The following is a 72,089-nucleotide window of genomic DNA, read 5'->3' on the forward strand; positions in this document are numbered from 1 at the left end:
CAGTACACAATGAAGGGGAACTGCCTACCTGTAACAATTCGAGAAAGGGACTTGGGAGTGGATGTGACACCTAATCTAACTCCTGAGGCACATATAAAAAGGATAACGACAGCAGCGTACTCTACAATGTCGAAAATTAGAACTTCATTCAGAAACCTAAGTGAGGAGGCATTTAGGGCGCTTTACACTGCCTACGTGAGACCCGTCTTAGAGTATGCCGCGCCATCATGGAGCCCACACCTGAAGAAACACATAAAGAAACTGGAGAATTTTCAGAGGTTTGCGACGAGGCTTGTCCCAGAGATACGAGGGATGGGATATGTAGAGCGTCTGAAGAAACTGAACCTTACGACACTAGAGAAAAGAAGAGAGAGAGGAGATATGATAGGGACATATAAAATACTCAGGGGAATTGACAAAGTGGAAATAGATGAAATGTTCACACGTAATAATAACAGAACGAGGGGACATGGGTGGAAACTGCAAACTCAGATGAGTCACAGAGATGTTAGGAAGTTTTCTTTTAGCGTGAGAGTAGTGGAAAAATAGAATGCACTTGGGGAACAGGTTGTGGAAGCAAGCTCTATTCATACTTTTAAAATAAGGTATGATAGGGAAATGGGACAGGAGTCATTGCTCTAAACAAGCGATAGCTGGAAAGGCGGGATCCAAGAGTCAATGCTCGGTTTGTAAACAAGCACCAATATGGGTTCTGGACAGGGAAATCATGCCTGACAAACCTTTTAGAATTCTATGATAAAGTAACAAGAATAAGGCAGGACTGAGAAGGCTGGGCAGACTGCATATTTCTTGACTGCCAAAAGGCCTTTGATACAGTACCGCACATGAGACTGCTATACAAACTTGAGAGGCAGGCAGGAGTAAGCGCAAAGGCCCTAGCATGGGTGAAGAACTACGTAACAGGAAGGAGCCAGAGGGTAATGGTAAGGGGCGAGAAGTCGGACTGGCGAACAGTAACAAGTGGAGTACCTCAAGGATCGCTGCTGGGATCAATCCTCTTTCTAATTTACGTAAATGATATGTTTACAGGAGTGGAATCATACTTGTCAATGTTTGCAGATGACGCAAAATTAATGAGAAGAGTTGTGACAGACGAGGATTGTAGGATTCTCCAAGAGGACCTGGACAGGTTGCAGAGATGGTCAAGGAAATGGCTACTGGAGTTCAACACCAGTAAATGTAAAGTTATGGAAATGATATCAGGTGATAGGAGACCAAAGGGACAGTACACAATGAAGGGGAACTGCCTACCTGTAACAATTCGAGAAAGGTACTTGGGAGTGGATGTGACACCTAATCTAACTCCTGAGGCACATATAAAAAGGATAACGACAGCAGCGTACTCTACAATGGCGAAAATTAGAACTTCATTCAGAAACCTAAGTGAGGAGGCATTTAGGGCGCTTTACACTGCCTACGTGAGACCCGTCTTAGAGTATGCCGCGCCATCATGGAGCCCCCACCTGAAGAAACACATTAGGAAACTGGAGAATGTTCAGAGGTTTGCGACGAGGCTTGTCCCAGAGATACGAGGGATGGGATATGAAGAGCGTCTGAAGGAACTGAACCTTACGAAACTAGAGAAAAGAAGAGAGAGAGGAGATATGATAGGGACATATAAAATACTCAGGGGAATTGACAGAGTGGAAATAGATGAAATGTTCACACGTAATAATAACAGAACGAGGGGACATGAGTAGAAACTGGAAACTCAGATGAGTCACAGATATGTTAGGAAGTTTTCTTTTAGCGTGAGAGTAGTGGAAAAATTGAATGCACTTTGGGAACAGGTTGTGGAAGCAAGCTCTATTCATACTTTTAAAATTAGGTATGATAGGGAAATGGGACAGGAGTCATTGCTGTAAACAACCGATAGCTGGAAATGCGGGATCCAAGAGTCAATGCTCGATTTGTAAACAAGCACCAATATGGGTTCTGGACAGGGAAATCATGCCTAACAAACCTTTTAGAATTCTATGATAAAGTAACAAGGATAAGGCAGGACAGAGAAGGCTGGGCAGACTGCATATTTCTTGACTGCCAAAAGGCCTTTGATTCAGTACCGCACATGAGACTGCTATACAAACTTGAGAGGCAGGCAGGAGTAAGCGGAAAGGCCCTAGCATGGGTGAAGAACTACGTAACAGGAAGGAGCCAGAGGGTAATGGTAAGGTGCGAGAAGTCGGACTGGCGAACAGTAACAAGTTGATGTCGGGGTTCACCACCATAAGAGGGGCGAGTAACAATATACCCAAGGTCACTCACCGTAGCCCTGTGGGTCTTCACTCTATCCTCGCGGCACCACTGTACGCCAGGAGAGAATCCCAGTCAATCCTAAGCGGCCTCTGATCGAGAAAGAGTGGGAACACAACTTGTCCTCTTAACTATTGCGTGCCCGCTCCGGCATGGGCTCTACTACTAACCACAAGGTCGCCAACTGGTGTTTCCTGTGTCCAATAACACGTCAGTGGTTTTGTTGAATTGTGGTAGCAGTGGCAAGAACACACTCAATAGATGTGATATCAGGCAGGTATATATTTCTATCACTCTATTTCCTTTCAGGTATTATATAGCCACAAGAAATATGGAGGGGATGATATAAACACCAAGGTATTTTGTATTTTACTTAAAACTCAAGACATCAAAAGATTATATCAATAAGCAAACAACTGTTTCATGCGGAAGTCGCTCGTTCTCACAAATAATCATGAACTCGCCAAGCCGGCAATGCTCCCCTCACGTCAATTTCAAAATCAGCTGGGCGACTCCCACCGCGCGAATGTTCATGTATTTGTTTGCCTGGCGTGAGGTGCCTGTTTCTTTAAATTCTCAAGGATCACTAAATGTTCAAACACACAATATTTGCGACAATAGCATGTAAATACTTCGCTGCACTGATCTTGAGCTCAATCAAACATTTCTATATTAATGGACACAATAATTCACTATCATGGTATAACACACTGCCCTTTATTTAATGATAACGTATGCAAGTATATATCACTGGAGTTCTCAGTAATTCCTTTCGTGGACGATAACACAATTAATCACTGCACACATGAACACATGAATGATTATTCAATACACAAGCATAGACATATATATATATATATATATATATATATATATATATATATATATATATATATATATATATATATATATATATATATATATATATATATATATATATATATATATATATAATATTAATAATATAGTTTCTGGGCTCTTAGCCTATCACCAAATACTGGTATTTATATATATATATACTCTCTCAATAACTGATCATATTAAAGTCTCATGAAAGACATTATCAACACAGTAAATTCATCAATTACTCCGGGTGCCTGCACACACCAATAATAGTAATAAATTCCATGAGTACTCTATATAGTCCAACTCTGCACACTGGTGCCTTACTGTGGCATAGGTGAGCCTTGCTCACGACATACAAAATACTCTGGCTAAATAATATAGCTGACTAAAGGGGAATTGGGAGGGAAACTAGAATCACCTACTTCCACCTATCCTCCGGTGAGAGTTGAGTTGTAGCTCCTGGTCCAGGCTCCTGCCTCGTGTAGGGAACGCCCCCACACCCACCCTGTCGTGTCCTCCAGGAACTCAATCAACGTCCCATTATAAACGCGTCGTCTCCGTACCTTTCCAATGCAAGTCCGTGCTCCTCCACGACTTCTTGTAGGGTTGGAGTCGGTCTCCTGGCCGTCAACTTCTCCTCCCAGCTACGGCTGCCTGCCTACGTCTCGGCTGCAGTCGTTCGGATTCCCGATTAGTGTCTTCTTCACTGCTTCCCAGTGGATTGCCCCAGCCGCTACGTCATCACTGTGAAGCTATCAGACGTCCCAGATGATACTGCCTACACTTCACCTGCACAGCACCCGATCCTGGAGCACTTGATGCTCAATATTCCGTCAATTCCCTCTTCGGTCCACACATGGAATGAAGGAAGACCTCTGGCGTACCTGCAGACTACGGGTGACGCGTAAGATACATGGGAGTGGCGTGTTACTGTCAGATTGACAGGACCAATCTTCACACATCCGACCACCTTGACGTGTCGTGTCAGACTGATGGCGCCGCCGTGGTGCTCTGACCGGACCCCCTTCCTTCGTGACGTCATATTCCCCATGGGAGGTTTTCATTGGCTCCCTGTGCCACATCGCTGTCGGTGACCAATCTGGTGCCACTGACGTCACACAGTTTTGGCGGCAAAACAGAGTAGCCAGCGCCATATTGCCTTCCTAAAGGGCCTAAACCACAGGCCAAAATACTCTTCTTTTACAAATTTCTCGATACCTCGAGAACACTACACTCTCACACATATATCACACTGATGCCTGCGACGTAGAGAACGCTCGGATAAAGTGGACATAACTCTTACAGCAGGCGTGGGAGAAATATAAAGGGGGGAACACCGTCACATACCCCTCCCCTTAAAATAAGAGTCATGTCTAATTAGTGTATACGGGACAGGACATCCGCAACCACGTTGTCCTTCCCCTTGATGTGCTTGATGTCCAGCCGGTACTCCTGCAGTAGCAACGCCCACCTCGTCAGACGTGGGTTGAAGTTCCTCATTTTGTACAAAAAGGTTAGAGGGTTGTGATCTGTGAACACCAGAACAGGTCTCGCCCCTCCTCCCACGGTACTCATCGAAGTGCTTCAGGGCCATAACTAGCGCCAATGCCTCTTTCTCAACGGTACTATAGGCCCGCTGGTATTTCACAGACTTCTTAGAGTAGAAAGCTACTGGCCTATGTATTTCACTTCTCTCTTGCGCCAACATGGCCCCTATCCCAACGTCGCTGGCGTCTACATACAGGATGAATCTGGCTGAGAAATCTGGGGATATTAATACCGGGGCCTCCGTCAACAGTTTCTTGGCCTTCTCAAAAGACTCTTGGCAGGCCTCTCCCCATCTCCATCGCACATTCTTGGAGAGTAGCTCGGTCAGGGGATGCGCTACCGTGGAAAAATTCCTGCAGAACCCACGATAGTACCCTATCATCCCGAGATACCTTAACAACTCTTTACGCGTTCTGGGCACGGGGTATTCTTTAATGGCTGACACTTTGTGATCTACAGGGGTTACTTCTCCTTGGCCGATGACGAAGCCTAGGTACTCCAAGTGGGCCTTCCCAAACTAGCTCTTTGCTAAATTTACAGTCAAGTTAGCCTCCTCGAGCCTTCTAAACAATTCCTTGAGTCTCTCCAGGTGCGTCTTCCAATCGTCGGCGTACACGACGATGTCATCGATGTATACTGTGCAGCCTTCGGCCCCCCTTAGCAATTCATTCATCATGCGCTGGAAACAGCTACCGCTGTTTTTCGTTCCAAAGGGTAACACCTTGTATTGGTACAGCCCGTCAGGAGTTGCGAAAGCTGATATTTTCCTGGCCTCAGGAGTCAAAGAGATCTGGTAGTACCCCTTGAGCAGATCGACCTTGGATACGTACCTTGCACTGCCCACCTGGTCTATGCAATCGCTCACTCTTGGCATGGGGTGAGAATCTGTCACTGTGATGGAGTTCACCCTTTTGTAGTCTGTACAAAAGCGGAAGGTACCATCGCTTTTATTCACTAACAAGCATGGGGAACTCCACTCACTTTTACTGGGCTCCGCAAGGTCGTTCTCAAGGAAATACTCCACCTCCTTCCTCATCAGCTCTCGCTTCTCTGGGCTCACCCTATACGCGCTCTGCTTGACGGGCCTGGCGTCCCTCACCTCCACCTCGTGCGTTACACTCTTGTGTCGTCGGGGCACGTCGGTAAAGAGAGAGGGATTCTCCCTCAGTAGGTTCGTCAGGTCCGCGCTCTGTTGCCCTTCCAGGTGTAGTAGCTTGTCCTCGATCTTCGCCAGACTCTCCGTATTGGTGAGACGGGTGCCGTCTGCCCTGGACCACTTTCCTTCCTTCTCTGGAAGTTCCTGGTCCACCTGCATGCACAAAATCGTCTTCTGCTGGGGGTCTCGGGTCACCGTCCCGTCCTGCATGGCGGCTCCTCCTTCCTCAGGGAAGAAAGGCTTCAGGCAGTCTACATGACACACCTGTTTCTTGCGGGGTCTATCCGGCTTCTCGATTTCATACGATACAGGACCCAACCGCCGTAGCACCTGGTATGGTCCCTCGAACCGCGACTCGGTCACTCTACTCTTACCCGGCAGCAATACTATCACCTGGGACCCAACCTGGAACTCCCTCGGCGTAGCTCTCTTGTCGTACCACTCCGACATCTTACGCTGCGCCTCCTTCAGATGTTTCCCAGCTAGTTCCTTTGCTAGAGTGAGACGCTCCTTGAACTTTTGAACATATTCATTGACCGTTCCCACGGTCACTCCCGGTGTCCATTGTTCCTTCAGCATGGACAGAGGACTTCGCACCTCGTGTCCATACACCAGCTGGAAAGGTGAGAAACCTAACGATTCTACAATCCGCGTTACGTATGGCAAACAACGCGGGGTAAACTGCCTCATCCCACTCAGCCCCCTGTTCTGCGCAGAACACTCTCAGAACGGTCTTCAAGGTGGAGTGAAACCTTTCGATCGCCCCTTGCGACTGCGGTCGGTAGGGCGACGACCGAATCTGAGTCACTCCCCAACTTGTCACCGTCTGTCGGAACCACTTAGACTGGAATATACTTCCACAGTCTGTCTGAATTTCTCTGGGCATCCCCACCCAAAAGAAAAATCGTTGTAGTTGCCCGGCTACTCCTCTCGACGTCAAACGTCGCATTGGGACGGCTTCTGGAAATCTGGTGGACGCACACATGATCGTCATCAGGTAGATATTCCCTCGTTTAAGCACGTCTTACAATAACGCCTCACATCGGCGTTCATACCTGGCCAGTAGAAATGATCCCTGATCTTTCGCAGCGTCTTGGTCACCCCCAGGAGACCTGCAGAGTCCACGGAGTGCGATAGGTCCAACACTGCCGCTCTGCACTGGGCCGGCAGCACTATCTGGTACCTCGTACCTAGAGACTCTTCTCCGGCCTCCATCCTCACAGGCCTCCACTGTCTCATCAGCATGCCGTTCCGTATGTAAAAATGAGTGGCCCTCTCAGGACCCACACGTCCTCCTTTGGCCTCACGAATTAATTCAGGGAACTCTATCCCAGCAAACACAAATCATCTACACAACGTTCGCCTATCTCTTCCCATAGGTGTGGGAATGATTTGCATTGAGAATGGTGCAGGAGAGCCTTTGAGAAACTTTTACTCAAAAAATCCAAACACAAAGGTTTAATTATAAATTGTTTTTCTACAATTATTTTCTTCCAAATGTAAAACAAATAGTTTTTACATGTTTAAATATAAAATTTATGGTGTTTTTTTGTAAAATTCATTAATAAATTGTGAATGATATATATTGGCTGAGTGAAACCTTTAAAATCCATTTAGTTATAATATGAACAGAAAAAAGTAGTTTTCCAAATTTTCTAAAAATCGCTCTTTTTAACACAATTTGACTCCTTATGCATTCCACTAAACACTAATATCATGTTTAAATATATAATTTATGTATTATTCCCTAAGATAATTTATATAAATTATAAAAGTTGCTGGAAAGTGTTGAGAAAGAATCTGAAAACGTTTTGTTGTCTTATATTGGCGTGTTCTTATTAACTAGAGTGAGTAAGAGTGAGCGAGAGTGGGTAAGAGTGAGTAAGAGTGACTGAAGGTGAGTGAGAGTGCCAGAGAGTGTGTAAGTGTGAGTAACAGTGAGTATATGTAAGAGTGACTGAGAGTGAGTAAGAGTGAGAGTAAGGGTGACAGAATGAGTAAGAGTGAGAGTAAAGTGATTGAGAGTAAGGGTGAGTATGAGAGTAAGAGTGATTGAGAGTTAGAGTGAGAGTAAGAGTGATTGAGAGTTAGTGAGAGTAGGAGTGATTGAGAGTAAGAGTGATTGAGAGTAGGAGTGATTGAGAGTAAGAGTGATTGGGAGTAAGAGTGATTGAGAGTAAGAGTGATTGAGAGTAAGAGTGATTGGGAGTAAGAGTGATTGGGAGTAGGAGTTAGAGTGAGAGCAGGAGTAAGAATGAGAATAAGAGTGATTGAGAGTAAGAGTGAGTAAGAGTAAGAATGAGAGTAAGAGTGATTGAGAGTAAGAGTGATTGAGAGTAAGAGTGATTGAGAGTAAGAGTGATTGGGAGTAAGAGTGATTGGGAGTAAGAGTAAGAGTGAGAGTAAGAGTAAGAATGAGAATAAGAGTGATTGAGAGTAAGAGTGATTGGGAGTAAGAGTAAGAGTAAGAATGAGAGTAGGAGTGATTGAGAGTAGGAGTGATTGGGAGTAGGAGTGATTGGGAGTAAGAGTGATTGAGAGTAAGAGTAATTGAGAGTAAGAGTATGAGAGTAAGAGTGAGAGAGTGAGTATGAATGGGTAAGGGTGACTGAGAGTGAGTAAGAGTGACAGAGTAAGAATGACAGAGTAAGAGTGATAGAGAGTAAGAGTGACAGAGAGTAAGAGTGACAGAGAGTAAGAGTGACAGAGAGTAAGAGTGACAGAGTAAGAGTGACAGAGAGTAAGAGTGACAGAGAGTAAGAGTGACAGAGTAAGAGTGAGTATGAGAGTGAGTAAGGATGACTGAGAGAAAGAGTGAGTAATAGTGAATAAGAGTGATTGAGAGTTAGAGTGAGAGTAAGAGTGATTGAGAGTTAGTGAGAGTAAGAGTGATTGAGAGTAAGAGTGATTGAGAGTAAAAGTGATTGAGAGTAAGAGTGATTGAGAGTAAGAGTGATTGGGAGTAAGAGTGATTGAGAGTAAGAGTGATTGGGAGTAAGAGTGATTGGGAGTAGGAGTAAGAATGAGAATAAGAGTGATTGAGAGTAAGAGTGAGTAAGAGTAAGAATGAGAGTAAGAGTGATTGAGAGTAGGAGTGATTGAGAGTAAGAGTGATTGAGAGTAAGAGTGATTGGGAGTAAGAGTGATTGGGAGTAAGAGTAAGAGTGAGAGTAAGAGTAAGAATGAGAATAAGAGTGATTGAGAGTAAGAGTAAGAGTAAGAATGAGAGTAAGAGTGATTGTGAGTAAGAGTGATTGAGAGTAAGAGTGATTGAGAGTAAGAGTGATTGGGAGTAAGAGTGATTGAGAGTAAGAGTGATTGGGAGTAAGAGTGATTGGGAGTAGGAGTAAGAATGAGAATAAGAGTGATTGAGAGTAAGAGTGAGTAAGAGTAAGAATGAGAGTAAGAGTGATTGAGAGTAAGAGTGATTGAGAGTAAGAGTGATTGAGAGTAAGAGTGATTGGGAGTAAGAGTGATTGGGAGTAAGAGTAAGAGTGAGAGTAAGAGTAAGAATGAGAATAAGAGTGATTGAGAGTAAGAGTGATTGGGAGTAAGAGTAAGAGTAAGAATGAATGTAGGAGTGATTGAGAGTAGGAGTGATTGGGAGTAGGAGTGATTGGGAGTAAGAGTGATTGAGAGTAAGAGTAATTGAGAGTAAGAGTATGAGAGTAAGAGTGAGAGAGTGAGTATGAATGGGTAAGGGTGACTGAGAGTGAGTAAGAATGACAGAGTAAGAGTGACAGAGAGTAAGAGTGACAGAGAGTAAGAGTGACAGAGAGTAAGAGTGACAGAGAGTAAGAGTGACAGAGAGTAAGAGTGACAGAGTAAGAGTGACAGAGAGTAAGAGTGACAGAGAGTAAGAGTGACAGAGAGTAAGAGTGACAGAGAGTAAGAGTGACAGAGAGTAAGAGTGACAGAGTAAGAGTGACAGAGAGTAAGAGTGACAGAGAGTAAGAGTGACAGAGAGTAAGAGTGACAGAGTAAGAGTGACAGAGAGTAAGAGTGACAGAGTGTAAGAGTGACAGTGTAAGAGTACCAGAGTAAGAGTGACAGAGAGTAAGAGTGACAGAGAGTAAGAGTGACAGAGTAAGAGTGACAGAGAGTAAGAGTGACAAAGTAAGAGTGACAGAGAGTAAGAGTGACAGAGTAAGAGTGACAGAGAGTAAGAGTGACAGAGAGTAAGAGTGACAGAGTAAGAGTGACAGAGAGTAAGAGTGACAGAGAGTAAGAGTGACAGAGAGTAAGAGTGACAGAGAGTAAGAGTGACAGAGAGTAAGAGTGACAGAGAGTAAGAGTGACAGAGAGTAAGAGTGACAGAGAGTAAGAGTGACAGAGAGTAAGAGTGACAGAATAAGAGTGACAGAGAGTAAGAGTGACAGAGAGTAAGAGTGACATAGAGTAAGAGTGACAGAGAGTAAGAGTGACAGAGAGTAAGAGTGACAGAGAGTAAGAGTGACAGAGTAAGAGTGACAGAGTAAGAGTGACAGAGTAAGAGTGACAGAGAGTAAGAGTGACAGAGAGTAAGAGTGACAGAGAGTAAGAGTGACAGAGAGTAAGAGTGACAGAGTAAGAGTGACAGAGAGTAAGAGTGACAGAGTAAGAGTGACAGAGAGTAAGAGTGACAGAGAGTAAGAGTGACAGAGTAAGAGTGACAGAGAGTAAGAGTGACAGAGAGTAAGAGTGACAGAGTAAGAGAGTGAGAGTGATTATGAGAGTGAGTTAAGAGTGTGAGGTGTGAGAGGGTAGCAGGCCAGGGAGGCAGGATGTGTGGTCACAGGCGAGGCCTAGGCCTCGTGATCTCTAATGTTGGTTTTTATATATATGTGGGATTTTTTGTCCTGTTTCAAATTATAATTATTTAGCAGGAATGTAATAAGATATTGCACAGTATTAATGTGACAATAATATATGCATTATTTCCTTGATAATCAAACTTGTTGTTCAAAGATAATATACAATCTTTGAAGGAAACATTTTGAGAGCGCGAGCTGGCAACACTAGGCTGGTGGTGGTGAGAGAGACATATGGTTAGTTTTGCTCAGACCTTCAGTGGTGAAGGGTGTGTCCCAGCTGGCCACCACCAGTCGCCACCCGCCGCCCACCACCAGCCGCCACCCGCCACCAGCCGCCACCAGCCGCCACCCACCACCAGCCGCCACCCGCCACCACCCACCACCAGCCGCCACCCGCCGCCACCCGCCACCAGCCGCCACCCGCCGCCACCCACCACCACCCGCCACCACCCACCGTCAGCCGCCACCCGCCACCACCCACCACCAGCCGCCACCCACCACCAGCCGCCACCCGCCACCACCCACCACCAGCCGCCACCTGCCACCAGCCGCCACCCGCCGCCACCCACCACCAGCCGCCACCCGCCGCCACCCACCACCAGCCGCCACCCGCCGCCACCCACCACCAGCCGCCACCACCCACCGTCAGCCGCCACCCGCCACCACCCACCACCAGCCGCCACCCGCCACCCGCCACCACCCACCACCAGCCGCCACCCGCCACCACCCACCACCAGCCGCCACCCGCCACCAGCCACCGCCACCCACCACCGCCACTCACCACCCGCCGCCACCACCCACCACCAGCCGCCACCCGCCACCACCCACCACCAGCCGCCAGCCGCCACCCACCACCAGCCGCCACCCGCCACCACCCACCACCACCCACCACCAGCCGCCACCCGCCACCACCCACCACCAGCCGCCACCCGCCACCACCCACCACCAGCCGCCACCCGCCACCACCCACCACCAGCCGCCACCACCGCCACCACCACCTGCCACCAGCCGCCACCACCGCCCGCTATCAGCCGTCACCGCCCGTTGCCACAGTCGCCACCCCAAGCCGCCACCGCCAGCCGCCACCAGCCGCCACCCGCCGCCACCCGCCGCCCACCACCAGCCGCCACCCGCCGCCACCCACCACCAGCCGCCACCCACCACCAGCCGCCACCCGCCACCACCCACCACCCGCCACCACCCACCACCAGCCGCCACCTGCCACCAGCCGCCACCCGCCGCCACCCACCACCAGCCGCCACCCGCCGCCACCCACCACCAGCCGCCACCCGCCGCCACCCACCACCAGCCGCCACCCGCCACCACCCACCGTCAGCCGCCACCCGCCACCACCACCCACCACCACCACCACCACCACCACCCACCACCGCCGCCACCACCCACCACCACCAGCCGCCGCCGCCACCACCACCCACCACCACCGCCGCCACCACCCACCACCGCCAGCCGCCACCACTCATCACAGACGCCGCCACCCGCCACCGCCCGCCACCACCGCCAGACACAGCCGCCAGTGTCCGCCACCGCCGTCACTGTCCGCCACCGCCGCCACTGTCCGCCACCGCCACCACTGTCTGCCACCGCCACCACTGTCCGCCCGCCGCCACCACTGTCCGCCCGCCGCCACCACTGTCCGCCCGCCGCCACCACTGTCCGCCCGCCGCCACCACTGTCCGCCCGCCGCCTCCACTGTCCGCCCGCCGCCTCCACTGTCCGCCCGCCGCCACCACTGTCCGCCCGCCGCCTCCACTGTCCGCCCGCCGCCTCCACTGTCCGCCCGCCGCCGCCACTGTTCGCCCGCCGCCGCCACTGTCCGCCCGCCGCCGCCACTGTCCGCCCGCCGCCGCCACTGTCCGCCCGCCGCCACCACTGTCCGCCCGCCGCCACCACTGTCCGCCCGCCGCCACCACTGTCCGCCCGCCGCCTCCACTGTCCGCCCGCCGCCTCCACTGTCCGCCCGCCGCCTCCACTGTCCGCCCGCCGCCTCCACTGTCCGCCCGCCGCCTCCACTGTCCGCCCGCCGCCTCCACTGTCCGCCCGCCGCCTCCACTGTCCGCCCGCCGCCTCCACTGTCCGCCCGCCGCCTCCACTGTCCGCCCGCCGCCTCCACTGTTCGCCCGCCGCCGCCACTGTCCGCCCGCCGCCGCCACTGTCCGCCCGCCGCCACTGTCCACCACCGCCGCCACGGTCCGCCCGCCGCCACTATCCGCCACAGCCGCCACTGTCCGCCCGCCGCCACTGTCCTCCCGCCGCCACTGTCCGCCCGCCGCCACTGTCCGCCCGCCGCCGCCACTGTCCGCCCGCCGCCGCCACTATCCGCCACCGCCGCCACTATCCGCCACCGCCGCCACTGTCCGCCCGCCGCCACTGTCCGCCCGCCGCCACTATCCGCCACCGCCGCCACTGTCCGCCCGACGCCACTGTCCGCCCGCCGCCACTGTCCGCTTGCCGCCACTGTCCGCCCGACGCCACTATCCGCCACCGCCGCCACTGTCCGCCCGCCGCCACTATCCGCCACCGCCGCCACTGTCCGCCCGCCGCCGCCACTATCCGCCACCGCCGCCACTGTCCGCCCGCCGCCGCTATCCGCCACCGCCGCCACTGTCCGCCACAGCCGCCACTCTCTGCCGTACAGCCTCCCCTCTCTCCGTTGGTAAATAATTTTAATTGTTAGTAAATAATAAAAGACATATAAATTATTAGATTTTTTTTACCCTTCAATTGGTTTTAATATTAAAATTGAAAATAATAATATAATATAAAATATAATAAAAATAATATAATATAAAATATAATTTAATTTCAAGAAATTTAACTTTAAACACAAAGATGTGAAAAGGGTTCAGATTATTGGCTCAAACCTTTCATAAGAGATTCATATTGGTATATGAATGGATTATGAATGACTCATGTTAGGAGTGTAAAGTTGCCACAACATCTCAAATTAGTGTTAGATACATATGTCTTGGTTATAAGTTTTGGAAACCTATTTAAGTCCACACACAATATCGTATCTGATACGATAAAACAAACGTTTCCAATACTTTCAAATACTTTCCAGATATGTTGTGGCAACCTAAAATTGTTTGCTGGGATCTGCTGCAACTCTCCAAGACGAGTGCGGTCTACCCCTAGAGAACTGGTGAGGGTCACTTGTAACTCACCATCCGGGCTGCCTTCGCCCTCCACTCGTTCTCCGGGTTCCATGAAGAGGTGATCGATTTCCAGACTGTCGGACGTCTCCTCGTCAGCCCTATCAGATCCACACCCTCCGTGCTTTTCGCACTGCCTCGGCATCACACAACAAACCGGGAACGCCGCCATGGCGATTCCTTTCTCGTCCCAACAGGCGTCTAACACTCCGCCTGTCTCCTTATAGTGCTCTAAGCACTCCTCGCCCTTCACGAGATTCGGGAGGACACATCCTCCACATGCGTCATTTCCCAAGATGACTTGTGCCTCCATCTTGGGCATCGATGCACAGACCCCCACCACTAGGGTCTGGCAGCCATAATCAGAATTCAGAGTCACCTGGTGTAGGGGCATCCTCACTGGGCCTCTCACAGTGGTCACACTTGCCACCCCCACACTGGTACTCTCGTAACCCTCGGGGAACAGGGTTTCGCTCACCAGGGTAAAATCTGCCCCAGTGTCTCTTAATATCTTCACCGGGATGGGGTCTGCGTCCCCCATCCCTACGGTTCCCTCACTCACGAATGGGTGAACTCTTTTCTCCCCACTCAGTACGGGTTCATCCCGCACCCTCTCGGCGATCTGGTTCTCGACCTTCACGAAAGCCACATTCCCCCACTGCTCAGGGTGTCTGCATTCCCGCGCGACGTGTCCGAATATTCCGCAGTTGTAGCTGCGGATCCTTCTTCTGTGGATCTTCCTCGCGCCGTTCATCGACTCCTCCGTCTCGGCAACAACTCTTGAACTCTCAGTTTGGGACTTCTTTACCGGCTCCACAGCACTCTTTGAGCCTCTCCTGTCTCCACTCGAGAGGTGGGACTCAGGAGAACTCGCTCCCATCCTCCATCCGTCCGTCCTTCTATATCTTCTACCATATCCGAAGTGTATGGGCAGTCGGTGCCGTCCCTCTCGGTGTGGTCGCAGGGCTTCTTCTAGCACGTCAGCTCTGTCGGCCGCGGCTCTCGGGTCCTTTATGTCCGCCTCCTTTACTCTCACCCTCATCTCAGGAGAGAGCACGGACATAAACTTCTCCATGACCATAAGCCTCTTGACCTCCTCAGCCGACTTCGCTCCTTCAGACTCCAGCCACTTAAGGAATTTCCTCTCCATGTCCCTCGCTGTCTCCGCATAAGATTTTCCTGGCGAACGGGTACATTCCCTGAATCTCTTCCTGTAACATTCCGGCGTGAGCTTGAAAGAATGGAGCACAGCTCTCTTTGCAGCATCGTAGTTGGTGCACTCTTGGAGGTCGAGCATATTGTAGGCTTCACGAGCTTCACCGGTGAGCCTACCCTGAACCAGCTCCGCCCACTCCGCCCTCGGCCACCTTTTCAAAGTAGCAACCCTTTCGAAGTGGTCGAAGAAACCTTCAGCTTCGTTTGGTACAAAGACCAGCAAATCTCGCTCCCTCACTCGGCGGTCTTCCTGCTGTGGCGGAGCAGGTGGAGCTAGCCCTAGCTCAGCTCGCTTCAGCTCCACATCCTTGTTAGCTTCTATCTCCTGCTGTTTCAGCCTAGCTTCTAGCTCGCGCTCCTCTCGGCGCAGCTGAGCCTCTCGCTCTTCTTTGCGCTACTGTGCCTCTCGCTCTTCTTTGCGCTGCTGTGCTTCTGCTTCTCGCTCTTCTTTGCGCTGCTGTGCTTCTGCTTCTCACTCTTCCCGCTTCAGTTGTGCTTCCAGCTGCAGCTTCATTATCTCCAGCTTAATGCTGCGCCTGCTTCCGCTGGATCCCCTGCTGCTTCCACCAATGCTCAGGTGTTCTCCCATACTGGCAGGTGTTTGTGGCCGTTCCTCCCCCAAAGCTTCGTCTCGTGCTCTGAGCTGTGCCATGATCTCCAGTCTTCTCTCTCCCACTTTGGAAGATCTCAGCTTTACCCCAAAATGGTCTGCTATTGATTGTAACTGTGCCTTGGTGCACTCCTCCAGCACCTGCTCATCTCTAGTGTCAATGAACCTTGTTACCTTATCATCCTCCATCTTGAGCTATGAGTGATAACCTTTACCTGATACCTAATACCACTGCAAAGTACCACAACTGTAACCTTTATCTTGATCGTTATCCTGGCGAGGTCGCCAAGATCGGGGTTCACCACCATAAGAGGGGCGAGTAACAATATACCCATGGTCACTCACCGTAGCCCTGCGGGTCTTCACTCTATCCTCGCGACGCCACTGTACGCCAGGAGAGTATCCAAGTCAATCCCAACCGGCCTCTGATTGAGAAAGAATGGGAACACAACTTGTTCTCTTAACTATTGTGTGCCCGCCCCGGCATGGGCTCTACTACTAACCACAAGGTCGCCAACTGGTGTTTCCTGTGTCCAGTAACACGTCAGTGGTTTTGTTGAATTGTGGTAGCAGTGGCAAGAACATACTCAATAGATCTGATATCAGGCAGGTATTTATTTCTATCACTCTATTTCCTTTCAGGTATTATATAGCCACAAGAAATATGGAGGGGATGATATAAACACCAAGGTATTTTGTATTTTACTTAAAACTCAAGGCATCACAAGATTATATCAATAAGCAAACAACTGTTTCATGCGGAAGTCGCTCGTTCTCACAAATAATCATGAACTCGCCAAGCCGGCAATGCTCCCCCTCACGTCAATGTCAAAATCAGCTGGGCGACTCCCACCGCGCGAATGTTTATGTATTTGTTTGCATGGCGTGAGGCGCCTGTTTCTTTAAATTCTCAAGGATCACTAAATGTTCAAACACACAATATTTACGACAATAGCACGTAAATACTTCGCTGCACTGATCTTGAGCTCAATCAAACATTTCTATATTAATGGACACAATAATTCACTATCATGGTATAACACACTGCACTTCATTTAATGATAACGTATGCAAGTATATATCAATGGAGTTCTCAGTAATTCCTTTCGTGGGCGATAACACAATTAATCACTGCACACATGAACGATTATTCAATACACAAGCATAGACATATATATATATATATATATATATATATATATATATATATATATATATATATATATATAGATAAATCATAGACATCAATAATATTAATAATATAGATGCTGAGCACTTAGCCTATCACCAAATACTGGTATTTTTATATATGTATACTCTCTCAATAACTGATCATATTAAAGTCTCATGAAAGACATTATCAACACAGTAAATTCATCAATTACTCCGGGTGCCTGCACACACCAATAATAGTAATAAATTCCGTGAGTACTCTATATAGTCCCACTCTGCACACTGGTGCCTTACTGTGGCATAGGTGAGCCTTGCTCACGACATACAAAATACTCTGGCTAAATAATATAGCTGACTAAAGGGGAATTGGGAGGGAAACTAGAATCACCTACTTCCACCTATCCTCCGGTGAGAGTTGAGTTGTAGCTCCTGGTCCAGGCTCCTGCCTCGTGTAGGGAACGCCCCCACACACACCCTGTCGTGCCCTCCAGGAACTCAATCAACGTCCCACCATAAACGTGTCGTCTCCGTGCCTTTCCACTGCAGGTCCGTGCTCCTCCACGACTTCTTGTACGGTTGGAGTCGGTCTCCTGGCCGTCAACTTCTCCTCCCAGCTACGGCTGCCTGCCTACGTCTCGGCTGCAGTCGTTCGGATTCCCGATTAGTGTATTCTTCACTGCTTCCCAGTGGATTGCCCCAGCCGCTACGTCGTCACTGTGAAGCTATCAGACGTCCCAGACGATACTGCCTAGACTTCACCTGCACAGCACCCGATCCTGGAGCACTTGATGCTCAATATTCCGTCAATTCCCTCTTCGGTCCACACATGGAATGAAGGAAGACCTCTGGCGTACTTGCAGACTACGGGTGAAACGTAAGATCCATGGGAGTGGCGTGTTACTGTCAGATTGACAGGATCAATCTTCACACATCCGACCACCTTGACCTGTCATGTCAGACTGATGGCGCCGCCGTGGCGCTCTGACCGGACCCCACTTCCTTCGTGACGTCATATTCGCCATGGGAGGTTTTCATTGGCTCCCTGTGCCACATCGCTGTCGGTGACCAATCTGGTGCCACTGACATCACACAGTTTTGGCGGCAAAACAGAGTAGCCAGCGCCATATTGGCTTCCTAGAGGGCCTAAACCACAGGCCAAAATACTCTTCTTTTACAAATTTCTCGATACCTCGAGAACACTACACTCTCCCACATATATCAAACTGATGCCTGCGACGTAGAGAACGCTCGGGTAAAGTGGACATGACTCTTACAGCAGGCGTGGGAGAAATATAAGGGGGGGAACACCGTCACATGGAGTACCTCAAGGATCAGTGCTGGGACCAATCCTCTTTCTAATTTACGTAAATGATATGTTTACAGGAGTGGAATCATACTTGTCAATGTTTGCAGATGACGCAAAATTAATGAGAAGAGTTGTGGCAGACGAGGATTGTAGGATCCTCCAAGAGGACCTGGACAGGTTGCAGAGATAGTCAGGGAAATGGCTACTGGAGTTCAACACCAGTAAATGTAAAGTTATGGAAATGGGATCAGGTGATAGGAAACCAAAGGGACAGTACACAATGAAGGGGAACTGCCTACCTGTAACAATTCGAGAAAGGGACCTGGGAGTGGATGCGACACCTAATCTAACTCCTGAGGCACATATAAATAGGATAACGACAGCAGCGTACTCTACACTGGCGAAAATTAGAACTTCATTCAGAAACCTAAGTGAGGAGGCATTTAGGGCGCTTTACACTGCCTACGTGAGACCCGTCTTAGAGTATGCCGCGCCATCATGGAGCCCCCACCTGAAAGAACACATAAGGAAACTGGAGAATGTTCAGAGGTTTGCGACGAGGCTTGTCCCAGAGATACGAGGAATGGGATATGAAGAGCGTCTGAAGGAACTGAACCTTACGAACCTTCTTTTCTCTTCTAGAGAAAAGAAGAGAGAGAGGAGATATGATAGGGACATATAAAATACTCAGGGGAATTGACAAAGTGGAAATAGATGAAATGTTCACACGTAATAATAACAGAACGAGGGGACATGGGTGGAAACTGGAAACTCAGATGAGTCACTGAGATGTTAGGAAGTTTTCTTTTAGCGTGAGAGTAGTGGAAAAATAGAATGCACTTGGGGAACAGGTTGTGGAAGCAAGCTCTATTCATACTTTTAAAATTAGGTATGATAGGGAAATGGGACAGGAGTCATTGCTGTAAACAACCGATAGCTGGAAAGGCGGGATCCAAGAGTCAATGCTCGGTTTGTAAACAAGCACCAATATGGGTTCTGGACCGGGAAATCATGCCTAACAAACCTTTTAGAATTCTTTGATAAGAACAAAGGCAACTGCAGAAGGCCTGTTGGCCCATACGAGGCAGCTCCAATTTATAACCACCCAATTCCACTCATATACATGTCCAACTCATGCTTGAAACAATCGAGGTACCCCACCTCCACAATGTTACGCGGTAATTGGTTCCACAAATCAACAACCCTGTTACTGAACCAGTATTAACCCAAGTCTTTCCTAAATCTAAACTTCTCCAATTTATACTTATTGTTTCGTGTTATGTCTTGTGTTGATACTTTTAATACCCTATTAATATCCCCTTTGTTATGGCCATTCACCCACTTGTAAACCTCTACCATGTCACCCCTAACTCTTCGCCTTTCCAGTGAATGCAACTTAAGCTTTGTTAATCTTTCTTCATATGAAAGATTTCTAATATGGGGAATTAACTTAGTCATCCTACGCTGGACACGTTTAAGTGATTTTTTTTTTTTTTTTCAGATATATACAAGAGTTGTTACATTCTTGTACAGCCACTAGTACGCGTAGTGTTTCGGGCAAGTCCTTAATCCTATGGTCCCTGGAATACGATCCCCTGCCGCGAAGAATCGTTTTTCATCCAAGTACACATTTTACTGTTGCGTTAAACAGAGGCTACAGTTAAGGAATTGCGCCCAGTAAATCCTCCCCGGCCAGGATACGAACCCATGACATAGTGCTCGAGGAACGCCAGGCGAGTGTCTTACCACTACACCACGGAGACTGCTAAATTTACATCCATTCTATAATATGGCGACCAAAACTGAACGGCATAATCTAAATGGGGCCTAACTAGAGCAAGATATAGCTTGAGAACCATACCAGGTGTCTTGTTACTAACGCTGCGAAAAATAAATCCAAGTGTCCGATTTGCCTTATTACAAACATTTATGCATTGATCATTTTGTTTTAAATTCTTACTAATCATAACTCCCAGATCCCTTTCGCAATCCGACTTCGCAATCTCAACACCATCTAGCTCGTATCTTGTAACTCTATCATCATTACCTAACCTCAGAACTTTACATTTATCAGCATTAAACTGCATCTGCCAATCCTTTGACCATTTCAAAACCCTATCTAGATCAACTTGAAGTGATAGTGAGTCCTCCTCCGAATTAATTTCCCTACCGATTTTCGTATCATCGGCAAATTTGCAAATGTTGCTACTCAAACCCTGAATCTAAATCATTTATATATATTATAAACAACAGAGGTCCCAGGACAGAGCCCTGAGGCACCCCACTTACAACATTTTCGCACTCTGACTTGACTCCATTTATAGTAACTCTCTGTTTCCTTTGGTATAGCCATTCCCTAATCCAGCTTAATATAGCACCCCCAATACCATGAGACTCTATCTTTTTAATCAGTCTTTCATGTGGCACTGTATCAAAAGCTTTGCTAAAGTCAAGGTACACAACATCGCAATCCTTACCACTATCAACTGCCTCAACAATGCTAGAATAAAAAGATAACAAATTTGTTAAACATGGATGGCCATTTATAAAACCATGTTGTGACTCAATTAGTAATTTATATTTTTCAAGATGAAGACGAATTTTATTTGCTATTATAGATTCGAGTAACTTTCCCACAATAGACGTTAGGCTAATTGGTCGATAGTTAGACGCAAGTGATCTATCTCCTTTTTTAAAAACTGGTATCACATTAGCACCTTTCCAAAACTCTGGCACTCTGCCTGACTCTATTGATTTATAAAATATTGTTGACAGTGGGTCACAATGCATTCTTTAAGCACCCAGGCAAACACTTCATCCGGCCCTGGGGATTTGTTTGGTTTGAGTTTTACTATTTGCTTAAGAACATCCTCCCTGGTAACTGTTAAACTCGTCAACCTGTCCTCGTCCCCACCCACATAGACTTGTTTGGCTGAAGGCATATTGTTAAGTTCCTCTTTAGTAAATACAGATACAAAATATTTATTAAAAATACTACTCATCTCTTCATCACTATCTGTTATTTGACCTGTCTCAGTTTTTAATGGACCTATCCATTAAATAAATCCATTAATTATCCATAAGGACCTAGTTCTTATGATCTTAAATGTTAAAAAAGAGATTAGGAAAGCAAAAAGAAACTATGAAGTTCGCATAGCAGAGCAAGCAAAGTCAAATCCTAAAGGTTTTTTTCAGTTATATCGAACTAAGACTAGGGAAAGGATAGGTCCATTAAAATCTGAGACAGGTCAAATAACGGATAATGACAAGGAGATGAGAAGTATTTTTAACAAATATTTTATATCTGTATTTACTAAAGAAGAACTTAACAATATGCCTTCAGCCGAACAAGTCTATGTGGGTGGGGATGAGGACAGGTTGACTAGTTTAGCAGTTACCAGGGAGGATGTAATTAAACAATTAGAAAAACTAAAACCAAACAAATCCCCAGGGCCGGATGAAGTGTTTGCCAGGGTGCTTAAAGAATGCAAAGAGGAGCTTTCCGAGCCACTGTCTACCGTATTTAATAAATCAATAGAGTCAGGCAGAGTGCCAGAGTCATGGAAGGTAGATAATGTGGTACCAATTTTTAAGAAAGGAGATAGATCACTTGCGTCAAACTATCGGCCAATTAGCTAAACGTCTATTGTGGGAAAGTTACTTGAATCAATAATTGCAAATACAATTCGTCTCCATCTTGAAAAACATAAATTAATAAATCAGTCGCAACATGGTTTTACAAATGGCCGTTCATGTTTAACAAATTTGCTACCTTTTTATTCCAGCATAGTTGAGGCAGTTGATAGTGGTAAGGATTGTGATGTTGTGTACCTTGACTTTAGCAAAGCTTTTGATACAGTGCCACATGAAAGACTAATTAAAAAAATAGAAGCTCATGGTATTGGGGGTGCTATATTAAGTTGGATTAGGGCATGGCTATTCCAAAGGAAACAGAGAGTTAGTATAAATGGGGTTAAGGCAGAGTGGGATAATGTTGTTAGTGGAGTGCGTCAGGGCTCTGTCCTGGGCCCTCTGTTGTTTATAATATATATAAACGATTTAGATTCAGGTTTGAGTAGCAAAATCTGCAAATTTGCAGATGATAAAAAAATCGGTAGGGAAACTAACACGAAAGAAGACTTGCTATCACTTCAAGTTGATCTAAATAATGTTTTAAAATGGTCAAAAGACTGGCAGATGCAGTTTAATGCTAATAAATGTAAAGTTTTGAGGCTAAGTAATGATGATAGAGTTACAAGATACGAGCTAGATGGTGTTGAGATTGCGAAGTCGGATTGCGAAAGGGATCTGGGAGTTATGATTAGTAAGAATTTAAAACAAAAGGATCAATGCATGAATGTTCGTAATAAGGCGAATAGGACACTGCGATTTATTAATCGAATCGTTAGTAACAAGACACCTGGTGTGGTTCTTCAGCTATATCTTGCTCTGGTTAGGCCCCATTTAGATTATGTAGTCCAGTTTTGGTCGCCATACTATAGAATGGATATAAATTCACTTGAACGTGTCCAGCGTAGGATGACTAAGTTAATTCCCCAAATTAGAAATCTTTCATATGAAGAAAGATTAACAAAGCTTATGTTGCATTCACTGGAAAGGCGAAGAGTTAGGGGTGACATAATAGAGGTTTACAAGTGGATGAATGGATATAACAAATGGGATATTAATAGGGTATTAAAATTATCAACACAAGACAGAACACGAAACAATGGGTATAAATTGGAAAAGTTTAGATTTAGGAAAGACTTGGGTAAATACTGGTTCAGTAACAGGGGTTGTTGATTTGTGGAACCAATTGCCGCGTGACGTGGTGGAGATGGGGACCCTCGACTGTTTCAAACGCGGGTTGGACATGTATATGAGTGGGATTGGGTGGTTATAGATAGGAGCTGCCTCGTATGGGCCAATAGGCCTTCTGCACTTACCTTTGTTCTTATGTTCTTATCCTTTCCCTAGTCTTAGTACGATATAACTGAAAAAAAACCTTTAGGATTTGTCTTTCCTTGCCCTGCTATGCGAACTTCATAGTTTCTTTTTGCTTTCCTTATCTCTTTTTTAACATTTCTAACCAGTTGTACGAATTCTTGTTCTAAAGTGACCTCCCCATTTTTAATCCTTTTTATCCAAGCTCTCTTTTTACCTATAAGGTTCTTCAAATTCTTTGTTATCCACTTTGGGTCATTAGTATTCGATCTATTCAATTTGTATGGTATACTACGTTCCTGTGCTTTGTTTAGAATATTCTTAAATAAGTTAAATACAGGTTTGAGTAGCAACATTTGCAAATTTGCCGATGATACGAAAATCGGTAGGGAAATTAATTCGGAGGAGGACTCACTATCACTTCAAGTTGATCTAGATAGGGTTTTGAAATGGTCGAAGGATTGGCAGATGCAGTTTAATGCTGATAAATGTAAAGTTCTGAGGTTAGGTAATGATGATAGGGTTACAAGATACGAGTTAGATGGTGTTGAGATTGCGAAGTCGAATTGCGAAAGGGATCTGGGAGTTATGATTAGTAAGAATTTAAAACAAAAGGATCAATGCATAAATGTTCGTAATAAGGCAAATCGGACACGTGGATTTATTAATCGCAGCGTTAGTAACAAGACACCTGGTGTGGTTCTTCAGCTATATCTTGCTCTGGTTAGGCCCCATTTAGATTATGTAGTCCAGTTTTGGTCGCCATACTATAGAATGGATATAAATTCACTTGAACGTTTCCAGCGTAGGATGACTAAGTTAATTCCCCAAATTAGAAATCTTTCATAGGAAGAAAGATTAACAAAGCTTAAGTTGCATTCACTGGAAAGGCGAAGAGTTAGGGGTGACATGATAGAGGTTTACAAGTGGGTGAATGGACATAACAAAGGGGATATTAATAGGGTATTAAAAGTATCATCACAAGACAGAACACGAAACAATGGGTATAAATTGGTTAAGTTTAGATTTAGGAAAGACTTGGGTAAATACTGGTTCAGTAACAGGGTTGTTGATTTGTGGAACCAATTGGGAGGAACCAGCGTGGGAGGAAATGATGTTGGTCGAGTTAGAAGTGAGGAACTGATTCAGAGGTATAAAACAGCCATAGAGTTAGTTAGGAGCAAGGGAGGAATCCCGATCATATGTGGCATTCTTCCAAGAAAGGGAGTGGGAAATGAATGGATATCGAGGGCACTTGGTGTCAATTGCCGGCTGGAAAGATATTGCAAATCAAATGCAATATCTTTCATAGACAACTGGGAACACTTCTATGGAAGAAATGAAATGTGTGCTCGTGATGGGGTGCATCTATCGAGAGCTGGGGTTGTTGCTGTTGCGAACTCGTTAGAAGAAGTGGTTAGAGGTGTTTGTTTGGGTTTAAACTGTTAGTAGATAGAGGTATGGGAATTGATTTGGAGGAAGGAGGTAATAAAAGTATGTGTTTGTGGGAGAAAGGAATTGGCAAAACGATCAGGGAAAGTGAAGGTCCGCAAAATAACAATTCACTTAGGGTATATTACACTAACAGTAGAAGTCTAAGAAATAAAATTAACGAATTAAATGCTCTTGTCTGCACAGAAAAAATAGATATTATTGCACTTACCGAAACGTGGATGAATGTAGAAAATAGAGAACTATTAGCTGAATATCAAATATATGGATTTAAACTTTTTCACACAGATAGATATATTAGACGAGGAGGTGGAGTAGCCATATATGTTAGGGACAATTTGAAATGTAGTCTCAAAGAGGGAATCAAAACAGAGCCACACACAGAAACTATTTGGATTGAATTAAACGAAAAAGCTAATAATATTATAATAGGAGTAATATATAGGCCACCAAATTTAGACAGAATGGAAGCAAAGCATCTATGGGATGAAATATCTAGAGCATCTAGATCTAACAGTATTTATGTCATGGGTGACTTTAATTTTAGCGGAATAAACTGGTTGAACAAAACAGGGAATAGTGAAGCAGAAGATTTTCTAGAATTAATTGACGATTGCTTTCTTACGCAACACATTAAGGAACCAACACGGGAAAATAATATTTTAGATTTAGTGTTAACTAACAGGGAAACGCAAATTAATGACATCGAAATAGGGAGTGAGCTAGGGAGCAGTGATCACAAAGAAATCAGATTTAGCATAGAATGGAATAGACCAGTAGGAGAAAATTCTGTTAAAGTGCCAGATTTTCGAAAAGCTGATTTTAATAGCCTAAGAAATTTTTTGGGTCAAATTGATTGGAAAGGCTTGGGTATGGGGTGTGGGCCGGTCTTGGAGCGAGACATGAACCCAGCGTTAGGTGACTTAAATGGGGATTTCGATGTGGATTCAATATATAACTTATTTAAGAATATTCTAAACAAAGCACAGGAACGTAGTATACCATACAAATTGAATAGATCGTATACTAATGACCCAAAGTGGATAACAAAGAATTTGAAGAACCTTATAGGTAAAAAGAGAGCTTGGTACAAAAGGATTAAAAATGGGGAGGTCACTTTAGAACAGGAATTCGTACAACTGGTTAGAAATGTTAAAAAAGAGATAAGGAAAGCAAAAAGGAACTATGAAGTTCGCATAGCAGGGCAAGCAAAGACAAATCCTAAAGGGTTTTTTCAGTTATATCGTACTAAGACTAGGGAAAGGATAGGTCCATTAAAAACTGAGACAGGTCAAATAACAGATAGTGATGAAGAGATGAGTAGTATTTTTAATAAATATTTTGTATCTGTATTTACTAAAGAGGAACTTAACAATATGCCTTCAGCCGAACAAGTCTATGTGGGTGGGGACGAGGACAGGTTGACGAGTTTAGCAGTTACCAGGGAGGATGTTCTTAAACAAATAGTAAAACTCAAACCAAACAAATCCCCAGGGCCGGATGAAGTGTTTGCTAGGGTGCTTAAAGAATGCAAAGAGGAGCTTTGTGACCCACTGTCAACCATATTTAATAAATCAATAGAGTCAGGCAGAGTGCCAGAGTTTTGGAAAGTTGCTAAGGTGATACCAGTTTTTAAGAAAGGAGATAGATCACTTGCGTCTAACTATCGACCAATTAGCCTAACGTCTATTGTGGGAAAGTTACTCGAATCTATAATAGCAAATAAAATTCGTCTTCATCTTGAAAAACATAAATTAATAATTGAGTCGCAACATGGTTTTATAAATGGCCGTTCATGTTTAACAAATTTGTTATCTTTTTATTCTAGCATTGTTGAGGCAGTTGATAGTGGTAAGGATTGCGATGTTGTATACCTTGACTTTTGCAAAGCTTTTGATACAGTGCCACATGAAAGACTGATTAAAAAAATAGAGTCTCATGGTATTGGGGGTGCTATATTAAGCTGGATTAGGGCATGGCTATACCAAAGGAAACAGAGAGTTAGTATAAATGGTATCAAGTCAGAGTGGGAAAATGTTGTAAGTGGAGTGCCTCAAGGCTCTGTCCTGGGACCTCTGTTGTTTATAATATATATAAATGATTTAGATTCAGGTTTGAGTAGCAACATTTGCAAATTTGCCGATGATACGAAAATCGGTAGGGAAATTAATTCGGAGGAGGACTCACTATCACTTCAAGTTGATCTAGATAGGGTTTTGAAATGGTCAAAGGATTGGCAGATGCAGTTTAATGCTGATAAATGTAAAGTTCTGAGGTTAGGTAATGATGATAGAGTTACAAGATACGAGCTAGATGGTGTTGTGATTGCGAAGTCGGATTGCGAAAGGGATCTGGGAGTTATGATTAGTAAGAATTTAAAACAAAAGGATCAATGCATAAATGTTCGTAATAAGGCAAATCGGACACTTGGATTTATTAATCGCAGCGTTAGTAACAAGACACCTGGTGTGGTTCTCAAGCTATATCTTGCTCTAGTTAGGCCCCATTTAGATTATGCAGTTCAGTTTTGGTCGCCATATTATAGAATGGATATAAATTCACTTGAACGTGTCCAGCGTAGGATGACTAAGTTAATTCCCCAAATTAGAAATCTTTCATATGAAGAAAGATTAACAAAGCTTAAGTTGCATTCACTGGAAAGGCGAAGAGTTAGGGGTGACATGATAGAGGTTTACAAGTGGATGAATGGACATAACCGGGGGGATATTAATAGGGTATTAAAAGTATCAACACAGGACAGAACACGAAACAATGGATATAAATTGGATAAGTTTAGATTTAGGAAAGACTTGGGTAAATACTGGTTCAGTAACAGGGTTGTTGATTTGTGGAACCAATTGCCGCGTAACATTGTGGAGGTGGGGTCCCTCGATTGTTTCAAGCACGGGTTGGACAAGTATATGAGTGGGATTGGGTGGTTATAGAATAGGAGCTGCCTCGTATGGGCCAATAGGCCTTCTGCAGTTACCTTTGTTCTTATGTTCTTATGTTCTTATTCTAGCATTGTTGAGGCAGTTGATAGTGGTAAGGATTGCGATGTTGTATACCTTGACTTTAGCAAAGCTTTTGATACAGTGCCACATGAAAGACTGATTAAAAAGATAGAGTCTCATGGTATTGGGGGTGCTATATTAAGCTGGATTAGGGCATGGCTATACCAAAGGAAACAGAGAGTTAGTATAAATGGAATCAAGTCAGTGTGGGAAAATGTTGTAAGTGGAGTGCCTCAAGGCTCTGTCCTGGGACCTCTGTTGTTTATAATATATATAAATGATTTAGATTCAGGTTTGAGTAGCAACATTTGCAAATTTGCCGATGATACGAAAATCGGTAGGGAAATTAATTCGGAGGAGGACTCACTATCACTTCAAGTTGATCTAGATAGGGTTTTGAAATGGTCAAAGGATTGGCAGATGCAGTTTAATGCTGATAAATGTAAAGTTCTGAGGTTAGGTAATGATGATAGAGTTACAAGATACGAGCTAGATGGTGTTGTGATTGCGAAGTCGGATTGCGAAAGGGATCTGGGAGTTATGATTAGTAAGAATTTAAAACAAAAGGATCAATGCATAAATGTTCGTAATAAGGCAAATCGGACACTTGGATTTATTAATCGCAGCGTTAGTAACAAGACACCTGGTGTGGTTCTCAAGCTATATCTTGCTCTAGTTAGGCCCCATTTAGATTATGCAGTTCAGTTTTGGTCGCCGTATTATAGAATGGATATAAATTCACTTGAACGTGTCCAACGTAGGATGACTAAGTTAATTCCCCAAATTAGAAATCTTTCATATGAAGAAAGATTAACAAAGCTTAAGTTGCATTCACTGGAAAGGCGAAGAGTTAGGGGTGACATGATAGAGGTTTACAAGTGGATGAATGGACATAACCGGGGGGATATTAATAGGGTATTAAAAGTATCAACACAGGACAGAACACGAAACAATGGGTATAAATTGGATAAGTTTAGATTTAGGAAAGACTTGGGTAAATACTGGTTCAGTAACAGGGTTGTTGATTTGTGGAACCAATTGCCGCGTAACATTGTGGAGGTGGGGTCCCTCGATTGTTTCAAGCACGGGTTGGACAAGTATATGAGTGGGATTGGGTGGTTATAGAATAGGAGCTGCCTCGTATGGGCCAATAGGCCTTCTGCAGTTACCTTTGTTCTTATGTTCTTATGTTCTTATGTTCAATTCCTTTCTCCCACAAACACATACTTTTATTATCTACTTCCTCCAAATCAATTCCCATACCTCTATCTACTAACAGTTTAAACCCAAACAAACACCTCTAACCACTTCTTCCAACGAGTTCGCAACAGCAACAACCCTAGCTCTCGATAGATGCACCCCATCACGAGCATACATTTCATTTCTTCCATAGAAGCGTTCCCAGTTGTCTATGAAAGATATTGCATTTGATTTGCAATATCTTTCCAGCCGACAATTGACACCAAGTGCCCTTGACATCCATTCATTTCCCACTCCCTTTCTTGGAAGAATGCCACATATGATCGGGATTCCTCCCTTGCTCCTAACTAATTCAATTGCTGTCCTGAATTTCTGTATTAGTTCCTCACTCCGAACTCGTCCAACATCATTACCCCCTGCACTAATACAAATAATGGGTTTGTTTCCATTTCCCGTCATAATATCATTCATGTTTCCAACAATATCACCAATTCCAGCTCCCGGATAGCAAATCCTTAATCTGTTCCCCCTATTTCTGGCACAAAACGTTCTGTCTAAATACCTCACCTGGGAATCTCCCACAACCAAAATTCGCTTCGATTCTCCCTTTTCCTTTCGAGCAGTTTGAGGGACCTGCGCTTCAATGCTCCTCGTTACTTTGTCTTTGCCACCATGTTGAACAAAAGGTTCAACACAGCACTCGTCCTCTAATACGTCAAATGCGTTATAAGTCTTTAGGTGTAGGCTATTAGTTGTCGGTTTTGCCAAAGTCTTCTTAAGACCCCTGTCTTTCACAACTCGCCAAGACGAGGTCTTCTTATTATTGGTCCCGTAAGTCCTTCTTAATGAGGTCCCGTCAACACTGGCCTCCTCCTTCGTTTCCTCCCAAAGTCTCAGCCGTCGTACCTCCTCCCGCAGGGAATCCATCTCTGCTCTCAGAGCTCCAACCAGACTCACCAAATCCTTCACTAATCCTTCCATTATTGCAATAATAATGTTATTAGAATCAGAGCTCCAGCTAACACAACTTCTCACTGTGACAGCAACTGACTGACTCGAAGTAAAGTAACAAGGATAAGGCAGAACAGAGAAGGCTGGGCAGACTGCATATTTCTTGACTGCCAAAAGGCCTTTGATACAGTACCGCACATGAGACTGCTATACAAACTTGAGAGGCAGGCAGGAGTAAGTGGATAGGCCCTAGCATGGGTGAAGAAGAGACCAGCAGTAAAGGGACCTCGTCTTGGAGAGTTGTGAAAGACAGGGGCCTTAAGAAGACTTTGATAAAGCCGCCTTCAAACGCCATAGCAACCTCTAATTCATTTGACGTTTTGGAGGACGAGTGCTGTGGAGAGACTGTGGATCGCGCAAAAGGGAAAGCAACGAAGAGAAAGGAAGCGCAGGCCCCTCAGAGGGTAAAGGAAGTACCTAAGCAAACATTAGTTGTGGGAGATTCCCAGATAAGGTATTTGGATAGAACGTTTTGTGCTAGAGATAGGGGGAACAGGTTAAGGGTTTGCTATCCCGGAGCTGGCATTGGTGATATTATAAACAACATGAATGATATTATGGCTGGTAATGGGAACAATCCCATTATTTGCATTAGCGTGGGAGGAAATGATGTTGGTCGAGTTAGGAGTGAGGAACTGATTCAGAGGTATAAAACAGCCATAGAGTTAGTTAGGAGCAAGGGAGGAATCCCGATCATATGTGGCATTCTTCCAAGAAAGGGAGTGGGAAATGAATGGATATCGAGGGCACTTGGTGTCAATTGCCGGCTGGAAAGATATTGCAAATCAAATGCAATATCTTTCATAGACAACTGGGAACACTTCTATGGAAGAAATGAAATGTATGCTCGTGATGGGGTGCATCTATCGAGAGCTGGGGTTGTTGCTGTTGCGAACTCGTTAGAAGAAGTGGTTAGAGGTGTTTGTTTGGGTTTAAACTGTTAGTAGATAGAGGTATGGGAATTGATTTGGAGGAAGGAGGTAATAAAAGTATGTGTTTGTGGGAGAAAGGAATTGGCAAAACGACCAGGGAAAGAGAAGGTCCGCAAAATAACAATTCACTTAGGGTATATTACACTAACAGTAGAAGTCTAAGAAATAAAATTAACGAATTAAATGCTCTTGTCTGCACAGAAAAAATAGATATTATTGCACTTACCGAAACGTGGATGAATGTAGAAAATAGAGAACTATTAGCTGAATATCAAATATATGGATTTAAACTATTTCACACAGATAGATATATTAGACGAGGAGGTGGAGTAGCCATATATGTTAGGGACAATTTGAAATGTAGTCTCAAAGAGGGAATCAAAACAGAGCCACACACAGAAACTATTTGGATTGAATTAAACGAAAAAGCTAATAATATTATAATAGGAGTAATATATAGGCCACCAAATTTAGACAGAATGGAAGCAAAGCATCTATGGGATGAAATATCTAGAGCATCTAGATCTAACAGTATTTATGTCATGGGTGACTTTAATTTTAGCGGAATAAACTGGTTGAACAAAACAGGGAATAGTGAAGCAGAAGATTTTCTAGAATTAATTGACGATTGCTTTCTTACGCAACACATTAAGGAACCAACACGGGAAAATAATATTTTAGATTTAGTGTTAACTAACAGGGAAACGCAAATTAATGACATCGAAATAGGGAGTGAGCTAGGGAGCAGTGATCACAAAGAAATCAGATTTAGCATAGAATGGAATAGACCAGTAGGAGAAAATTCTGTTAAAGTGCCAGATTTTCGTAAAGCTGATTTTAATAGCCTAAGAAATTTTTTGGGTCAAATTGATTGGAAAGTCTTGGGTATGGGGTGTGGGCCGGTCTTGGAGCGAGACATGAACCCAGCGATAGGTGACTTAAATGGGGATTTCGATGTGGATTCAATATATAACTTATTTAAGAATATTCTAAACAAAGCACAGGAACGTAGTATACCATACAAATTGAATAGATCGAATACTAATGACCCAAAGTGGATAACAAAGAATTTGAAGAACCTTATAGGTAAAAAGAGAGCTTGGTACAAAAGGATTAAAAATGGGGAGGTCACTTTAGAACAGGAATTCGTACAACTGGTTAGAAATGTTAAATAAGAGTTAAGGAAAGCAAAAAGAAACTATGAAGTTCGCATAGCAGGGCAAGCAAAGACAAATCCTAAAGGGTTTTTTCAGTTATATCGTACTAAGACTAGGGAAAGGATAGGTCCATTAAAAACTGAGACAGGTCAAATAACAGATAGTGATGAAGAGATGAGTAGTATTTTTAATAAATATTTTGTATCTGTATTTACTAAAGAGGAACTTAACAATATGCCTTCAGCCGAACAAGTCTATGTGGGTGGGGACGAGGACAGGTTGACGAGTTTAACAGTTACCAGGGAGGATGTTCTTAAACAAATAGTAAAACTCAAACCAAACAAATCCCCAGGGCCGGATGAAGTGTTTGCCAGGGTGCTTAAAGAATGCAAAGAGGAGCTTTGTGACCCACTGTCAACCATATTTAATAAATCAATAGAGTCAGGCAGAGTGCCAGAGTTTTGGAAAGTTGCTAATGTGATACCAGTTTTTAAGAAAGGAGATAGATCACTTGCGTCTAACTATCGACCAATTAGCCTAACGTCTATTGTGGGAAAGTTACTCGAATCTATAATAGCAAATAAAATTCGTCTTCATCTTGAAAAACATAAATTAATAATTGAGTCGCAACATGGTTTTATAAATGGCCGTTCATGTTTAACAAATTTGTTATCTTTTTATTCTAGCATTGTTGAGGCAGTTGATAGTGGTAAGGATTGCGATGTTGTATACCTTGACTTTAGCAAAGCTTTTGATACAGTGCCACATGAAAGACTGATTAAAAAGATAGAGTCTCATGGTATTGGGGGTGCTATATTAAGCTGGATTAGGGCATGGCTATACCAAAGGAAACAGAGAGTTAGTATAAATGGAATCAAGTCAGAGTGGGAAAATGTTGTAAGTGGAGTGCCTCAAGGCTCTGTCCTGGGCCCTCTGTTGTTTATAATATATATAAATGATTTAGATTCAGGTTTGAGTAGCAGCATTTGCAAATTTGCCGATGATACGAAAATCGGTAGGGAAATTAATTCGGAGGAGGACTCACTATCACTTCAAGTTGATCTAGATAGGGTTTTGAAATGGTCAAAGGATTGGCAGATGCAGTTTAATGCTGATAAATGTAAAGTTCTGAGGTTAGGTAATGATGATAGAGTTACAAGATACGAGCTAGATGGTGTTGTGATTGCGAAGTCGGATTGCGAAAGGGATCTGGCAGTTATGATTAGTAAGAATTTAAAACAAAAGGATCAATGCATAAATGTTCGTAATAAGGCAAATCGGACACTTGGATTTATTAATCGCAGCGTTAGTAACAAGACACCTGGTGTGGTTCTCAAGCTATATCTTGCTCTAGTTAGGCCCCATTTAGATTATGCAGTTCAGTTTTGGTCGCCATATTATAGAATGGATATAAATTCACTTGAACGTGTCCAGCGTAGGATGACTAAGTTAATTCCCCAAATTAGAAATCTTTCATATGAAGAAAGATTAACAAAGCTTAAGTTGCATTCACTGGAAAGGCGAAGAGTTAGGGGTGACATGATAGAGGTTTACAAGTGGATGAATGGACATAACCGGGGGGATATTAATAGGGTATTAAAAGTATCAACACAGGACAGAACACGAAACAATGGGTATAAATTGGATAAGTTTAGATTTAGGAAAGACTTGGGTAAATACTGGTTCAGTAACAGGGTTGTTGATTTGTGGAACCAATTGCCGCGTAACATTGTGGAGGTGGGGTCCCTCGATTGTTTCAAGCACGGGTTGGACAAGTATATGAGTGGGATTGGGTGGTTATAGAATGGGAGCTGCCTCGTATGGGCCAATGGGCCTTCTGCAGTTACCTTTGTTCTTATGTTCTTATGTAAGAACTACGTAACAGGAAGGAGCCAGAGGGTAATGGTAAGGGGCGAGAAGTCGGACTGGCGAACAGTAACAAGTGGAGTACCTCAAGGATCGGTGCTGGGACCAATCCTCTTTCTAATTTACGTAAATGATATGTTTACAGGAGTGGAATCATACCTTCAATGTTTGCAGATGACGCAAAATTAATGAGAAGAGTTGTGACAGACGAGGATTGTAGGATCCTCCAAGAGGACCTGGACAGGTTGCAGAGATGGTCAGGGAAATGGCTACTGGAGTTCAACACCAGTAAATGTAAAGTTATGGAAATGAGATCAGGTGATAGGAGACCAAAAGGACAGTACACAATGAAGGGGAACTGCCTACCTGTAACAATTCGAGAAAGGGACCTGGGAGTGGATGTGACACCTAATCTAACTCCTGAGGCACATATAAATAGGATAACGACAGCAGCATACTCTACACTGGCGAAAATTAGAACTTCATTCAGAAACCTAAGTGAGGAGGCATTTAGGGCGCTTTACACTGCCTACGTGAGACCCGTCTTAGAGTATGCCGCGCCATCATGGAGCCCCCACCTGACGAAACACATAAGGAAACTGGAGAATGTTCAGAGGTTTGCGACGAGGCTTGTCCCAGAGATGCGAGGGATGGGATATGAAGAGCGTCTGAAGGAATTGAACCTTACGACACTAGAAAAAAGAAGAGAGAGAGGAGATATGATAGGGACATATAAAATACTCAGGGGAATTGACAAAGTGGAAATAGATGAAATGTTCACACGTAATAATAACAGAACGAGGGGACATGGGTGGAAACTGGAAACTCAGATGAGTCACAGAGATGTTAGGAAGGTTTCTTTTAGCGTGAGAGTAGTGGACAAATAGAATGCACTTGGGGAACAGGTTGTGGAAGCAAGCTCTATTCATACTTTTAAAATTAGGTATGATAGGGAAATGGAACAGGAGTCATTGCTGTAAACAACCGATAGCTGGAAAGGCGGGATCCAAGAGTCAATGCTCGGTTTGTAAACAAGCACCAATATGGGTTCTGGACAGGGAAATCATGCCTAACAAACCTTTTAGAATTCTCTGATAAAGTAACAAGGATAAGGCAGGACAGAGAAGGCTGGACAGACTGCATATTTCTTGACTGCCAAAAGGCCTTTGATACAGTACCGCACATGAGACTGCTATACAAACTTGAGAGGCAGGCAGGAGAAAGCGGAAAGGCCTTAGCATGGGTGAAGAACTACGTAACACGATGGAGCCAGAGGGTAATGGTAAGAGGCGAGAAGTCGGACTGGCGGTCAGTAACAAGTGGAGTACCTTAAGGATCGGTGCTGGGACCAATCCTCTTTCTAATTTACGTAAATGATATGTTTACAGGAGTGGAATCATACCTTCAATGTTTGCAGATGACGCAAAATTAATGAGAAGAGTTGTGACCGACGAGGATTGTAGGATCCTCCAAGAGAACCTGGACAGGTTGCAGAGATGGTCAGGGAAATGGCTACTGGAGTTCAACACCAGTAAATGTAAAGTTATGGAAATGGGATCAGGTGATAGGAGACCAAAGGGACAGTACACAATGAAGGGGAACTGCCTACCTGTAACAATTCGAGAAAGGGACCTGGGAGTGGATGTGACACCTAATCTAACTCCTGAGGCACATATAAATAGGATAACGACAGCAGCGTACTCTACACTGGCGAAAATTAGAACTTCATTCAGAAACCTAAGTGAGGAGGCATTTAGGGCGCTTTACACTGCATACGTGAGACCCGTCTTAGAGTATGCCGCGCCATCATGGAGCCCCCACCTGATGAAACACATTAAGAAACTGGAGAATGTTCAGAGGTTTGCGACGAGGCTTGTCCCAGAGATACGAGGGATGGGATATGAAGAGCGTCTGAAGGAACTGAACCTTACGACACTAGAGAAAAGAAGAGAGGAGATATGATAGGGACATATAAAATACTCAGGGGAATTGACAAAGTGGATATAGATGAAATGTTCACACGTAATAATAACGGAAAGAGGGGACATGGGTGGAAACTGGAAACTCAGATGAGTCACAGAGATGTTAGGAAGTTTTCTTTTAGCATGAGAGTAGTGGACAAATAGAATGCACTAGGGGAACAGGTTGTGGAAGCAAGCTCTATTTATACTTTTAGAATTAGGTATGATAGGGAAATTGGACAGGAGTCATTGCTGTAAACAACCAATAGCTGGAAAGGCGGGATCCAAGAGTCAATGCTCGGTTTGTAAACAAGCACCAATATGGGATCTGGACAGGGAAATCATGCCTAACAAACCTTTTAGAATTCTATGATAAAGTAACAAGGATAAGGCAGGACAGAGAAGGCTGGACAGACTACATATTTCTTGACTGCCAAAAGGCCTTTGATACAGTACCGCACATGAGACTGCTATACAAACTTGAGAGGCAGGCAGGAGAAAGCGGAAAGGCCCTAGCATGGGTGAAGAACTACGTAACAGGATGGAGCCAGAGGGTAATGGTAAGAGGCGAGAAGTCGGACTGGCGAACAGTAACAAGTGGAGTACCTCAAGGATCGGTGCTGGGACCAATCCTCTTTCTAATTTACGTAAATGATATGTTTACAGGAGTGGAATCATACCTTCAATGTTTGCAGATGACGCAAAATTAATGAGAAGAGTTGTGACCGACGAGGATTGTAGGATCCTCCAAGAGGACCTGGACAGGTTGTAGAGATGGTCAGGGAAATGGCTACTGGAGTTCAACACCAGTAAATGTAAAGTTATGGAAATGGGATCAGGTGATATTTGACCAAAGGGACAGTACACAATGAAGGGGAACTGCCTACCTGTAACAATTCGAGAAAGGGACCTGGGAGTGGATGTGACACCTAATCTAACTCCTGAGGCACATATGAATAGGATAACGACAGCAGCGTACTCAACACTGACGAAAATTAGAACTTCATTCAGAAACCTAAGTGAGGAGGCATTTAGGGCGCTTTACACTGCCTACGTGAGACCCGTATTAGAGTATGCCGCGTGTTACTGTGCCCTCTCCTATCTCTTTCGTTTGCCTGCTTTAAGAGTCATATCAGCTCTCCCTACTGATTCTCTGAAGTTCAGGTAGTCTATTGACATATGTGGCGACCAGACCGGCTGCCGGTTAAAGGAAGGAAGTTACATTATAAGTTGTAAATAAGGGGAAATTGGCGCCATGATATAAAATGAAAGAGTATCCCCTAATGCAGATATGACCTTTTGGAAGGGACACTAGCCGATCGCGGATTGGCCGACTTAGGTCGCGGGCGACCAATCAAGGCCCGCCGTGACGTCACCGAGTGCCCCGCGGCGCCAACGTCAGAGTTGACCCGACCTTGGAAGCGACAGGACGCGCCTCGATCTGCTCTCAAGGATTAGAGGCTCTACAAGCCTTTCTTAGTGGATTAGTGCTGGCTATTGCAGTCCATCTCACGTATTGGAGACCCCGCGCTTCTGGGAAGCAAAAAGGAACCAAGTTTATTGAGCGAAAGAGGGCCAAACTTGGAAAATATTCGGCGACGACGCTGGGCGGCGACGCTGGACGTTGTGGGCCTGAAAAGGTGTGGCGGGCAAGCCTAGCTGTGACCGGGTCACATCCACTGAGGGTTTTGGAAGGACGACACCGTGCCTAGGACAAGGAGCAACGCCTTGTGGAAGGGGCGAGTGTGGGAAAATAGTGATTGGCTCAATGCCCATCAATGAACCAGGATTGGGGCAGCTGAATCTCAGGGATTGGAACGGCGACGACGCGAAGGCTCCACGACACCTGAGGACCTGTGGAACCTTCCTGGGCCGTCGAAGATCGACTCAGGAAGCGTGGGAACCTCACACCATCGAGGGACAGGCGTCGTAAGCCAGGAATGTAAGGTAGATCATTTTCCCTCCCATTACCCCTTGTGTGAGTAGGCTAGTTAGGCCACAATATTTACTTATGTATGTGGCAACAGGACATTAATACTTTAGTAGTAGAATAGGCTGCAAGGCAGCTTGTGTCCAGGACTGTCAGAGGGGACAGTGTGTATGGATGGCAGGACAGTGAAGAAGAGGCGCCGACGTGGTGAAGAGGCCCTCCTGTGAGAGAGTGTGAGACTCCTGTCTTTCTGCCCAGTTGAAGGAGTGTTGGAGGTCGTGGAAGAAGAGGCTGACGATCTCCAGACTTATTATCCTTATTTTCATATTCATGTATTACTTGTGATTGTATGTGTGATCATGTAATTTGCATCAGTAAATTCACACTTTTATCATTGTGTTTAAGTGTGCCTCCATTTATAACATTTCTCTATGAGCATACACGAAGGTTATCATAGTACCACCTAGGGAACACAACGTTCTCTATAGAAGTTCTTATTGCCTGGAGAGTGGTAAAGACAGCACAGACTTACATAAAAGTGTACCCTTAGCCATCCGATCAGTATCAGTGCCTGAGTGGTGGCAACTATTAACGTAGTGGCTATAGAGAGGTAAAGCCACACAGACCTTCCTGGGAGAGTACCCTGGGCCAACAGTCTAGTAGCAGGTCTATGGGAGTAGCAATCTTCTGGCTACAAACAATATATAATACACCCACTGAACAGCATTGCTGGGGTGCAGATATAATAACCCAGCTGGCGACCTTGTTAAGAAGAAGATAGAGAAGACAGGCGGGAAAGGAGTTCCTGCAACCTCTTTGTCTGGCAGGCAAGATTCAGGGAGGTTACTGTTATAAGGTAAGCCTGAGTCTTCCTTCACTCCTCCACGGGTCTAGGCCGGAACTGTTAACAGCAGTTTCCCCGTGTTTGACTGAAGGGCTTCCAGGGTGAATCAGTGGCACCCCTTTTGTGGTGGAAGCAAAGACCTGCGGAGGTGGCCATTGTTGGTCCTCTCCTGTGTGACCAAGGAGACTCCGGTGAATCCCGGGAGTCGGAGGGGCTGCGTATTCTGCCTTTTGAGCCCCTAGCAGCCGAGTGCTTGCAGAGCCCCGGCCCACCCCCCACGTGACAGAGAACTGGCGACCTTGCCAGGAATCGAACCCCGGTAGCCAATAAATGGGAACTTCGCCAGGAAGCGTGGATCAAGCTACAGTGTGGCCCAAATTTCAAGACAAGTGTTGCCAGGGAACTAATACAGTGTGGCCAGTGAATTCAGTGGTACTGTTACTCAACCAGCTAAGGGACTGAAACGGTGAAATTAGTGCCTACTAACTTGTCTGTGCTGTCGTGTATGCTCAATGATATAGAGATGGAGGAGGACAAAGTAAAGAAATTTATTGACACAAGGGACGAGAGAATTTTGGAAGAGTGTACCAAGGCCCAGCTCCAACAAGTGGCAAACCACTTTGGGATCAGGTTAAGGACGACTAAGGTAGCGGAGCGAAAGATAGAGATCATGGCTCAGCTCACAGCTCGAGAAGAGGCGACGGGAGAGGAGCCATCTCAAGAGGAGCCGTCCCGAGGAGAGCTGTCGCAAGGTGAACCGTCCCGACTAGAGCCACCCCAAGTGCCTACCAGTGTGGAGGGAATTCACAGTGAACATGGGAGCAGTGGAAGGTCCAGCTGTAGTAAGAGAAGCCTGCAACTGGAAATAATGAAGATGCAACTGGAAGCCCAGCTGCGACGAGAGGAGAGAGAAGCACGGCTGCAGCTGCAGCGAGAGGAACGTGCAGCTGAGCTGCAGCGAGATTAGCGTGAGCGAGAAGCATGGTTGCAGCGAGAGGAACGTGCAGCTGAGCTGCAGCGAGAGGAGCGTGAGCGAGAAGCACGGCTGCAGCGAGAGGAACGTGCTGCTGAGCTGCAGTGAGAGGAGCGTGAACGATAAGCTCGGCTGCAGCGGGAAGGAGAGAGACAACTGCGACTGGAGGAGATAAAGGCAAAGAAAGAAGTCGAATTGCGTCGCGTTGAGCGTGGTCTGCCCTCACTACCTGCACGGCGGGATGACCTCAAGGTAAGGGAACGTGACTTACCTACGTTCGAACCACAGGAAGCTGAGGCGTTCTTCGAACACTTTGAACGGATAGCAACTCTGAAGGAGTGGCCGGAAGATGATTGGGCTGCTCTGGTCCAGGGCAGGTTGACTGGTGAGGCCCGGGAAGCCTACAACATGCTGGACCTAGAGGAGTGTACTAGTTACGACGCGATTAAGAATGCGGTGCTCCACTCATTCCGGCTGACACCGGAGATGTACCGGAAGCGGTTCAGAGAGTGTACAAGAGCGTCGGGGAAGTCTTACGCCGAGACCGCCAGGGATATGGAACGGAAATTCCTACGATGGTTGAAGGCAGAGGAAACGGAGTCGGTGGATGATATCAGACGACTGATAGTGATGGAGAAGTTTATGTCGGTGCTCCATCCTGAGTTGCGAGTAAGGGTGAGAGAAGCAGGTATTAAGGACCTGAAGGCTGCATCGGACTGAGCCGACATGCTGGAGGAGGCACTACATCTCAGGAGGGAGGGGCCGCCCAGACACTCGCCTTACCCCAGGTCGGGAGGGAACTTTAGGAGTTCAGGAGGGGCGAGGACGGGTGGGGACTCTCCCAAGAGTAGTGTACCCAATGAGGTAACCCAGTTCAAGAGCTCAAGGGACGCGGGAAGGAAGCCCCAAGCAGTGAGCAGTGGACCTAGCTCGAGAGCAGGTGCGGCAGTCCCGGACACGACGACAGGGAGTCCAAGGAGGACCCATGGAACGTCTGCAAGTGGTACTGCCAGGGGGACTGGCGAGTGGCCGCCCAGGGGAGGTGGCCGATGCTACAACTGTGGTGTGAGAGGACATTATGCCCACGAGTGTGAGGAGCACCAAAGGAATATAGGACTAATGTTGGAAGAGGAGAGAGTGTTTGTTCACACCCCATATTATAGTGGACCCAACATGAATGGTTGGGAAATGAAGTTGGGAGAACATCCCTTCGTTTTCGGGGCCAACGTGAAGTTTGGAAAGTCAGATCCAGTGGAAGTTGCCGTTCTTCGAGATACGGGTGCTGACATAAGTATGGTAACCAGGAGTATTCTCCCCAAGGAATTTAATGATTCACCTGTGGGAGTGGTGAGGATACGCAGTGTGTGGGAGGAATACAGGTTGCCACTTCACGAAGTACAGCTGATTGCCGACTGCGGAGTCGAGAAAGCTATAGTAGCTGTAGCCCCTAAGTTACCCCTAGAGCATGTACAGATGGTGCTGGGTAATGACCTCGGAGGAGGCAGGATACAACCCGATTGGGCCAGGAGTGCCTATGTTGCCAGCAGCGGTACAACCCTACCAGGTGAGGTATCGGTCGTTCCAGATGGTAGTGAGGAAGCCGACTTCGCCAGGGGAAACGTCGCCAGAGACGACGACAACGAGGGCGAGAGTGCAGAGAGCTCGTCGGAGGTTGTGGAAAACCCTGACGGGGACCTCCGACTAAGCCTGATGATGCGTGTGGAGGAGTGGCGAGGAGCAGCTGTACAAACGCCTGGGGCGGTGAAGAGGCTGCAGACCGCACTCCCTCCACACAGAAACGTGAATAAAGTAAGCTCAGTGGATGAGCGAACCGCAGTGAGGGGCAGAGTGGAGGAGCCACGACGCAGTGCACCCTATGCCGGCCAGATGAATAGTGGTAGGTGCAAGATGAAGCACCGTGGTGAGGTGAGCCACAGGGAGGTGGATGAGCCCAACCACGAACCGAAGAAGACGTCTGCAGGGAAGAGAATCTCATGGAGGAGTGAAGATGTTCGTCGGGAACGAAGGAGCGAATGGTATAGGAAAGGCAATATGAAGAAAGCAGGGAATAGGTACACCCAGGGTAGGCGCCAGCCTAACCAGAGGGGCATTGGGCCATCGCAAAAGCCTAGTGTAGGAGAGGGGAAGCCGCTGGATGGAGTACAGGTGACAAGTGCCACTGTGAGGAGACAACGCACCTATGGGAGAAGAGGAACCGAGAAGAGAGAAGATTGACGAAGAGGAGCTCCTGAGAGGAAACATGGAGTACCTGTAGGACGCAGTGGAAGTGCACGACGCGGTGGAGGCGCTGCATGCACTGAATCTTACAGTAGTAACGAGCCGTGGGAGTACACTCGTGGCCACGGAGAGAGGATTTCTTATAGGTGTTCAGGGAACACCCATCACACCCGTTCCTATGCGAGGTGGAGATATAATGAGGCAAGTGACTGGCAAGGTGGTACGAGCCATGTCACCAACTGGAGGAGTAACACTTCAGGAACGGAGGGAGCAAAGAGTATAGGTTGCCCTCTTGAGTGCTGCTCTTCCGATATGACTCTTATTTTAAGGGGAGGGGTATCTTACGGTGCCCTCTCCTATTTCTTTCGTTTGCCGGCTTAAAGAGTCATATCAGCTCTCCCTACTGATTCTCTGAGGCTCAGGGAGTCTATTGATATATGTGGCGACCAGACCGGCTGCCAGTTAAGGGAGAACGTTACATTATAAGTTGTAAATAAGGGGAAATTGGCGCCCTGATATAAAATGAAAGAGTATCCCCTAATGCAGATATGACCTTTTGGAAGGGACACTAGCCGATCGCGGATTGGCCGACTTAGGTCGCGGGCGACCAATCAGGGCCCGCTGTGACGTCACCGAGTGCCCCGGGCGGCGCCAACGTCAGAGTTGACTTGGCTTTGGAAGCGAGAGGACGCACCTGGGTCAGCTCTCAAGGATTAGAGGCTCTACAAGCCTTTCTTAGTGGATTAGTGCAGGCTATCGCAGCCCATCGGATATATTGGAGACCCCGCGCTTCTGGGAAGCAAAAAGGAACCAAGTTTATTGAGCGAAAGAGGGCCAAACTTGGAAAATATTCGACGACGACGCTGGACGTTGGGGGCCTGAAAAGGTGTGGCGGGCAAGCCTAGCTGTGACCGGGTCACATCCACTGAGGGTTTTGGAAGGACGACACCGTGCCTAGGACAAGGAGCAACGCCTTGTGGAAGGGGCGAGTGTGGGAAAATAGTGATTGGCTCAGTGCCCATCGATGAACCAGGATTGGGGTAGCTGAATCTCAGGGATTGGAACGGCGACGACGCGAAGGCTCCACGACACCTGAGGACCTGTGGAACGTTCCTGGATCGTCAAGGATCGACTCAGGAAGCGTGGGAACCTCACACCATCGAAGGACAGGCGTCGTGAGCCAGGAATGTAAGGTAGATCATTTTCCCTCCCATTACCCCTTGTGTGAGTAGGCTAGTTAGGCCACAATATTTACTTATGTATGTGGCAACAGGACATTAATACTTTAGTAGTAGAATAGGCTGCAAGGCAGCTTGTGTCCAGGACTGTCAGAGGGGACAGTGTGTATGGATGGCAGGACAGTGAAGAAGAGGCGCCGACGTGGTGAAGAGGCCCTCCTGTGAGAGAGTGTGAGACTCCTGTCTTTCTGCCCAGTTGAAGGAGTGTTGGAGGTCGTGGAAGAAGAGGCTGACGATCTCCAGACTTATTATTCTTATTTTCATATTCATGTATTACTTGTGATTGTCTGTGTGTTCATGTAATTTGCATCAGTAAATTCACACTTTTATCATTGTGTTTAAGTGTGCCTCCATTTATAATATTTCTCTATGAGAGTACACGAAGGTTATCATAGTACCACCTAGGGAACGCTACGTCCTCAATAAAAGTTCTTATTGCCTGGAGAGTGGAGAAGACAGCACGGACCGATATAAAAGTGTACCCTTAGCCCTCCGATCAGTATCAGTGCCTGAATGGTGGCAATTAGTAACGTAGAGGCTAGAGAGGGGTAAAGCCACACAGACCTTCCTGGGAGAGTACCCTGGGCCGACAGCCTCGTAGCAGATCTATGGGAGTAGCAATCTTCTGGCTACAAAGAATATATAATACACCCACTGAACTGCATTGCTGGGGTGCAGATATAATAACCCAGCTGGCGACCTTGTTAAGAAGAAGATAGAGAAGACAGGCTGGAAAGGAGTTCCTGCAACCTCTTTGTCTGGCAGGCAAGATTCAGGGAGGTTATTGCTATAAGGTAAACCTGAGTCTTCCTTCACTCCTCCACGGGTCTAGGCCGGAACTGTTAACAGCAGTTTCCCCGTGTTTGACTGAAGGGCTTCCAGGGTGAATCAGTGGCACCCCTTTTGTGGTGGAAGCAAAGACCTGCGGAGGTGGGCATTGTTGGTCCTCTCCTGTGTGACCAAGGAGACTCCGGTGAATCCCGGGAGTCGGAGGGGCTGCATATTTTGCCTTTTGAGCCCCTAGCAGCCGAGTGCTAGCAGAGCCCCGGCCCACCCCCCACGTGACAGAGGGGACATAGGTGGAAACTGGAAACTTAGATGAGTCACAGAGATGTTAGGAAGTTTTCTTTTAGCGTGAGAGTAGTGGAAAAATAGAATGCACTTGGGGAACAGGTTGTGGAAGCAAGCTTTATTCATACTTTTAAAATTAGGTATGATAGGGAAATGGGACAGGAGTCATTGCTATAAACAACCGATAGCTGGAAAGGCGGGATCCAAGAGTCAATGCTCGGTTTGTAAACAAGCACCAATATGGGTTCTGGACAGGGAAATCATGCCTAACAAACCTTTTAGAATTCTATGATCAAGTAACAAGGATAAGGCAGGACAGAGAAGGCTGGGCAGACTGCATATTTCTTGACTGCCAAAAGGCCTTTGATACAGTACCGTACATGAGACTGCTATTCAAACTTGAGAGAAAGGCAGGAGTAAGCGGAAAGACCCTAGCATGGGTGAAGAACTACGTAACAGGAAGGAGCCAGAGGGTAATGGTAAGGGGCGAGAAGTCGGACTGGCGAACAGTAACAAGTGGAGTACCTCAAGGATCGGTGCTGGGACCAATCCTCTTTCTAATTTACGTAAATGATATGTTTACAGGAGTGGAATCATACTTGTCAATGTTTGCAGATGACGCAAAATTAATGAGAAGAGTTGTGACAGACGAGGATTGTAGGATCCTCCAAGAGGACGTGGACAAGTTGCAGAGATGGTCAGGGAAATGGCTACTGGAGTTCAACACCAGTAAATGTAAAGTTATGGAAATGGGATCAGGTGATAGGAGACCAAAGGGACAGTACACAATGAAGGGGAACTGCCTACCTGTAACAATTCGAGAAAGGGACCTGGGAGCGGATGTGACACCTAATCTAACTCCTGAGGCACATATAAATAGGATAACGACAGAAGCGTACTCTACACTGGCGAAAATTAGAACTTCATTCAGAAACCTAAGTGAGGAGGCATTTAGGGCGCTTTACACTGCCTACGTGAGAACCGTCTTAGAGTATGCCGCGCCATCATGGATCCCCCACCTGAAGAAACACATAAGGAACCTGGAGAATGTTCAGAGGTTTGCGACGAGGCTTGTCCCAGAGATACGAGGGATGGGATATGAAGAGCGTCTGAAGGAACTGAACCTTACGACACTAGAGAAAAGAAGAGAGAGAGGAGATATGATAGGGACATATAAAATACTCAGGGGAATTGTCAAAGTGGAAATAGATGAAATGTTCACATGTAATAATAACAGAACGAGGGGACATGGGTGGAAACTGGAAACTCAGATGAGTCACAGTTATGTTAGGAAGTTTTCTTTTAGCGTGAGAGTAGTGGAAAAATAGAATGCACTTAGGGAACAGGTTGTGGAAGCAAGTTCTATTCATACTTTTAAAATTAGGTATGATAGGGAAATAAGACAGGAGTCATTGCTGTAAACAACGATATCTGGAAAGGCGGGATCCAAGAGTCAATGCTCAGTTTGTAAACAAGCACCAATATGGGTTCTGGACAGGGAAATCATGCCTAACAAACCTTTTAGAATTCTATGATAAAGTAACAAGGATAAGGCAGGACTGAGAAGGCTGGGCAGACTACATATTTCTTGACTGCCAAAAGGCCTTTGATACAGTACCGCACATGAGACTGCTATACAAACTTGAGAGGCAGGCAGGAGTAAGCGGAAAGACCCTAGCATGGGTGAAGAACTACGTAACAGGAAGGAGCCAGAGGGTAATGGTAAGGAGCGAGAAGTCGGACTGGCGAACAGAAACAAGTGGAGTACCTCAAGGATCGGTGCTGGGACCAATCCTCTTTCTAATTTACGTAAATGATATGTTTACAGGAGTGGAATCATACTTGTCAATGTTTGCAGATGACGCAAAATTAATGAGAAGAGTTGTGACAGACGAGGATTGTAAGATCCTCCAAGAGGACCTGGACAGGTTGCAGAGATGGTCAGGGAAATGGCTACTGGAGTTCAACACCAGTAAATGTAAAGTTATGGAAATGGGATCAGGTGATAGGAAACCAAAGGGACAGTACACAATGAAGGGGAACTGCCTACCTGTAACAATTCGAGAAAGGGACCTGGGAGTGGATGTGACACCTAATCTAACTCCTGAGGCACATATAAATAGGATAACGACAGCAGCGTACTCTACACTGGCGAAAATTAGAACTTCATTCAGAAACCTAAGTGAGGAGGCATTTAGGGCGCTTTACACTGCCTACGTGAGACCCGTCTTAGAGTATGCCGCGCCATCATGGATCCCCCACCTGAAGAAACACATAAGGAAACTAGAGAATGTTCAGAGGTTTGCGACGAGGCTTGTCCCAGAGATACGAGGGATGGGATATCAAGAGCGTCTGAAGGAACTGAACCTTACGACACTAGAGAAAAGAAGAGAGAGAGGAGATATGATTGGGACATATAAAATACTCAGGGGAATTGACAAAGTGGAAATAGATGAAATGTTCACATGTAATAATAACAGAACGAGGGGATATGGGTGGAAACTGGAAACTCAGATGAGTCACAGTTATGTTAGGAAGTTTTCTTTTAGCGTGAGAGTAGTGGAAAAATAGAATGCACTTGGAGAACAGGTTGTGGAAGCAAGTTCTATTCATACTTTTAAAATTAGGTATGATAGGGAAATGTGACAGGAGTCATTGCTGTAAACAACCGATAGCTGGAAAGGCGGGATCCAAGAGTCAATGCTCGGTTTGTAAACAAGCACCAATATGGGTTCTGGACAGGGAAATCATGCCTAACAAACCTTTTTGAATTCTATGATAAAGTAACAAGGATAAGGCAGGAGAGAGAAGGCTGGGCAGACTGCATATTTCTTGACTGCCAAAAGGCTTTTGATGCAGTACCGCACATGAGACTGCTATACAAACTTGAGAGGCAGGCAGGAGTATGCGGAAAGGCCCTAGCATGGGTGAAGAACTACGTAACAGGAAGGAGCCAGAGGGTAATGGTAAGGGGCGAGAAATCGGACTGGCGAACAGTAACAAGTGGAGTACCTCAAGGATCGGTGCTGGGACCAATCCTCTTTCTAATTTACGTAAATGATATGTTTACAGGAGTGGAATCATACTTGTCAATGTTTGCAGATGACACAAAATTAATGAGAAGAGTTGTGACAGACGAGAATTGTAGGATCCTCCAAGATGACCTGGACAGGTTGCAGAGATGGTCAGGGAAATGGCTACTGGAGTTCAACTCCAGTAAATATAAAGTTATGGAAATGGGATCAGGTGATAGGAGACCAAAGGGACAGTACACAATGAAGGGGAACTGCCTACCTGTAACAATTCGAGAAAGGGACCTGGGAGTGAATGTGGCACCTAATCTAACTCCTGAGGCACATATAAATAGGATAACGACAGCAGCGTACTCTACACTGGCGAAAATTTGAACTTCATTCAGAAACCTAAGTGAGGAGGCATTTAGGGCGCTTTACACTGCCTACGTGAGACCCGTCTTAGAGTATGCCGCGCCATCATGGAACACCCACCTGAAGAAACACATAAGGAAACTGGAGAATGTTCATAGGTTTGCGACGAGGCTTGTCCCAGAGATACGAGGGATGGGATATGAAGAGCGTCTGAAGGAATTGAACCTTGCGACACTAGAGAAAAGAAGAGAGAGAGGAGATGATAATGACATAAAATACTCAGGGGAATTGACAAAGTGGAAATAGATGAAATGTTCACACGTAATAATAACAGAAATGAGGGGACATGGGTGGAAACTGGAAACATATATATATATATAACATATATATATATTTCTGAAATGTCAGAAATGTCATTTGTCAGAAAAAGTTCACCAAATTGATTGGGAGAGTGCTTCTTCAATAACAAATTGTAAAAGCACCTATAACAGAAACATAATTGAATCTGCCTTGATACAGATCACCAAAGAAAGTAATTTGAATATTAGCAGTGGTCTATATAACTTAGATCCATTTCTAATAGATCAGCTAAAGGGCGATTTAAGTAGGATCATTGGAAAACATTTGTCTCACTAATTCATTGTGTATATTTACCTCTGTATGTTATAATTACCTATGTATTGTGCGTGTATGTCTGCTGTATCAGATGGGCCATTGGGCTACATCGGATGGGCCAATTGGGTGCATCTGCGTAAATAAAGGGTAAATATCAAATCAAGCATTGCTGGTTCATCTTCTCCTCTCATTCTTGTTGGTTCTTTGGTGTGCTGGCTTAGAAAGTTTCTTGTTGCCACGTCCAGCAGCTTAGCTCTCCATGTTTCTGGTCCTCCATGCGGGTCTCTGTTCTTCCAATCTATCTCCCCATGGTTGAAGTCTCCCATAATTAGTAGTCCAGATCCATTCCTGCTAGCAACAGAAGCTGCTCTTTCTATTATGTTAATGGTGGCCATGTTGTTTCTATCATATTCCTGTCTAGGTCTTCTGTCATTTGGTGGTGGATTACATATGACTGCGACTATAATTTTTTTCCCTTCATTTATTACAGTACCTGCTATGTAGTCACTGAAACCTTCACAGCCCTGAATATCCATCACCTCAAAATCCCAGCCTTTTCTTACCAGCAGAGCTACACCACCCCCACCTCTTCCTTCCCTCTCTTTCCTCATAACATAATAGTCCTGTGGGAACACTGCATTTGTTATCGTTTTCGTGATCTTTGTTTCTGTGAGGGCTATTATGTCTGGGTTTTCCTCTAGTACCAGTTCTCCAAGCTCATTTGCTTTATTTGTAATTCCATCTATGTTAGTGTACATCGCTTTGAGGCTCACTTTCTTCTGTCCCTTCTCAAATCGCCTCCTTGGTGAGTGTTCTGCTGGTGGGGGAGGCTGTTCCGTGGGTGTGAGGACCTGTGAGGTGGATAACAGGGTCTCAGAGGATACTGGGATGAGGGGCGGGGGATCCAGTGAAGGGGGAGGGACAGGGAGGGTATGGGGTGAAAGGGGAGGGAGGACAGGAAGGAAAGGGGGGGAGGGAGGACTCGGGAGGAGGGGAGGGGTAGAAGGGTGGGGATTGGGTGTGGGGGGAGGGAGATTTGGCTGAACATTTGAGTGGGGGCAGGGAGGGTTTGGGGTAGGGTTTTTTTGTGTGTGTGTGTGTGTGTATCACGAAAATAAACATGTGATTAAAAATGTGACAATGTCAGACAACGGAGGAAAAATGAAACAGGAATTTCCTTAAGTACTTTCGTATATTAATACATCTTCAGAAGGAGGAATTTTACAGATCAAATACTGGACATAAATAAGCAGGAGAGAATGGTGGAGTGAGGTGAGGTACAATACGTGGACACTGCAGACGGCCTATTGGCCCATCTGATGCAGCCCATTGGCATATCTGATGCAGCAACCACACACAGGCCAACACAGATAATTATAGTATAAAATAGTAAATATATCAATGAATTAGTGAGACAAATGTGTTCCAATGATCTTACTTAAATCGTTCTTTAATTGATCTATTAAAATGTATCTAAGTTATATAGACCACTGCTAATGTTCAAATTACTTTCTTTTGTGATCTGTATCAAAGCAGATTCAATTATGTTTCTGTTATAGGTACTTTTACAATTCGTTATTGGAGAAGCCATCTCCCAATCAATTTGGTGAGCATCTTCTGATAGATGAACAAACAAAGCATTAGACAATTGGCCATGTCTAACAGAGTATTTATATTGCGAAATTCTACATTTCAAATCTTTAGATGTTTGCCCAACATAGAACTTATTACTACATTTGAAATGTAGTAATAAGTTCTATGAAACTACGTTTCAAATGTAGTCTCAAAGAGGGAATCAAAACTGAGACACACACAGAAACTATTTGGATAGAATTAAACGAAAAAGCAAATAATATTATAATAGGAGTTATATATAGGCCACCAAATTTAGACAGAATGGAAGCAAAGCATCTATGGGATGAAATATCTAGGGCATCTAGATCTAACAGTATTTATGTCATGGGTGACTTTAATTTTAGTGGAATAAACTGGTTGAACAAAGCAGGGAATAGTGAAGCAGAAGATTTTCTAGAATTAATTGACGATTGCTTTCTTACGCAACACATTAAGGAACCAACGAGGGAAAATAATGATTTAGATTTAGTGTTAACTAACAGGGAAACAAATTAATGACATCGAAATAGGGAGTGAGCTAGGGAACAGTGATCACAAAGAAATCAGATTCAGCATAGAATGGAATAGACCTGTAGGAGAAAATTCTGTTAAAGTGCCAGATTTTCGAAAAGCTGATTTTAATATCCTAAGAAATTTTTTTGGTCAAATTGATTGGAAAGTCTTGGGTATGGGGTGTGGACCGGTCTTGGAGCGAGACATGAACCCAGCGATAGGTGACGTAAATGGAGATTTCGATGTGGATTCAATATATAACTTATTTAAGAATATTCTAAACACAGCACAGGAACGTAGTATACCATACAAATTGAATAGATCGAGTACTAATGACCCAAAGTGGATAACAAAGAATTTGAAGAACCTTATAGGTAAAAAGAGAGCTTGGTACAAAAGGATTAAAAATGGGGAGGTCACTTTAGAACAGGAATTCGTACAACTGGTTAGAAATGTTAAAAAAGAGATAAGGAAAGCAAAAAGAAACAATGAAGTTCGCATAGCAGGGCAAGCAAAGACAAATCCTAAAGGGTTTTTTCAGTTATATCGAACTAAGACTAGGGAAAGGATAGGTCCATTAAAAACTGACACAGGTCAAATAACAGATAGTGATGAAGAGATGAGTAGTATTTTTAATAAATATTTTGTATCCGTATTTACTAAAGAGGAACTTAACAATATGCCTTCAGCCGAACAAGCCTATGTGGGTGCGGACGAGGACAGGTTGACGAGTTTAGGAGTTACCAGGGAAGATGTTCTTAAACAAATAGTAAAACTCAAGCCAAACCAATACCCAGGGCCGGATAAAGTGTTTGCCAGGGTGCTTAAAGAATGCAAAGAGGAGCTTTGCGACCCACTGTCAACCATATTTAATAAATCAATAGAGTCAGGCAGAGTGCCAGAGTTTTGGAAAGTTGCTAATGTGATACCAGTTTTTAAGAAAGGAGATAGATCACTTGCGTCTAACAATCGACCAATTAGCCTAAAGTCTATTGTGGGAAAGTTACTCGAATCTATAATAGCAAATAAAATTCGTCTTCATCTTGAAAAACATAAATTAATAATTTAGTCGCAACATGGTTTTATAAATGGCCGTTCATGTTTAACAAATTTGTTATCTTTTTATTATAGCATAGTTGAGGCAGTTGATAGTGGTAAGGATTGTGATGTTGTGTACCTTGACTTTAGCAAAGCTTTTGATACAGTGCCACATGAAAGACTGATTAAAAAGATAGTCTCATTGTATTGGGGGGGTGCTATATTAAGCTGGATTAGGGCATGGCTATACCAAAGGAAACAGAGAGTTAGTATAAATGGAGTCAAGTCAGAGTGGGAAAATGTTGTAAGTGGGGTGCCTCAGGGCTCTGTCCTGGGACCTCTGTTGTTTATAATATATATAAATGATTTAGATTCAGGTTTGAGTAGCAACATTTGCAAATTTGCCGATGATACCAAAATCGGTAAGGAAATTAATTCGGAGGAGGACTCACCATCACTTCAAGTTGATCTTGATAGGGTTTTGAAATGGTCGAAGGATTGGCAGATGCAGTTTAATGCTGATAAATGTAAAGTTCTGAGGTTAGGTAATGATGATAGGGTTACAAGATACGAGCTAGATGGTGTTGAGATTGCGAAGTCGGATTGCGAAAGGGATCTGGGAGTTATGATTAGTAAAAATTTAAAACAAAAGGATCAATGCATAAATGTTCGTAATAAGGCAAATCGGATATTTGGATTTATTAATCGCAGCGTTAGTAACAAGACACCTGGTGTGGTTCTCAAGCTATATCTTGCTCTAGTTAGGGCCCCATTTAGATTATGCAGTTCAGTTTTGGTCGCCATATTATAGAATGGATATAAATTCACTTGAACGTGTCCAGCGTAGGATGACTAAGTTAATTCCCCAAATTAGAAATCTTTCATATGAAGAAAGATTAACAAAGCTTAAGTTGCATTCACTGGAAAGGCGAAGAGTTAGGGGTGACATGATTACTTTTTGGGGTGACTTTTACAAGTGGGTGAATGGACATAACAAAGGGGATATTAATAGGGTATTAAAAGTATCAACACAAGACAGAACACGAAACAATGGGTATAAATTGGATAAGTTTAGATTTAGGAAAGACTTGGGTAAATACTGGTTCAGTAACAGGGTTGTTGATTTGTGGAACCGTAACATTGTGGAGGTGGGGTCCCTCGATTGTTTCAAGCATGGGTTGGACATGTATATGAGTGGGATTGGGTGGTTATAAATAGGAGCTGCCTCGTATGGGCCAATAGGCCTTCTGCAGTCGCCTTTGTTCTTATGTTCTTATACCCTATTGATATCCCCTTTGTTATGTCCATTCACCCACTTGTAAACCTCTATCATGTCACCCCTAACTCTTCGCCTCTCCAGTGAATGCAACCTAAGCTTTCTTAATCTTTCTTCATATGAAAGATTTCTAATTTGGGGATTTAACTTAGTCATCCTAAGCTGGACATGTTCAAGTGAATTTATATCCATTCTATAATATGGCGACCAAAACTGAACTGCATAATCTAAATGGGGCCTAACTAGAGCCAGATATAGCTTGAGAACCACACCAGGTGTCTTGTTACTAACGCTTCGATTAATAAATCCAAGTGTCCGATTTGCCTTATTACGAACATTTATGCATTGATCCTTTTGTTTTAAATTCTTACTAATCATAACTCCCAGATCCCTTTCACAAACCGACTTCGCAATCTCAACACCATCTAGCTCGTATCTTGTAATTCTATGGTCAGTCTGGTTGGAGCTCTGAGAGCAGAGATGGATTCCCTACGGGAGGAGGTACGACGGCTGAGACTTCGGGAGGAAACGAAGGAGGAGGCCAGTGTTGACGGGACCTCATTAAGAAGGTCTGACGGGACCAATAATAAGAAGACCTCGTCTTGGCAAGTTGTGAAAGACAGGGGTCTTAAGAAGACCTTGGCAAACCGACAACTAATAGCCTACACCTAAGGACTTTTAACGCATTTGACGTATTAGAGGACGAGTGCTGTGTTGAACCTGTTGTTCAACAAGGTGGCAAAGACAAAGTACCGAGGAGCATTGAAGAGCAGGTCCCTCAAACTGCTCGAAAGGAAAAGGGAGAATCGAAGCGAATATTGGTTGTGGGAGATTCCCAGGTGAGGTATTTAGACAGAACGTTTTGTGCCAGAGACAGGGGGAACAGATTAAGGGTTTGCTATCCGGGAGCTGGAATTGGTGATTTTGTTGGAAACATGAATGATATTTTGACGGGAAATGGAAACAAACCCATTATTTGTATTAGTGCAGGGGGTAATGATGTTGGACGAGTTAGGAGTGAGGAACTAATACAGAGATTCAGGACAGCCATTGAATTAGTTAGGAGCAAGGGAGGAATCCCGATCATATGTGGCATTCTTCCAAGAAAGGGAGTGGGAAATGAATGGATGTCGAGGGCAATTGGTGTCAATTGCCGGCTGGAAAGATATTTCAAATCAAATGCAATATCTTTCATAGACAATATCTTTCTTTGGGTTTCATAGACAACTGGGAACGCTTCTATGGAAGAAATGAAATGTATGCTCGTGATGGGGTGCATCTATCGAGAGCTGGGGTTGTTGCTGTTGCGAACTCGTTGGAACCAGTGGTTAGAGGCGTTTGTTTGGGTTTAAACTGTTAGTAGATAGAGGTATGGGAATTGATTTGGAAGAAGGAGATAATAAAAATTTGTGTTTGTGGGAGAAAGGAATTGGCAAAATGATCAGGGAAAGAGAAGGGCCTCAAAATAACAATTCACTTAGGGTATATTACACTAACAGTAGAAGTCTAAGAAATAAAATTAACGAATTAAATGCTCTTGTCTGCACAGAAAAAATAGATATTATTGCACTTACCGAAACGTGGATGAATGTAGAAAATAGAGAACTATTAGCTGAATATCAAATAAATGGATTTAAACTATTTCACACAGATAGATATATTAGACGAGGAGGTGTAGTAGCCATATATGTTAGGGACAATTTGAAATGTAGTCTCAAAGAGGGAATCAAAACTGAGCCACACACAGAAACGATTTGGATAGAATTAAACGAAAAACCAAATAATATTATAATAGGAGTTATATATAGGCCACCAAATTTAGACAGAATGGAAGCAAAGCATCTATGGGATGAAATATCTAGGGCATCTAGATCTAACAGTATTTACGTCATGGGTGACTTTAATTTTAGTGGAATAAACTGGTTGAACAAAGCAGGGAATAGTGAAGCAGAAGATTTTCTAGAATTAATTGACGATTGCTTTCTTACGCAACACATTAAGGAACCAACGAGGGAAAATAATGATTTAGATTTAGTGTTAACTAACAGGGAAACAAATTAATGACATCGAAATAGGGAGTGAGCTAGGGAACAGTGATCACAAAGAAATCAGATTCAGCATAGAATGGAATAGACCTGTAGGAGAAAATTCTGTTAAAGTGCCAGATTTTCGAAAAGCTGATTTTAATATCCTAAGAAATTTTTTTGGTCAAATTGATTGGAAAGTCTTGGGTATGGGGTGTGGACCGGTCTTGGAGCGAGACATGAACCCAGCGATAGGTGACGTAAATGGAGATTTCGATGTGGATTCAATATATAACTTATTTAAGAATATTCTAAACACAGCACAGGAACGTAGTATACCATACAAATTGAATAGATCGAGTACTAATGACCCAAAGTGGATAACAAAGAATTTGAAGAACCTTATAGGTAAAAAGAGAGCTTGGTACAAAAGGATTAAAAATGGGGAGGTCACTTTAGAACAGGAATTCGTACAACTGGTTAGAAATGTTAAAAAAGAGATAAGGAAAGCAAAAAGAAACAATGAAGTTCGCATAGCAGGGCAAGCAAAGACAAATCCTAAAGGGTTTTTTCAGTTATATCGAACTAAGACTAGGGAAAGGATAGGTCCATTAAAAACTGACACAGGTCAAATAACAGATAGTGATGAAGAGATGAGTAGTATTTTTAATAAATATTTTGTATCCGTATTTACTAAAGAGGAACTTAACAATATGCCTTCAGCCGAACAAGCCTATGTGGGTGCGGACGAGGACAGGTTGACGAGTTTAGGAGTTACCAGGGAAGATGTTCTTAAACAAATAGTAAAACTCAAGCCAAACCAATACCCAGGGCCGGATAAAGTGTTTGCCAGGGTGCTTAAAGAATGCAAAGAGGAGCTTTGCGACCCACAGTCAACCATATTTAATAAATCAATAGAGTCAGGCAGAGTGCCAGAGTTTTGAAAAGTTGCTAATGTGATACCAGTTTTTAAGAAAGGAGATAGATCACTTGCGTCTAACAATCGACCAATTAGCCTAAAGTCTATTGTGGGAAAGTTACTCGAATCTATAATAGCAAATAAAATTCGTCTTCATCTTGAAAAACATAAATTAATAATTTAGTCGCAACATGGTTTTATAAATGGCCGTTCATGTTTAACAAATTTGTTATCTTTTTATTATAGCATAGTTGAGGCAGTTGATAGTGGTAAGGATTGTGATGTTGTGTACCTTGACTTTAGCAAAGCTTTTGATACAGTGCCACATGAAAGACTGATTAAAAAGATAGTCTCATTGTATTGGGGGGTGCTATATTAAGCTGGATTAGGGCATGGCTATACCAAAGGAAACAGAGAGTTAGTATAAATGGAGTCAAGTCAGAGTGGGAAAATGTTGTAAGTGGGGTGCCTCAGGGCTCTGTCCTGGGACCTCTGTTGTTTATAATATATATAAATGATTTAGATTCAGGTTTGAGTAGCAACATTTGCAAATTTGCCGATGATACCAAAATCGGTAAGGAAATTAATTCGGAGGAGGACTCACTATCACTTCATGTTGATCTTGATAGGGTTTTGAAATGGTCGAAGGATTGGCAGATGCAGTTTAATGCTGATAAATGTAAAGTTCTGAGGTTAGGTAATGATGATAGGGTTACAAGATACGAGCTAGATGGTGTTGAGATTGCGAAGTCGGATTGCGAAAGGGATCTGGGAGTTATGATTAGTAAAAATTTAAAACAAAAGGATCAATGCATAAATGTTCGTAATAAGGCAAATCGGATATTTGGATTTATTAATCGCAGCGTTAGTAACAAGACACCTGGTGTGGTTCTCAAGCTATATCTTGCTCTAGTTAGGGCCCCATTTAGATTATGCAGTTCAGTTTTGGTCGCCATATTATAGAATGGATATAAATTCACTTGAACGTGTCCAGCGTAGGATGACTAAGTTAATTCCCCAAATTAGAAATCTTTCATATGAAGAAAGATTAACAAAGCTTAAGTTGCATTCACTGGAAAGGCGAAGAGTTAGGGGTGACATGATTACTTTTTGGGGTGACTTTTACAAGTGGGTGAATGGACATAACAAAGGGGATATTAATAGGGTATTAAAAGTATCAACACAAGACAGAACACGAAACAATGGGTATAAATTGGATAAGTTTAGATTTAGGAAAGACTTGGGTAAATACTGGTTCAGTAACAGGGTTGTTGATTTGTGGAACCGTAACATTGTGGAGGTGGGGTCCCTCGATTGTTTCAAGCATGGGTTGGACATGTATATGAGTGGGATTGGGTGGTTATAAATAGGAGCTGCCTCGTATGGGCCAATAGGCCTTCTGCAGTCGCCTTTGTTCTTATGTTCTTATACCCTATTGATATCCCCTTTGTTATGTCCATTCACCCACTTGTAAACCTCTATCATGTCACCCCTAACTCTTCGCCTCTCCAGTGAATGCAACCTAAGCTTTCTTAATCTTTCTTCATATGAAAGATTTCTAATTTGGGGATTTAACTTAGTCATCCTAAGCTGGACATGTTCAAGTGAATTTATATCCATTCTATAATATGGCGACCAAAACTGAACTGCATAATCTAAATGGGGCCTAACTAGAGCCAGATATAGCTTGAGAACCACACCAGGTGTCTTGTTACTAACGCTTCGATTAATAAATCCAAGTGTCCGATTTGCCTTATTACGAACATTTATGCATTGATCCTTTTGTTTTAAATTCTTACTAATCATAACTCCCAGATCCCTTTCACAAACCGACTTCGCAATCTCAACACCATCTAGCTCGTATCTTGTAATTCTATGGTGAGTCTGGTTGGAGCTCTGAGAGCAGAGATGGATTCCCTACGGGAGGAGGTACGACGGCTGAGACTTCGGGAGGAAACGAAGGAGGAGGCCAGTGTTGACGGGACCTCATTAAGAAGGTCTGACGGGACCAATAATAAGAAGACCTCGTCTTGGCAAGTTGTGAAAGACAGGGGTCTTAAGAAGACCTTGGCAAACCGACAACTAATAGCCTACACCTAAGGACTTTTAACGCATTTGACGTATTAGAGGACGAGTGCTGTGTTGAACCTGTTGTTCAACAAGGTGGCAAAGACAAAGTACCGAGGAGCATTGAAGAGCAGGTCCCTCAAACTGCTCGAAAGGAAAAGGGAGAATCGAAGCGAATATTGGTTGTGGGAGATTCCCAGGTGAGGTATTTAGACAGAACGTTTTGTGCCAGAGACAGGGGGAACAGATTAAGGGTTTGCTATCCGGGAGCTGGAATTGGTGATTTTGTTGGAAACATGAATGATATTTTGACGGGAAATGGAAACAAACCCATTATTTGTATTAGTGCAGGGGGTAATGATGTTGGACGAGTTAGGAGTGAGGAACTAATACAGAGATTCAGGACAGCCATTGAATTAGTTAGGAGCAAGGGAGGAATCCCGATCATATGTGGCATTCTTCCAAGAAAGGGAGTGGGAAATGAATGGATGTCGAGGGCAATTGGTGTCAATTGCCGGCTGGAAAGATATTTCAAATCAAATGCAATATCTTTCATAGACAATATCTTTCTTTGGGTTTCATAGACAACTGGGAACGCTTCTATGGAAGAAATGAAATGTATGCTCGTGATGGGGTGCATCTATCGAGAGCTGGGGTTGTTGCTGTTGCGAACTCGTTGGAACCAGTGGTTAGAGGCGTTTGTTTGGGTTTAAACTGTTAGTAGATAGAGGTATGGGAATTGATTTGGAAGAAGGAGATAATAAAAATTTGTGTTTGTGGGAGAAAGGAATTGGCAAAATGATCAGGGAAAGAGAAGGGCCTCAAAATAACAATTCACTTAGGGTATATTACACTAACAGTAGAAGTCTAAGAAATAAAATTAACGAATTAAATGCTCTTGTCTGCACAGAAAAAATAGATATTATTGCACTTACCGAAACGTGGATGAATGTAGAAAATAGAGAACTATTAGCTGAATATCAAATAAATGGATTTAAACTATTTCACACAGATAGATATATTAGACGAGGAGGTGTAGTAGCCATATATGTTAGGGACAATTTGAAATGTAGTCTCAAAGAGGGAATCAAAACTGAGCCACACACAGAAACGATTTGGATAGAATTAAACGAAAAACCAAATAATATTATAATAGGAGTTATATATAGGCCACCAAATTTAGACAGAATGGAAGCAAAGCATCTATGGGATGAAATATCTAGGGCATCTAGATCTAACAGTATTTACGTCATGGGTGACTTTAATTTTAGTGGAATAAACTGGTTGAACAAAGCAGGGAATAGTGAAGCAGAAGATTTTCTAGAATTAATTGACGATTGCTTTCTTACGCAACACATTAGGAACCAACGAGGGAAAATAATGATTTAGATTTAGTGTTAACTAACAGGGAAACAAATTAATGACATCGAAATAGGGAGTGAGCTAGGGAACAGTGATCACAAAGAAATCAGATTCAGCATAGAATGGAATAGACCTGTAGGAGAAAATTCTGTTAAAGTGCCAGATTTTCGAAAAGCTGATTTTAATATCCTAAGAAATTTTTTTGGTCAAATTGATTGGAAAGTCTTGGGTATGGGGTGTGGACCGGTCTTGGAGCGAGACATGAACCCAGCGATAGGTGACGTAAATGGAGATTTCGATGTGGATTCAATATATAACTTATTTAAGAATATTCTAAACACAGCACAGGAACGTAGTATACCATACAAATTGAATAGATCGAGTACTAATGACCCAAAGTGGATAACAAAGAATTTGAAGAACCTTATAGGTAAAAAGAGAGCTTGGTACAAAAGGATTAAAAATGGGGAGGTCACTTTAGAACAGGAATTCGTACAACTGGTTAGAAATGTTAAAAAAGAGATAAGGAAAGCAAAAAGAAACAATGAAGTTCGCATAGCAGGGCAAGCAAAGACAAATCCTAAAGGGTTTTTTCAGTTATATCGAACTAAGACTAGGGAAAGGATAGGTCCATTAAAAACTGACACAGGTCAAATAACAGATAGTGATGAAGAGATGAGTAGTATTTTTAATAAATATTTTGTATCCGTATTTACTAAAGAGGAACTTAACAATATGCCTTCAGCCGAACAAGCCTATGTGGGTGCGGACGAGGACAGGTTGACGAGTTTAGGAGTTACCAGGGAAGATGTTCTTAAACAAATAGTAAAACTCAAGCCAAACCAATACCCAGGGCCGGATAAAGTGTTTGCCAGGGTGCTTAAAGAATGCAAAGAGGAGCTTTGCGACCCACTGTCAACCATATTTAATAAATCAATAGAGTCAGGCAGAGTGCCAGAGTTTTGGAAAGTTGCTAATGTGATACCAGTTTTTAAGAAAGGAGATAGATCACTTGCGTCTAACAATCGACCAATTAGCCTAAAGTCTATTGTGGGAAAGTTACTCGAATCTATAATAGCAAATAAAATTCGTCTTCATCTTGAAAAACATAAATTAATAATTTAGTCGCAACATGGTTTTATAAATGGCCGTTCATGTTTAACAAATTTGTTATCTTTTTATTATAGCATAGTTGAGGCAGTTGATAGTGGTAAGGATTGTGATGTTGTGTACCTTGACTTTAGCAAAGCTTTTGATACAGTGCCACATGAAAGACTGATTAAAAAGATAGTCTCATTGTATTGGGGGGTGCTATATTAAGCTGGATTAGGGCATGGCTATACCAAAGGAAACAGAGAGTTAGTATAAATGGAGTCAAGTCAGAGTGGGAAAATGTTGTAAGTGGGGTGCCTCAGGGCTCTGTCCTGGGACCTCTGTTGTTTATAATATATATAAATGATTTAGATTCAGGTTTGAGTAGCAACATTTGCAAATTTGCCGATGATACCAAAATCGGTAAGGAAATTAATTCGGAGGAGGACTCACTATCACTTCAAGTTGATCTTGATAGGGTTTTGAAATGGTCGAAGGATTGGCAGATGCAGTTTAATGCTGATAAATGTAAAGTTCTGAGGTTAGGTAATGATGATAGGGTTACAAGATACGAGCTAGATGGTGTTGAGATTGCGAAAGGGATCTGGGAGTTATGATTAGTAAAAATTTAAAACAAAAGGATCAATGCATAAATGTTCGTAATAAGGCAAATCGGATATTTGGATTTATTAATCGCAGCGTTAGTAACAAGACACCTGGTGTGGTTCTCAAGCTATATCTTGCTCTAGTTAGGGCCCCATTTAGATTATGCAGTTCAGTTTTGGTCGCCATATTATAGAATGGATATAAATTCACTTGAACGTGTCCAGCGTAGGATGACTAAGTTAATTCCCCAAATTAGAAATCTTTCATATGAAGAAAGATTAACAAAGCTTACGTTGCATTCACTGGAAAGGCGAAGAGTTAGGGGTGACATGATTACTTTTTGGGGTGACTTTTACAAGTGGGTGAATGGACATAACAAAGGGGATATTAATAGGGTATTAAAAGTATCAACACAAGACAGAACACGAAACAATGGGTATAAATTGGATAAGTTTAGATTTAGGAAAGACTTGGGTAAATACTGGTTCAGTAACAGGGTTGTTGATTTGTGGAACCGTAACATTGTGGAGGTGGGGTCCCTCGATTGTTTCAAGCATGGGTTGGACATGTATATGAGTGGGATTGGGTGGTTATAAATAGGAGCTGCCTCGTATGGGCCAATAGGCCTTCTGCAGTCGCCTTTGTTCTTATGTTCTTATACCCTATTGATATCCCCTTTGTTATGTCCATTCACCCACTTGTAAACCTCTATCATGTCACCCCTAACTCTTCGCCTCTCCAGTGAATGCAACCTAAGCTTTCTTAATCTTTCTTCATATGAAAGATTTCTAATTTGGGGATTTAACTTAGTCATCCTAAGCTGGACATGTTCAAGTGAATTTATATCCATTCTATAATATGGCGACCAAAACTGAACTGCATAATCTAAATGGGGCCTAACTAGAGCCAGATATAGCTTGAGAACCACACCAGGTGTCTTGTTACTAACGCTTCGATTAATAAATCCAAGTGTCCGATTTGCCTTATTACGAACATTTATGCATTGATCCTTTTGTTTTAAATTCTTACTAATCATAACTCCCAGATCCCTTTCACAAACCGACTTCGCAATCTCAACACCATCTAGCTCGTATCTTGTAATTCTATGGTGAGTCTGGTTGGAGCTCTGAGAGCAGAGATGGATTCCCTACGGGAGGAGGTACGACGGCTGAGACTTCGGGAGGAAACGAAGGAGGAGGCCAGTGTTGACGGGACCTCATTAAGAAGGTCTGACGGGACCAATAATAAGAAGACCTCGTCTTGGCAAGTTGTGAAAGACAGGGGTCTTAAGAAGACCTTGGCAAACCGACAACTAATAGCCTACACCTAAGGACTTTTAACGCATTTGACGTATTAGAGGACGAGTGCTGTGTTGAACCTGTTGTTCAACAAGGTGGCAAAGACAAAGTACCGAGGAGCATTGAAGAGCAGGTCCCTCAAACTGCTCGAAAGGAAAAGGGAGAATCGAAGCGAATATTGGTTGTGGGAGATTCCCAGGTGAGGTATTTAGACAGAACGTTTTGTGCCAGAGACAGGGGGAACAGATTAAGGGTTTGCTATCCGGGAGCTGGAATTGGTGATTTTGTTGGAAACATGAATGATATTTTGACGGGAAATGGAAACAAACCCATTATTTGTATTAGTGCAGGGGGTAATGATGTTGGACGAGTTAGGAGTGAGGAACTAATACAGAGATTCAGGACAGCCATTGAATTAGTTAGGAGCAAGGGAGGAATCCCGATCATATGTGGCATTCTTCCAAGAAAGGGAGTGGGAAATGAATGGATGTCGAGGGCAATTGGTGTCAATTGCCGGCTGGAAAGATATTTCAAATCAAATGCAATATCTTTCATAGACAATATCTTTCTTTGGGTTTCATAGACAACTGGGAACGCTTCTATGGAAGAAATGAAATGTATGCTCGTGATGGGGTGCATCTATCGAGAGCTGGGGTTGTTGCTGTTGCGAACTCGTTGGAACCAGTGGTTAGAGGCGTTTGTTTGGGTTTAAACTGTTAGTAGATAGAGGTATGGGAATTGATTTGGAAGAAGGAGATAATAAAAATTTGTGTTTGTGGGAGAAAGGAATTGGCAAAATGATCAGGGAAAGAGAAGGGCCTCAAAATAACAATTCACTTAGGGTATATTACACTAACAGTAGAAGTCTAAGAAATAAAATTAACGAATTAAATGCTCTTGTCTGCACAGAAAAAATAGATATTATTGCACTTACCGAAACGTGGATGAATGTAGAAAATAGAGAACTATTAGCTGAATATCAAATAAATGGATTTAAACTATTTCACACAGATAGATATATTAGACGAGGAGGTGTAGTAGCCATATATGTTAGGGACAATTTGAAATGTAGTCTCAAAGAGGGAATCAAAACTGAGCCACACACAGAAACGATTTGGATAGAATTAAACGAAAAACCAAATAATATTATAATAGGAGTTATATATAGGCCACCAAATTTAGACAGAATGGAAGCAAAGCATCTATGGGATGAAATATCTAGGGCATCTAGATCTAACAGTATTTACGTCATGGGTGACTTTAATTTTAGTGGAATAAACTGGTTGAACAAAACAGGGAATAGTGAAGCAGAAGATTTTCTAGAATTAAATGACGATTGTTTTCTTACGCAACACATTAAGGAACCAACGAGGGAAAATAATATTTTAGATTTAGTGTTAACTAACAGGGAAACACAAATTAATGACATCGAAATTAATGACATTATTATTGCAATAATGGAGGGATTAGTGGGGGATTTGGTGAGTATGGTTGGAGCTCTGAGAGCAGAGATGGATTCCCTACGGGAGGAGGTGCGACGGCTGGAACTTCGGGAGGAAACGAAGGAGGAGGCCAGTGTTGACGGGACCTCATTAAGATGGACTGACGGGACCAGTATTAAGAAGTCCTCGTCTTGGCAAGTTGTGAACGACAGGGATCTTAAGAAGACCTTTTCAAAACCGACAACTAATAGCCTACACCTTAGGACATTTAATGCATTTGACGTATTAGAGGACGAGTGCTGTGTTGAACCTGTTGTCCAACGAGGTGGCAAAGACAAAGTAACGAGGAGCATTAAAGCGCAGGTCCCTCAAACTGCTCGAAAGGAAAAGGGAGAATCGAAGCGAATTTTGGTTGTGGGAGATTCCCAGGTGAGGTATTTAGACAGAATGTTTTGTGCCAGAGATAGGGGGAACAGATTAAGGGTTTGCTACCCGGGAGCTGGAATTGGTGATATTGTTGGAAACATGAATGTTATTATGACAGGAAATGGGAACAAACCCATTATTTGTATTAGTGCAGGGGGTAATGATGTTGGACGAGTTAGGAGTGAGGAACTAATACAGAGATTCAGGACAGCCATTGAATTGGTTAGGAGCAAGGGAGGAATCCCGATCATATGTGGCATTCTTCCAAGAAAGGGAGTGGGAATTGAATGGATGTCAAGGGCACTTGGTGTCAATTGCCGGCTGCAAAGATATTGCAAATCAAATGCAATATCTTTCATAGACAACTGGGAACGCTTCTATGGAAGAAATGAAATGTATGCTCGTGATGGGGTGCATCTATCGAGAGCTGGGGTTGTTGCTGTTGCGAACTCGTTGGAAGAAGTGGTTACAGGTGTTTGTTTGGATTTAAACTGTTAGTAGATAGAGGTATGGGAATTGATTTGGAGGAAGGAGATAATAAAAGTATGTGTTTGTGGGAGAAAGGAATTGGCAAAATGATCAGGGAAAGAGAAGGGCCTCAAAATAACAATTTACTTAGGGTATATGTTACGGCCCTCTCGGGACGCAACGGGGTTCTCACTCTGATGTTGTTAGAGTCAGATATATATATCCGTTCCCAAGCCAGTAGTGCTTAGTGGCTATCAAGGGATGAGATCCGTGACGCAAGTAACTTTAAGGGAGTAGGGAAAGAAAGCTAAGAACTTAATATTATAATTTTCACCATCACCGATTAAATATATAAAATAAAAGAGTGCACAAGGGGGAGGGATATTAACACTTGACAAGGGGATTCTTCACAATGTAGTCTTCTGCTGAAGACTTTGGATTCAGAAGCTAGACGCTGAGTCCTTGGTGCTTTCTTCGTGGCCACACAACGAATTCTTCAAAGAAGCTGAGCCTACCCTGGCCACAGGTAAGCCAAAACACATGTCCACTGGGGGCACCGCCGTGGAGGCCGTCAACCACACGTCCAGCTGGTCTGCTGGCAGGTTCTGAGCCAACAAGGCTGGTACGGCCACTCCACGAACGATAAAAGGGGAACGCCCTAGACAGGAGCCTCGTGTGACACCACAAATCACTCTCCTGTCTTCCATACCCCAGTGGATGATCGTCTCCAACAGTCGGTCCCGGGTAAATCCTTTTACTGCCACTCCACTGGCAGGCTAACACACCACAGTGTTCTTCCGGGGGGACGACTTCACAACAGCTGCAGCAAGGTTCAAGGTATGGAGACTGGCTGCCTCGGGTAGACTGACTCCACTTCCATCACAGCAGTCCCAGGTCGGCTCTGTAAGCAGACACGTCATTAATAACTGGGACACTAAAACACCTCACTTACGGGCTCGGGTACAAACACCTGACGTATCCAGTCCATAGATGGCGCTATCGTCGGAGCACCACCTCACCAGAGGTCAGGAGCGGCTGTGTTGTGAGCTGCACAGGACTGGAAACTGGCCCTTGTGGCTGGTACACCTTGTCCTCACCAGGTGTCGTCGTCCGTTTGGCGGGGGTTTCGGGAGCTGACCCACAGATGGCGTGGTCGTTACTGCTCCGTGCTCGGACGCTGGATCCGGGTTCGTAACAGTATATTACACTAACAGTAGAAGTCTAAGAAATAAAATTAACGAATTAAATGCTCTTGTCTGCACAGAAAAAATAGATATTATTGCACTTACCGAAACGTGGATGAATGTAGAAAATAGAGAACTATTAGCTGAATATCAAATAAATGGATTTAAACTATTTCACACAGATAGATATATTAGACGAGGAGGGGGAGTAGCCAAATATGTTAGGGACAATTTGAAATGTAGTCTCAAAGAGGGAATCAAAACTGAGCCACACTCAGAAACTATTTGGATAGAATTGTACGAAAAAGCAAATAATATTATAATAGGAGTTATATATAGGCCACCAAATTTAGACAGAATGGAAGCAAAGCATCTATGGGATGAAATATCTAGGGCATCTAGAACTAACAGTATTTACGTCATGGGTGACTAATTTTAGTGGAATAAACTGGTTGAACAAAACAGGGAATAGTGAAGCAGAAGATTTTCTAGAATTAATTGACGATTGCTTTCTTACGCAACACATTAAGGAACCAACACGGGAAAATAATATTTTAGATTTAGTGTTAACTAACAGGGAAACGCAAATTAATGACATCGAAATAGGGAGTGAGCTAGGGAGCAGTGATCACAAAGAAATCAGATTTAGCATAGAATGGAATAGACCAGTAGGAGAAAATTCTGTTAAAGTGCCAGATTTTCGAAAAGCTGATTTTAATAGCCTAAGAAATTTTTTGGGTCAAATTGATTGGAAAGGCTTGGGTATGGGGTGTGGGCCGGTCTTGGAGCGAGACATGAACCCAGCGATAGGTGACTTAAATGGGGATTTCGATGTGGATTCAATATATAACTTATTTAAGAATATTCTAAAAACAGCACAGGAACGTAGTATACCATACAAATTGAATAGATCGAGTACTAATGACCCAAAGTGGATAACAAAGAATTTGAAGAACTATATAGGTAAAAAGAGAGCTTGGTACAAAAGGATTAGAAATGGGGAGGTCACTTTAGAACAGGAATTCGTACAACTGGTTAGAAATGTTAAAAAAGAGATTAGGAAAGCTAAAAGAAACTATGAAGTTCGCATAGTAGGGCAAGCAAAGACAAATCCTAAAGGGTTTTTTCAGTTATATCGTACTAAGACTAGGGAAAGGATAGGTCCATTAAAAACTGAGACAGGTCAAATAACAGATAGTGATGAAGAGATGAGTAGTATTTTTAATAAATATTTTGTATCTGTATTTACTAAAGAGGAACTTAACAATATGCCTTCAGCCGAACAAGTCTATGTGGGTGGGGATGAGGACAGGTTGACTAGTTTAGCAGTTACCATGGAGGATGTTCTTAAACAAATAGTAAAACTCAAACCAAACAAATCCCCAGGGCCGGATGAAGTGTTTGCCAGGGTTCTTAAAGAATGCAAAGAGGAGCTTTGTGACCCACTGTCAACCATATTTAATAAATCAATAGAGTCAGGCAGAGTGCCAGAGTTTTGGAAAGTTGCTAATGTGATACCAGTTTTTAAGAAAGGAGATAGATAACTTGCGTCTAACTATCGACTAATTAGCCTAACGTCTATTGTGGGAAAGTTACTCGAATCTATAATAGCAAATAAAATTCGTCTTCATCTTGAAAAACATAAATTAATAATTGAGTCGCAACATGGTTTTATAAATGGCCGTTCATGTTTAACAAATTTGTTATCTTTTTATTCTAGCATTGTTGAGGCAGTTGATAGTGGTAAGGATTGCGATGTTGTGTACCTTGACTTTAGCAAAGCTTTTGATACAGTGCCACATGAAAGACTGATTAAAAAGATAGAGTCTCATTGTATTGGGGGTGCTATATTAAGCTGGATTAGGGCATGGCTATACCAAAGGAAACAGAGAGTTAGTATAAATGGAGTCAAGTCAGAGTGGGAAAATGTTGTAAGTGGGGTGCCTCAGGGCTCTATCCTGGGACCTCTGTTGTTTATAATATATATAAATGATTTAGATTCAGGTTTGAGTAGCAACATTTGCAAATTTGCCGATGATACGAAAATCGGTAGGGAAATTAATTCGGAGGAGGACTCACTATCACTTCAAGTTGATCTAGATAGGGTTTTGAAATGGTCGAAGGATTGGCAGATGCAGTTTAATGCTGATAAATGTAACGTTCTGAGGTTAGGTAATGATGATAGGGTTACAAGATACGAGCTAGATGGTGTTGAGATTGCGAAGTCGAATTGCGAAAGGGATCTGGGAGTTATGATTAGTAAGAATTTAAAACAAAAGGATCAATGCGCAGGAAAAGGATCAATGCGAAAGGAAGCGCAGGCCCCTCAGAAAGTAAAGGAAGTACCTAAGCAAACATTAGTTGTGGGAGATTCCCAGATAAGGTATTTGGATAGAACGTTTTGTGCTAGAGATAGGGGGAACAGGTTAAGGGTTTGCTATCCCGGAGCTGGCATTGGTGATATTATAAACAACATGAATGATATTATGGCTGGTAATGGGAACAATCCCATTATTTGCATTAGCGTGGGAGGAAATGATGTTGGTCGAGTCAGGAGTGAGGAACTGATTCAGAGGTATAAAACAGCCATAGAGTTAGTTAGGAGCAAGGGAGGAATCCCGATCATATGTGGCATTCTTCCAAGAAAGGGAGTGGGAAATGAATGGATATCGAGGGCACTTGGTGTCAATTGCCGGCTGGAAAGATATTGCAAATCAAATGCAATATCTTTCATAGACAACTGGGAACACTTCTATGGAAGAAATGAAATGTATGCTCGTGACGGGGTGCATCTATCGAGAGCTGGGGTTGTTGCTGTTGCGAACTCGCTAGAAGAAGTGGTTAGAGGTGTTTGTTTGGGTTTAAACTGTTAGTAGATAGAGGTATGGGAATTGATTTGGAGGAAGGAGGTAATAAAAGTATGTGTTTGTGGGAGAAAGGAATTGGCAAAACGATCAGGGAAAGAGAAGGTCCGCAAAATAACAATTCACTTAGGGTATATTACACTAACAGTAGAAGTCTAAGAAATAAAATTAACGAATTAAATGATCTTGTCTGCACAGAAAAAATAGATATTATTGCACTTACCGAAACGTGGATGAATGTAGAAAATAGAGAACTATTAGCTGAATATCAAATATATGGATTTAAACTATTTCACACAGATAGATATATTAGACGAGGAGGTGGAGTAGCCATATATGTTAGGGACAATTTGAAATGTAGTCTCAAAGAGGGAATCAAAACAGAGCCACACACAGAAACTATTTGGATTGAATTAAACGAAAAAGCTAATAATATTATAATAGGAGTAATATATAGGCCACCAAATTTAGACAGAATGGAAGCAAAGCATCTATGGGATGAAATATCTAGAGCATCTAGATCTAACAGTATTTATGTCATGGGTGACTTTAATTTTAGCGGAATAAACTGGTTGAACAAAACAGGGAATAGTGAAGCAGAAGATTTTCTAGAATTAATTGACGATTGCTTTCTTACGCAACACATTAAGGAACCAACACGGGAAAATAATATTTTAGATTTAGTGTTAACTAACAGGGAAACGCAAATTAATGACATCGAAATAGGGAGTGAGCTAGGGAGCAGTGATCACAAAGAAATCAGATTTAGCATAGAATGGAATAGACCAGTAGGAGAAAATTCTGTTAAAGTGCCAGATTTTCGAAAAGCTGATTTTAATAGCCTAAGAAATTTTTTGGGTCAAATTGATTGGAAAGGCTTGGGTATGGGGTGTGGGCCGGTCTTGGAGCGAGACATGAACCCAGCGATAGGTGACTTAAATGGGGATTTCGATGTGGATTCAATATATAACTTATTTAAGAATATTCTAAACAAAGCACAGGAACGTAGTATACCATACAAATTGAATAGATCGTATACTAATAACCCAAAGTGGATAACAAAGAATTTGAAAAACCTTATAGGTAAAAAGAGAGCTTGGTACAAAAGGATTAAAAATGGGGAGGTCACTTTAGAACAGGAATTCGTACAACTGGTTAGAAATGTTAAAAAAGAGATAAGGAAAGCAAAAAGAAACTATGAAGTTCGCATAGCAGGGCAAGCAAAGACAAATCCTAAAGGGTTTTTTCAGTTATATCGTACTAAGACTAGGGAAAGGATAGGTCCATTAAAAACTGAGACAGGTCAAATAACAGATAGTGATGAAGAGATGAGTAGTATTTTTAATAAATATTTTGTATCTGTATTTACTAAAGAGGAACTTAACAATATGCCTTCAGCCGAACAAGTCTATGTGGGTGGGGACGAGGACAGGTTGACGAGTTTAGCAGTTACCAGGGAGGATGTTCTTAAACAAATAGTAAAACTCAAACCAAACAAATCCCCAGGGCCGGATGAAGTGTTTGCTAGGGTGCTTAAAGAATGCAAAGAGGAGCTTTGTGACCCACTGTCAACCATATTTAATAAATCAATAGAGTCAGGCAGAGTGCCAGAGTTTTGGAAAGTTGCTAATGTGATACCAGTTTTTAAGAAAGGAGATAGATCACTTGCGTCTAACTATCGACCAATTAGCCTAACGTCTATTGTGGGAAAGTTACTCGAATCTATAATAGCAAATAAAATTCGTCTTCATCTTGAAAAACATAAATTAATAATTGAGTCGCAACATGGTTTTATAAATGGCCGTTCATGTTTAACAAATTTGTTATCTTTTTATTCTAGCATTGTTGAGGCAGTTGATAGTGGTAAGGATTGCGATGTTGTATACCTTGACTTTAGCAAAGCTTTTGATACAGTGCCACATGAAAGACTGATTAAAAAAATAGAGTCTCATGGTATTGGGGGTGCTATATTAAGCTGGATTAGGGCATGGCTATACCAAAGGAAACAGAGAGTTAGTATAAATGGAATCAAGTCAGAGTGGGAAAATGTTGTAAGTGGAGTGCCTCAAGGCTCTGTCCTGGGACCTCTGTTGTTTATAATATATATAAATGATTTAGATTCAGGTTTGAGTAGCAACATTTGCAAATTTGCCGATGATACGAAAATCGGTAGGGAAATTAATTCGGAGGAGGACTCACTATCACTTCAAGTTGATCTAGATAGGGTTTTGAAATGGTCGAAGGATTGGCAGATGCAGTTTAATGCTGATAAATGTAACGTTCTGAGGTTAGGTAATGATGATAGGGTTACAAGATACGAGCTAGATGGTGTTGAGATTGCGAAGTCGAATTGCGAAAGGGATCTGGGAGTTATGATTAGTAAGAATTTAAAACAAAAGGATCAATGCGCAGGAAAAGGATCAATGCGAAAGGAAGCGCAGGCCCCTCAGAAAGTAAAGGAAGTACCTAAGCAAACATTAGTTGTGGGAGATTCCCAGATAAGGTATTTGGATAGAACGTTTTGTGCTAGAGATAGGGGGAACAGGTTAAGGGTTTGCTATCCCGGAGCTGGCATTGGTGATATTATAAACAACATGAATGATATTATGGCTGGTAATGAGAACAATCCCATTATTTGCATTAGCGTGGGAGGAAATGATGTTGGTCGAGTCAGGAGTGAGGAACTAATTCAGAGGTATAAAACAGCCATAGAGTTAGTTAGGAGCAAGGGAGGAATCCCGATCATATGTGGCATTCTTCCAGGAAAGGGAGTGGGAAATGAATGGATATCGAGGGCACTTGGTGTCAATTGCCGGCTGGAAAGATATTGCAAATCAAATGCAATATCTTTCATAGACAACTGGGAACACTTCTATGGAAGAAATGAAATGTATGCTCGTGACGGGGTGCATCTATCGAGAGCTGGGGTTGTTGCTGTTGCGAACTCGCTAGAAGAAGTGGTTAGAGGTGTTTGTTTGGGTTTAAACTGTTAGTAGATAGAGGTATGGGAATTGATTTGGAGGAAGGAGGTAATAAAAGTATGTGTTTGTGGGAGAAAGGAATTGGCAAAACGATCAGGGAAAGAGAAGGTCCGCAAAATAACAATTCACTTAGGGTATATTACACTAACAGTAGAAGTCTAAGAAATAAAATTAACGAATTAAATGCTCTTGTCTGCACAGAAAAAATAGATATTATTGCACTTACCGAAACGTGGATGAATGTAGAAAATAGAGAACTATTAGCTGAATATCAAATATATGGATTTAAACTATTTCACACAGATAGATATATTAGACGAGGAGGTGGAGTAGCCATATATGTTAGGGACAATTTGAAATGTAGTCTCAAAGAGGGAATCAAAACAGAGCCACACACAGAAACTATTTGGATTGAATTAAACGAAAAAGCTAATAATATTATAATAGGAGTAATATATAGGCCACCAAATTTAGACAGAATGGAAGCAAAGCATCTATGGGATGAAATATCTAGAGCATCTAGATCTAACAGTATTTATGTCATGGGTGACTTTAATTTTAGCGGAATAAACTGGTTGAACAAAACAGGGAATAGTGAAGCAGAAGATTTTCTAGAATTAATTGACGATTGCTTTCTTACGCAACACATTAAGGAACCAACACGGGAAAATAATATTTTAGATTTAGTGTTAACTAACAGGGAAACGCAAATTAATGACATCGAAATAGGGAGTGAGCTAGGGAGCAGTGATCACAAAGAAATCAGATTTAGCATAGAATGGAATAGACCAGTAGGAGAAAATTCTGTTAAAGTGCCAGATTTTCGAAAAGCTGATTTTAATAGCCTAAGAAATTTTTTGGGTCAAATTGATTGGAAAGGCTTGGGTATGGGGTGTGGGCCGGTCTTGGAGCGAGACATGAACCCAGCGATAGGTGACTTAAATGGGGATTTCGATGTGGATTCAATATATAACTTATTTAAGAATATT

Source organism: Procambarus clarkii, unplaced genomic scaffold (assembly GCF_040958095.1).
Source record: "Procambarus clarkii isolate CNS0578487 unplaced genomic scaffold, FALCON_Pclarkii_2.0 HiC_scaffold_99, whole genome shotgun sequence".
NCBI lineage: Eukaryota > Metazoa > Arthropoda > Malacostraca > Decapoda > Cambaridae > Procambarus > Procambarus clarkii.